We start from the raw sequence: 69,769 nt of genomic DNA on the forward strand, positions 1-69,769 counted from the left end.
AACGTCACCGGCTAGACAAGAGAACAAAGGCCAAGTGGGAGAAACTCCTCTGATGGTCTCTGCTAGAAAGCAGAGTCACTCTCTTGACCCAGCTGGAGCAACAGAGACACTTACAGATCTACAGAGGCCCAAGACCTTCACGAGGAAATTAATCGAGGGCAACGTGGTCACTCGCGTTTCCTGGGCTCCTTTCCTTTGCCTGTGCACAGGGAATGGACAAAGGAAGAGCCTGTACCACTGAACCCGGCTTTGCTCTCTCCCCTCCTAGCCTGTCCAGCGCCATTTACATCAAAACAACCAAAGAAGAAGTGCAGGCACAAAAGGCGCAAGTGACGACAGCCGGATTGGCTTGGCATTACTTTACCCGTGCAAGGCTGAGCAACTCGGCCAGCGCTGCCCTGCAGCTGCCCCGGCAGTGCCTGCACCTCTCCCCCAACTCTCGAGCTGCCGTTCAGCTGCAGCCGGAGCACCCCACCGACTGCCACATTGACGCCAGGTTTGCTACTCCAACGGGGCTTACCTGAGGATGGCGTCCAGCCAGAGCTCTTTCATCTCCCGGGAGCTGCAGAAGAAAGGAGAACCAGTATCACACCCTGCTGCCACAACCTAGGTGTTATGCTGTTTTCCCCAGCAGGAAAACCCAGACCTCTGGGACCAGGTTTGCTTCTCAAGGTGTGAAGCGTTTTTCTAGCAGAAGCAGAAGACATGAGGCTGATGCCTCTGCTCCCCCCACTCCCCGAGGGCCCCTTTCCCCTGCCAGCGCCTGCCTGCAGCTGTGCTGCAGTCCCAGCAGCTGGAGTACATGGACAGCAGGGCTGTCCTCCCCCGATCATCCGGGAAGGGGGGCTGGAGGCAAGTCCCAGGACCTCATGCCACTCTGACACCAGGAAGACCTGTCCAAAAAGCCACTTTCCCCTTGTTCTTGGGCCTTCCCCAAAAGAGGCTCCCACTGTGCCCAGGAGTTCAGGGACTGACAGGGGCCGATCAGGGGGAGTAGGAAAAAGCAAGTCTTTCTGCTCTCTTTGGACAGATGAAGAATCATAGAATCCTAGAATCATTTAGCTTGGAAAAGACCTCTAAGATCATCTCGTCCCACCGTCAACCCAACACCTCCATGCCTACTAAACCATGTCCCAAAGTGCCACGTCTACACATTTTTTGAACTCCTCCAGGGATGGTGAGGCCACCACCTCTCTGGGCAGCCTGTTCCAATGCTTGGCCACCCTTTCATTAAGGAATTTTTTTCTAATATCCAATCTAAACCTCTCCTGATGCAACCTGAGGCCATTTCCTCTCGTCCTAAATGGAGCAAGTCAAAACCAAGAAAGGTCTGCTCGTCACCGAGCCTCTTCTCTCCAGGAGTCCCTTTCGATCCTGCAGCTCTACAGCCTCTGGGATGGCCCTGGGCTGAGGGGCACTGTTGCAGACACGGGGCTTCTCTGGAGCGGGGAGCGACAGCCCAGCTCTGCCAGAACTGCGCCTGGGGTTTCCTGGCACCAAATGGGATCGACTGTCTACACACACCCCCCGCACACACCTGGTGCACGGGCCGTCTCCAGAGGGGAGAGGGTCAGCTCAGAAAACAACCTGGTCCCTCTGCAAAAACAGAGCGGTGCCTCTGCTTTCCCTCCCCACCCCCTGAGGAGAGCCTGAGGAGCCAGCTGGGGTCCAAAGGCGAGCACTGGGCCAGACAGCCCAACACCTGTGGGTCATGTCACCGCCACTCACCCAAAAGTGACCACGCAGAGGCCGGTGGGCCAGACAAGGATGAGGGTACTGCTGCAGTCCAGGCCCAACGCTGCATCTTCTTGTGCACTCCTGCACGCTGCCTTCTCGCTGCACAGCACCCACAGCTCGCTGAGACGCACCCTGTGCTCCAGCCAGAAGCTGCTGCCACACCTGCAACCAGGAAAAGCAGGGCCTGATGGTGAGGTTGCCTTCTGGGGGCAACTACGGCAATCCTCCCTGGGAGAGCCATTGAACCCAGAGCGAGCCCTGGGAAGGGCGGCCCAGAGTCGCAGGTCACACATATCGGCACCATCCCTGCCGGGGAGACATCCTGACTCTTATAGCCCTGCTTTCTGACCGCCTGGCCCTACTGAGGAAGCGTCCCTGGGACTTTCTTGGACACTGCACCGAAGGCAAGCCTGGGAGGGCTCTGCAAGATGTCTCCTGAGGGCTGGTATCGCAGGCAGGAGTTGGGAAGAAAGCGCACTGCCATCTTCTCTTCTTACCTGAACTTGGCAATAGCAAGGCAGTCCTGGAAAAGCAGGAGGTCTCTCCTCCTTGTCCTCCCACGCCGGGTCACCTCCACACGCTGGCTGCGGAGGAGCTCGGGATGCCGTCGGGACACGAGGGCACCCAGCTGGCTGCCACCAGAGCCGTCCCTGTGAAGGACACAGTTGCGGGCATGAGACACGCGGCTCCGTCGGAACCGGTCGTGCCTGGGGGCCACAGAGACGGAGCGGGCACGCACCGGGAGAAGCAGCAGCTCAGCTGGCCCATCCCGCCCCAGCCAGGCAAACCGTCGTGCTGTGGAAGCGCTCAGCAAGGGGAAGGGCAAGGCCCCGCAAGGCCTTCCGAGGCTGGGAAGCGATGCCCCTGTGCCGGGGCAGTGCTGCTCTGGTCAGAGCCCGGCTCTCCCCAGCGCTGCCCGCGCCAGCACAGCGCTGCACTGGGAGACGCTGGTGGCCGTGGCCAGGGTGGCTGTGGGAGCCACAATGGCACCTTGTGATGCGCAGGGGGCACGCCCAGGGCGGGGGGACGCAGCGGGCCGGGGTGAAGGGGCACAAGGAGCCGCTACTCCTCTAATGGCTTTTCCCACACTCCTAGCAAACCAAAGGAACTCCATGCAAGCTCACGGTCCTGAACAAGGCAGACAGCTGCTGGCAGGAGTCACCTCGGAGCCCAGAGAGACACTTCGTGCCTGACCCCTGCCAGCTGAGCAAAGGCCTTCCCAAAGGCAGCCCTTAGGTACCTCGGCTCCTGCTGCCACCACCTCTCTGGACGTGATGATGTTCCGTCCTTCTGTCCGGTCCTCCGTACTGGAGCCAGGGCTCAGGCCAGACTCGGAGAGACTCTCTGGGGGGAAGAAAAATGGGTAACAGCCTGGATTTCCTGCTCCCAGCAGGCTGCGGACAGGCAATCCTCAGCAGTGAGGTGCTGATGGCTGTGGTTAAAGAAGACACAATATCGGTGAGCCGAGGTCACAGGCAAGCACGCCAGCGTCACCCGAACGGTCCCACCAAACCCGTTAGACGCCGCCAGACCCCAGCGCCTTTGGTGCCACAGTCCATTTCTCTGCTTGGGCTGGGTCACGAAGAGGATCTGTCTTTGGGACACAAGGAGCTTGGGAAGGAGACAAACAAAAACACAATGGAGAAGCTGCAAAAGAGTGTCGGCTTTTTTAATTGTTAGCACTGTCCCTTACCGGAACAGGGGAGAAGGGTTTTACAGTTGGCCGTGGCTCTCAGATCAGCCCAACATGGTGGTGTTTCACTAGTGAACATCCAGTCCTGACCATCTGGAAAGGCAGAACAGGACTGGACTGCGTTCATGTATATGTAAGTGGTGGTTACATACACATGGGTGCTGGTAAAGACATTGCTCTGCCTCTGTCAACCTGTTTTGCCGTTGACATTAACTGTGTAAGTCTGTGGGTGTGTCTGTGTAGCTGGCTCTTTAGAATGCCGCGTAAGTCTCTTGAACACACGCATGGGAACAGCAGCAGCCACATCCATCAGGCTGGGACAGGACAAGCCTCCTGGGTGTGCGAGTCCACCTGATTCTGCTGTAGCAGACCTGAAAGGAGAAATCCCCCATGGTCAGAGGTCTACTGGATCTGGCTGCTCTGTAACAGAATGGGGAAGGAAACCCAAAGAAACTCTGCAGCAGAGATCACAGGGGTGGACAGAGAGGCAGCACAGGCTAGGCTGGGAAAACAATGGAGGGGGCTGGCAGCTGGACTTGCACGGTATGGTAACGGGACTGCCTTGTAACAGAAGTGCAGGAAGGATGCAAGCTCAAAGCTTTGTAAAAACATTCTTTAGCGTTAGTTTTCTCCAGTAGGTACCATTAAAGCATCTGGGCAGGACCCTTCCCTGCAGGTGCAAGAGTGGCTTAGCTCTCCTGGCAAGCTGTGCCTTGAAGAAGTGTGCAGTAACCAGCAACCACGTGGATACTCTCGCCCTTCCCTTGAACGGGATGTGCTGTGGCTAGGGCTGAGCCAAGGAAGGTCATGCCCAGACAGTCTCCCACGAGAAGGGGAGAGGCCCAGCTGCCCGTCCCCAGAGCTCTCAGGGCATGAGAAAAATCACTTTCCTCTCTGGAGGCCAGCTCTAACTAGCCCCAGACATCTAGAGCAAGGGAAAAAACAGACTGAGGGTCCGGGCCTTAGGCAGATCGGGGCAGCACTCCTCTTTATCCGACAAATTCTCATTCTTCTTCTGCAGGTCAAAGCTTGGGGAAGGAGCAGGACAAGGAACTGCTGAGAAGCACAAGAGCAACAGCTGCACTCTGCTGTGGTTCTTCCAAAGTCGGTCTAGGGCAGCGTGGGCTCTTCAGAGGGTCACCACCTCACCCCTTCCCACCTAGACACCAGCAGCACACAAACCCCATGCTGTCACCAGCATAAGGCCAATCTTTCCACGCCTGCAAAGTTCACCCTTTGCCACAGGCTCTGCTTTCCCTGAGGGAAAAAAGAGCAGAGCTGCTAAGCACTTGGGAGGAGTGCAGTAAGTAGAGCCTTTCTTACCTGCAGTTCTCGCATGACCTCGTCCATGGAATCTCCTGAATTCTGTCTGTAAGCAGCTGCCGGTTTGAGAGCACCACTGCAGAGCTGATGAGGAGAATGCTTGTCACTGCAAGGGAGGGGCGCTGGGTTTCTGTCACAGACGGAAACTGTTCCCACACCCCAGGAGAAAAACAACCCCAACCTCTGCAACCGCCTATAGCTACCAGGGCCTGACAAGTACCACACAGATGCACCAGCCCCCTGCCTGCCCTCCCTGCCTACCGCAGTCTCCGTGTCCCTGGGCTGTACAGGGTCTCACGGATGCTGAGCCAAACAGCTGTGTTTTACCTTCACTGCCTCGCTGCCCTCTGCAGCAGACACAAAGTAAAAGGGCAAACGGAACTGCGGGCAAAGCTGAAGCTTTTCTGGGTCACCCTCACATCGGCTGGGGGCAAAGAAAGGAGAAGCGGTCAGTAAGACATCGCCGTCGGCCGAATGCCAACACCTGCAGGAGCGGTGGAGCAGATGGAGACCAGAGCCCGGCTCCGCTGTCAAGGCCTCCTCGCTGCAGGACAAGGCTGGGAGAGTCCTCCCCAAAGCTACGGGGTTTTAAACGCAACAGCACCAGCAAACCGCTGACAAGAAGACACAACAAGAAAAGAGTTCTTGCTGGTTCACTCATGGTGCTTGACTAAATTACAGGTGGATTCTATAATTAAAAAAAAAATAAAAAATTCTTACAGCACATATATACACAGGGATTAGGACCATAAATGGCAGTAATCTCTGACGAGACTAATCATCACCACACATTATTGCAACCAGTCATTACTCCCAGGTAGAATACTCACTGACTTCTCATTATGCGAATCAATCAATTATGCAAATTACATGCAAAAATTCTCCCCAACACACACCCCTCCCCAAACACCCTCAGACATCAGCAGCCCCACCCACCCCATCCAAACCAATCACAAACAGAAACGGACACAACCAAGAAAACAAATATGACAGAAACCAAACACACGCTGCCACAAACCCAACCCATCCCACAACTGAAACAGCCACCACACAGAACAGCGAATACAAACACCCTACAGCCCAAAACCCCACAAACGAAACAAAAAGACAGACAGGACACAAGGGGTTCAGACGGAAATCCACCACTTAAAACAAAATAAAAATCACAGCAGGAGCCTCCAGCACTGTTGGAGGACTCCAGAACCACAGAGACTGACTTCCGGGTAACAGACGGCACAAGGGAACTCAGCCCTCTAGGATCCTAAAATTAGTCTCTGTGGTCTGGAAGTCGTCCACCGTTGTTGGAGGACTGCCAGACCATAGAGACTAACTTCCGGATCATAGAGTACAGCACAAAAGTCAGTCTCTCCTTTCAGCACAAACCCAAAACCCAGCCCCATCCCAGCTACTGTGAGGAAATTTATCCCAGCAAAAACCAGTACACAGGTGCAGGAGTTGCACGTTGGGAGCTGTGAGTTAGAGAACTTGTGAGTTAGAAACCCCATGGGTTAAGTGGTGAAGAGAGAATTCACGTGTGAGAAGAGTCCCTGCAAAGGGGATGGAGCCCGTGTTTGCCGTGTTTGTTTGTTTTCTTCCCTAACGAGCTCATAAACTAGAGCCGCATCTAGAGAGTCTGTTGTCCTGTAGATGCGAGACGCCTGGCTGGGATGGGCAGAGAAGAGAGGCTCTCTCATGGGATGTGGTGCAGCAAACACGGGATGCCCCTGAGCCGTGCAGGGAGCACAAAACACTGAGCCGGCACTGAAAAGCCGGAGTTAAGGAAAAAAGATAAAGCTGGAGTTCTGGGGAAGCTGCGTCTCTGGGCTCTGTCCCCGGGCTCCATCCTCTCTCCCTGTCCCCTAACAAGAGGTAGCCGTCCCATGTTGGAAAGAGGAAAGATGCCCTTGTCATCCTCATGGCAGTGGTCCAGGAGACCTGCGGACAGAGGGTGGGACTGACGGTGGATGTCCCCGGCAGGGGCCTGGGGAATCCGGGGAAAGCCGCACACACTCCTGACCGAGGCTCGGTGGCTTAGGGACCTCCTTGCTAAGCAGATGGCAACACCGCATCGTTGCTGATTGGAAACCCTGGCCGCTGCTTCCCCACTAAACTGCTGGCAGAGGAGCGAGGACCATTGCTGTTGAGCACCGGAAGGCAGGACCGAGCACAGGACAAGGCAACGCGACGAGTTGCCATGCCCGGTTCCCCACAGCCACAAGAACTCACCATATGGTCACATTTTGGGACTGATTTTGCTCCCTCTTAAAACCCTCCTGGCCTCACTAGGCTATGCCAGTACTTCATGCTGGTCTGGATTCTTACACACCGGAGAGAACAGCCCCCCATACCCCCCCACCCCCAGTTTCCGTTGGGGTCGGAACGTTGGTCCGTTGGAGCCAACAGCCACCAGTGCCGGCAGGACGGAGCTGTGCTGGCACGGAGCGGCACGGGGAGGAGGCAGGGTCTGGCCGAGCAGCGCTGCCCCGGCACCACCACCAGCACCCCGCTTCCCATCCTCGCTGCCGCCGGCTGGGCCGTGTCCTTGGTGCACGGCGAGGGTCCTCCTGTCCCGGGCGGGATGGGCCAGGCCAACTGCTGCTGCGGCTCCAGGTGGGCTCCTCCCGTGCCTCGGGGACACGCGTGCGCAGCCCAGCCCCGCAGCGGCAGCATCGCTCATGCCCGCCGCTCTCTGCTCCGCAGGGAGGCTCTCGCCGATGCCGAGCCGGTGCTGAGCGCGGACGTGCGGCTGACCCGGGGCCGCAAGAGGAGCGAGCGGCGTCTTCTCCTCCTCCCGGAGGAACTGGTGATGGCCAAGTTGCAGTAAGGCCCTGAGACCCCAGCTGCCTTTCCCCATCCCTGGCCCCGGGAGCAGGGCAAGGGGGCCCTGGCACCAGCCCCAGGGCCGGGGCCTTGGCGCTGGACGCACCAGTGTCCGTCCCAGCGGCAGGGGGGGGACAGGGCTCTGCCCCGGGGCACCCCAAGGAGGCCACCTCCCGCTCCCTGCCTGCCTCTCCTCTCTGCAGACGCGGCACCGCCCTGCGCCCACAGCTCCGCCTGGCCCTGGACCAGCTGTGGGTGCTGAGCGGCGGGAAGGAGGCGGCGGGGGAGGAAGAAGAGGAGGAGGAGGAGGAAGGCGGCGGCAAGGACAGGACCTCCCTCATCCTCGCCTGGCCCACCGGCTCCTGCCTTGCCACTTTCGGGTGAGTCGTGGTGCCACGTCCCACAGCAGGGCTGGGTGGTGCGGTGCGGTGCTGGCCCCCGTCCTCTCGGGTCTGGCAGCTGCGGGCAGGGCTGGCAAGGGGCAGGAGATGTTCCCAGCCATGGCCACGCCATCCTGTGAGGGACCTCTGCCCCCCGTGCAGAGCCTGGGCAGGGAGCGGGCAGCACGCCGGCAGGGAGGGAGGGAGGCTGGGTTTGCCGGCTAGGGGCTGAGGGGTGGGCATGCAGGCCGCCGGAACGAGAGGGATGGGGGGCATCTTTCCCTTGGTCACCTTTTGGTCAGCAGAAGGGAAGGCCGAAAGCAGCTCCTCTGGCAGGACAGAGGGAGCCGGGACTTTGGCAGCCCCTCTGTCCTGCCCCTGTGTCCTTCCCCACGGGGCAGGGCCGTGCAGGCGCCCGCCTCTGCCCAGGGGCTGGGGCGCAGCGGGGCCTGACGCTGTTTCTCCTCTCTTTCTGCAGCTCTCGCGCAGTGAAGGAGCTGTGGGTGGGCACGCTGCTGGGGTAAGCCGGGGGGTGCTCAGGTGCAGCCGTACGGGGGAACACAGCTCCCCGGATGGGGAGAGGTGCCCCCACGGCTGCGGGCGGCTCTCGGGCAGGTGGGGGATGAGCAGGGATGGAAAGCCTCTTCTTCCTCTGCTTGCAGAAGGGAGAGGCAGACGGGGAAGTGGGGCTGCGTGCCTGGCAGGCAGGAGCTCTGCAGGCACCTCTGCTCTCTGCTTGGCTCCGGGGCGGTACCCGGGGGGGTCGGGGTCCCTTTGGAGAGAGAAGAGGTGGCTTGGGTCTGTCTCACTGAGGTCTGCCCGCATCCCTTCCCTGTGCACAGGCAGCCAGAAGGAGCGAGGAGGGCTCGTGTGACCCAGCTGCCATCGATCCAATTCCTAGAGAAGGAGCTGAGCCGCCGCCATGCCGTGAGTGTCTCTCTCATCTCGGCCCTGTCCCCCGAGCACTGGTCCTCCAGCCAAGCCTCAGAAGCATCACTCCTCACCTTCTTCCACTCCTTCTCTCTTGCCCAGTGGAGGACGTTAAGCGCCAGGAGCCTGGAGACCCTGCTCGAGGGACAGGCACAGGTGAGAATGGCTGCCTTTCACCTGCCTCTCGCTGTGCCAGAGTGCCAGGGATCTGCGGCGAGGGGGGTGAGCTGCTGTGGCAGGGAGGGAGGGAGGGTCCTGCGGTGCCACCTGGGGAGCTGAGAAGGTTGGGGAGCCACCAGGAACGCCGACCCGTCCTTGCTGGCAGCGCTGGGAGGAAACCTGGTGCGCGAGGCAGAGAGCCTGGGAGGGCAGACGGTCCCGGCTCTGCCGCGCTCAGGCTGCTGGTGCCAGGTGGCAGCTCGCCAGTGGCCCTTTCCTCTGAGGGGCTGCTCTCTAAGCGCAGCCTGGTTCTTGCAGGATGATCCCAAGCAAGGACCTCCGCCAGTCCCATCTGGCCAGGCAGGGGGACTTTGCCACTCGGCAGGTGAGTTTTGGAAAGAAAGGCCTCCTCCTGCAAGCGGCACGTCTGCTGAGCTGGGGATGCTGCTGCTGCTGCTGCCCATTGCCCCAGGCAAGTCGGTCCCCATCGCTCTGCAGCAGGAGGGAGCCGAGCCCTCGGGAGCGCTCGAGGTGCCGCCTGCCGCAGCTCCGTCCTCAGAGCTGGGCGGATGGGTCCCGGCTCCTTGGGCAGAGCCGGGAGGAGCTGTGCTCATGTTTCCCTTGAGTGTTGCCATGCAGGTTTGGCACCCCGAGGGAGGACCTGACCCGGAGGAGCAAGGACACACGCTGGGCAGCGGCTGCTGAACGTGGCTCTGCAGGGACACGGAACCTCTGCCGCTGCCCCACAGCTTGGAGGAGGGCAGGGCGAGGGCCGGGCCAGGCTGTCGTGGTGGCACACGCGCTCTCGGGAGCCGCTGAGCCGGAGCCACTGAGCCAGAGCCGTGGTTCCAGCTGCTCTCTCCCTGCCCGTCCTGCCGCACCGCTCAGCACCGCGCTGCAGGCAGGGCAGGGCAGGGCAAACTCCAAGAGCGCTGGCTTGGCAGTCTCCATTGACGGGCTCTTGCCCTGTTTTCCTTTGCAGCAGGAGGGAGCAGGAGGAGGAGGAGGAGGGGGCTGCCCTGGCCCTTGGCTCTGTGGCAGACCCGGGCCGCTGCCGAGGCACCAGGGCAGGCGGGGTCCGGCTGCAGCCGGGCGCTCTTTGGCCAGCCGCTGGCAGCCCTCTGCGGGGAGGACGGCACGCTGCCCCAGCCCATCCAGGTAAGCCAGCCTGGAGAGGCGTCCCCAGCCCTGCGCCTTCTTGGAGAGGCGGTGTCCCCAGGAAAGGAACCACGCAGCTCCGGGGACAGGGGCTTTGGCTCTTCACCCCCAGCACACACTGCTGGTGCCAGCCCCCCGGGGGGGCAGTGCTCTGGCCACCACTGTTGCAAGGCAGCTCCTCAGCCAAGTGCCTGTCCTCCTGCCTCTCCTGCAGGAGCTGCTGGCTGTCCTTCACCAGGAAGGGCCATCAACGGAGGGGATATTCCGGAGAGCTGCCAGTGGGACATCGCTTCGGGAGCTGAGGGAGGCCCTGGACCACGGCGCAGACATTGACCTGGGAAGCCAGCCTGCGCTCCTGCTGGCCGTCATCTTGAAGGTGAGCGCTTCTGGCCTGCAGCGGAAGAGCTCCTGCCTGGCCTGGAGTGACCAAAGGCTCACCTGGAGCCCTCGGCATTGCAGGACTTCCTCCGAAGCATCCCCGCCAAGCTCCTCGTGACCGACCTCTACGAGGACTGGATGGCAGCAATGGGAAGGACAAGCAAGCAGGAGCAGGTGGAAGAGCTGAAAGCGTAAGTGTGGCCAGCAGCCTGCCTGTTCAGCAGGAGCACTGACCGCTGGCTGAGAGCACCTGGAAAGCTGCGCAACACAGCCACTGGCTCCCACCCGCCTTGTGCAAGCCTGGGGGCTGGCTGTGGGCAACGTCTGCTTTACTGGCGTTGTGTTCCTGTTCCCTCAGGGTGGCCGACAAGTTGCCTGCAGCAAATCTCCTCCTCCTCAAGCGGCTGCTGTCCCTCCTCCAGCACATCGGCCACAACGCGTCCACCAGCAGGATGAGCTGCAGCAATCTGGCCGTCTGCGTTGGGCCAAACCTGCTGAGCCCAGCCAACGAGGACCTGCTCCCACTGGAGGCCATGCTGGAGGTGACTGAGAAGGTACGCTGTCTTTACTGGCCAGCTGCAGCCTTCTGGGCCCATCAGAGCTTGGCTGTTCAGAGATCCCTGGCTGCCTCCTCCCTTGAGCAAATGCTGGTGGGGTGGCTGCCTGGAAGAGCAGCCCCACAGCCACAGCCTTCTGTGCAGAGGCAAGGGCCAGGAGTGGGAAAGACTGCTGGACACGTTTCCAGGCACCTGCGCTGAACGCAAGGCTTTCTTGTGTGCAGGTGAATGTGCTGGTGGAGTTCCTGATTGAGAACTGCTGTGAACTCTTTGGGGAGGAGATGGCTGGCCTTTGCAGTCCCTCAGCTGAGGAGTCACCAGCGTCCATGGGCAAATCCACAGGTATGAGAAGGGACTGAGGGTCGTCACAAGCTCAGGCTTCTGGTCTTATTCCTTACCGTCTTCCTGGCAGGCACCTAAGAAAATGGAGTGAGCTGCTGAGTGCTCGAGACCTGAGAGTGGGGCTTTCCTATCGGAAGGCTGCCCACGTGGTCAGAGCGGCTGGGTTAACACAGCAAATGCTGCTGCCGATGTTCGGCATCTGCCCTGCACTTGCACATCAGGCAGGTGCTTTGCAAGCGCTGCTCCTACCTCAGGGTGGTTTCTGGCGGGGCTGGGCATCAGGTGTTGTCGTCTCAGCCCCGCTTGTCCCATGGCCTCTGTTTGGCCACTGCCTCTCGGGGCATGAAGGGTTTGCTCTGCAAGACGAGCTGTAGTCTGAGGGCCTGGGCTCTGACTTTGGCAACCTGCTGACGGAGGTGTCCTTTTGCTAATGCTTTCCATTTGACGCAGCAGACGTGGCAGAAGACAGGGCATCAGGGGCCGAGAAGACAACTGGTGTAGGCCTTCGGGTGGGGTTTGCTTTCGCTGTTTTTTACTTCCAAGACGTCACTTTTCTGCACGTGTGTTTGTTTTCTAGATCTGTCTGCAGAAGAGCAAAGTGGCCCTGCAGTCAAAGCAGACACCGAGCACCATGCAAAAGCCGTCCTGGATGCACCCCCTGGTCTGCTCGGCGTCCTCAAAGAAGCTGGGGGAGATAAGGTGGTGATGTCAGAAACGGGAGAGGTATGTCGGGTCCACAAACCCTGTGACAGCGTGTCTGGTGTAGGAGGGTAGTTTCTGATGAGGCCAAATAACTGCTGTGCCTCGTCCTGGCAGTAGAGTTGTTGTGTGTTTTGGTTAGCCCTCCCCTAGCACGATACATGGTAAGTAAAACAGCAAGGGTTGTTTCTCAGATGCATTAGGCAGGTGCTTAATCAAAGAAACCACCTACAGAACACCTAGAAAAAGACAGAGGGGAGTAGCTGCCAACTTCAGAGGAGTTTGGCTGGGTTCCTACTTCATCAGAGCTTCCTGAAGTGTATTTGGGGTGGGGGTGTTGGGAGTGGACTGTGCGAAATGTGAATGACGCCAAAGGGATCTTCTCTGCAGAGCTCAGGTGGCAATTTGGCAAACAGTTGCTTACTACTCCAGGCTGCCTCTTGCCACCTGTTAACTCCAACATCTCTGTTGTAGGCACCTCAAGCTTTGCCTCCAACCGCCCCCAAGAGCGCCGCAGGGTCCCTGGTATGCCCGGAAGAACTGGCGAGCCTTTTGGAGGAAAGAAGGTAAAAGGAGCTTGCTTTGGTTAAAGTAAGAACTGACTCAAGTGGGTCATGGCTTTACCTATCTAAGAACACGGTGGGACGGAAAGGTTTGCAGGCTCTCCGCAGGACAACAAGGACCAAAGAACCAGAAAGAGAAAACAGGCCTGGGGAGAGGAGAGCGAAAGCCAAACAGAAAGGAAAAGGAGGAAGAGAGAAAACGTTTTGCGGACTGACAACCGAAAACGTCCAGGAAGGTCCAGAAGGTCAAGAAGCCCAGGTGTGTACCAGGCTCTGCTGTCTGTCTTCCACAGCTCTGAACACTGCTCTCAGCCAGTCCAGCCATCCTGTAGTCCAAGCCAGCAATAGTTATCTCTTCAGGGTTTTCAACCATTCCTTGTAAACTCTGTTTCCCAAAGAAAGGGGAACAAAACCATGCCTCTTCCTGCCTTTATGGTTTGACCAGTGCTTTCTGACTCTTTCGTTGCAGGTGCCAATTCACTTTCTCTGGCTGAACCGCTGTGAATTCTGGGCCCCCACACTTGATGACCAGAATAAAATGACCTTTTCTGTCTTCTGACTGTGTCTGCCATAGGATAGTCTGGAGGAGGTAGATGGGATTTTGTGATGAATCCTAGGGGAGGAGTTTGGGACCATGCCTTGACCCAGAGTCCTTTCCAGCGGGCAGCAGGGCTGAGTTCCGGTGCTTTAGGAGTCAAACCACAGCACCGGAGTCAAACCTTTAGGAGTCAAACTGCTTTAGGAGTCAAACCACAGCAGAGGGTGGAAGTTGGACAGGACCTCTGGAGTACGAGTGTTCGCTCAATTCCCTCTCGGGTTGTGGCTAACACACAGCTCATGCTAAGGCCTGACGTCTATGTGACTATGATTACTAACCGTTAGTGCGGGGTGCTTGTGATTAGTCAAGTAGTTTTGTACCTGAACGATTGAAGGGTATAAGAACCCTGTGTAAAAGCACATTCGGGGTGCCCCAGTTGGGCTGTGACACAGCATGCGCATGAAAAAATCTTTGCCCTTGCAATTCTATACTTTGCGTCCTGGCCTCTCGCCTCGGCTGGTACAGGCCGGTTGCAAATTTTTCGTGACACCGGCTCGGGGCTCACCTGTGGGCAGGGGGTTTTGCTGGATGAGGTCCAGGCAGCGCTGGATGAGGCCATAGAGGGGGACGAGCGAGCTGGGCAGCTGGTGCAGCGCCAGCTCCGGGATCTCAGCGTGCAAACCCCAGCCAGCGATGCCCGCTCGCTGGCCAGGCGCAGGCTGAGGTTTCGCGTTCAGCCAGTCCCTGCATGGCCCCGCAGGGCAGCTGCGGCTCCTTCCCGGGGCTGGATCCAGCTCACTGACAGTGATGCTGGTACCGGGGTGGTGATGCTGGTACCACAGAATCACAGAATCGTATAGTTTGGACCCTTCACCAGCTTCGTTGCCCTTCTCTGGACACACGCCAGCCCCTCAATGTCTCTCTTGTAGTGAGGGGCCCAGAACTGAACACAGCATTCGAGGTGTGGCCTCACCAGTGCCAAGTACAGGGGCACGATCATTGCCCTACTCCTGCTGGCCACACTATTTTTGATACAAGCCAGGATGCCATTGGCTTTCTTGGCCACCTGGGCACACTGCTGGCTCATATTCAGGCGGCTGTCGACCAACACCCCCAGGTCCTTCTCTGCCAGGCAGCTTTCCAGCCACTCTTCCCCACGCCTGTAGCGTTGCATGGGGTTGCTGTGGCCCAAGTGCAGGACCTGGCACTGAACCTTGTCGAACCCCATACAAGTGGCCCCAGCCCATCGATCCAGCCTGTCCAGGTCCCTCTGCAGAGCCTTCCTCCCCTCCAGCAGATCAACACTCCCGCACAACTTGGTGTCATCTGCAAACTTACTGAAGGTGCACTCGATCTCTTCGTCCAGATCATTGATAAAGACAGTAAACAGAACTGGCCTCAACACAGAGCCCTGGGGAACACCGCTTGTGACCGGCCGCCAACTGGAGTAAACTCCATTCACCACCACTCTTTGGGCCCGGCCATCCAAACAGTTCTTTACCCAGCGAAGAGGACACCCGTCCAAGCCATGAGCAGCCAGTTTCTCCAGGAGAAAGCTGTGGGAAACTGTGTCAAAGGCTTTACTGAAGTCTAGATAGACAACATCCACAGCCTTTCCCTCATCCACTAGGCGGGTCACCTTGTCGTAGAAGGAGATCAGGTTGGTCAAGCAGGACCTGCCTTTCCTGAACCCATGCTGGCTGGGCTTGATCCCTTGGTTATCCTCTACATGCCGTGTGATGGCACTCAGGATGATCTGCTCCATCAGCTTCCCCGGTACCGAGGTCAGGCTGACAGGCCTGTAGTTCCCCGGGTCCTCCTTCCGGCCCTTCTTGTAGACGGGTGTCACATTTGCTAATCTCCAGTCAGCTGGGACCTCCCCAGTTAGCCAGGACTGCTGGTAAATGACGGAAAGGGGCTTGGTGAGCACTTCTGCCAGTTCCTTCCGTACTCTCGCATGGATCTCATCAGGCCCCATAGACTTGTGAGTGTCTAAGTGGTGCAGCAGGTCACTAACTGTTTCCCCCTGGATTATGGGGGCTCCATTCTGGTCCCTGTCCCTCTCTTCCGACTCCGGGGGCTGGGTACCCAGAGAACAATTGGCCCTGCTATTAAAGACTGAGGCAAAGAAGGCATTAAGTACCTCAGCCTTTTCCTCAGCCTTGGTCACTGTGATCCCTCCCCCATCTGTTAGGGGCTGGAGATTCTCCTTAGCTCTCCTTTTGCTGCTAATGTATCTGAAGAGGTATTTTTTGTTGTCTTTTACGGCAGTAGCCAGATTGAGCTCTAGCTCAGCTTTGGCCCTTCTAATTTTCTCCCTGCACAACCTTGCTACACCTTTGTAGTCCTCCTGAGTTGCCTGCACCTTCTTCCAGAGGTCGTAGACTCTCCTCTTTTTCCTGAGTTCTAGCCAAAGCTCTCTATTCAGCCAGGCCGGTCTTCTTCCCCGCCGGCTCATCTTTCGGCACCTGGGGACAGCCTGCTCTTGTGCCTTTAGGACTTCCTCCTTAAGGAATGTCCAGCCTTCCTGGACCCCTTGGCCCTTTAGGGCTGCCTCCCAGGGGACTCTCTCGACCCGTCTCCTAAACAGGCCAAAGTGCCCTCCGGAAGTCTAAGGTGGCAGTTTTGCTGACCTCCCCTTGCCGCTTCTCCACGTATCAAAAACTCTATCATTTCGTGATCATCTGCCCAAGATGGCCTCCAGCCATCACATGGCTCACAAGTCCTTCTCTGTTTGTGAACAAGAGGTCCAGCGGGGCCCCTTCCCCAGTTGGCTCCCTCACCAGCTGTGTCAGGAAGTTCTCTGCCACACGCTCCCGGAACCTCCTAGACTGTTTCCTCTCTGCTGTATTGTATTTCCAGCGGACAGCCGGTAGGTTGAAGTCCCCCACAAGAACAAGGGCTAGCGATCGTGAGGCTTCTCCCAGCTGCTTATAGAATAGTTCATCTGTCTCCTCATCCTGCTTGGGTGGTCTGTAACAGACTCCCACCACAACATCTGCCTTGTTGGCCTTCCCCCTGATTCTTACCCATAGACACACTCCACCCTACAGTCACCATCATTAAGCTCTAAACTATCCAGACACTCCCTAACGTATAGGGCTACCCCACCGCCTCTCCTGCCTCGCCTATCCCTCCTGAAGAGTGTATAGCCATCCATTGCCGCACTCCAGTTGTGCGAGTCATCCCACCATGCCATCCCATCCGTGATGGCAACCATATCATCGTTTTCCTGATGTACAATGGCTTCCAGCTCCTCCTGCTTGTTGCCCATGCTGCGTGCAATGGTGTAGAGGCACTTCAGCTGGGCTGTCATCCGTGTCTCCTTCGCAGAGGAACACCCCTTATGGGCTTTGAGGGGTTTCACTGGCGTTTCCCTCTTGGCTCCTATTGCCTCCGTATCCCCTAGCTCAACTCTGTTCAACTTCAGCCGTGCCCCAGTGTACCCAGCACATCTCAGAGACACAGGCTGAGTGCCCTCGCTGGCACCCGCTCCCTCTAACTGTGGCACGTCGTCCCTCAGCTTCTCATGACCAAGCCTGATATTACTCCCCTCCCCCTTCGAGTCTAGTTTAAAGCTCTGTCGATGAGCCCTGCAAGCTCCTGAGCAAAGATTCTCTTTCCCCTTTGAGAAGGATGAATCCCATCAGACGCCAGCAAACCCAGTGCTGTGTAGGCCATCCCGTTATAAAAAAAACCAAATCCGAGGCAATGACACCAGCCACGGAGCCATGAGTGAATAGATTGGGTACCTCTGTTCCTTCTAGTGTCACTGCCCACAACTGGAAGGAGAGAGGAGAAAATAACCTGTGCTCCGGAGTCTCTTACCAGCCGTCCCAAGGCCCTGAGGTCTCTTTTGATTGCCCTAGGACTTCGTGTTGCAGCTTCATCGCCCCCCACATGGAAGAGCAGTAGAGGGTAATAGAGCTGCTGCCCTCAGCCCGGTGGGGGGGGTACAGGATCCCCTTGATCGTGGGTTCTTACTGGTGGCTGCTGCTGCTCCTGTTCCTGTCTCGGGGGGCAGAGCAGGGCACCACCAGTCTGTCTCTGTCTCAGCCTCCCTGATGCTCTGTAACCTTTCTACCTCCTCCCGTAGCTCTGCCACCATGCAGAGCAAATCATCCACCTGGTTTCTGTTTATTGTATTGTCTTTATTGAAATCTCTTTATTGTATTGTAGTTATTGTTTTGTGGTTTCTATGGTATGGTATGGTATCTGTGGTATGGGATGGGTTGCATTGTCTATATTGTATGTTTTGCGTGTGTTGTGTTGTTGTGTATGGTTTGGTATTTATTGTATTTGTAAGGTATGCTATGGTATGGTACCTATTGCATGTGCTGTAAAGGGCAGTGCAATGTATCCGGTGGTGCAGTGTGTGTTGCACTGTGAATTGTGTTGCACTTTATATTGTATTTTCGTGTGTATTGTGTGCCTGGTGTGTATTCTGTGGCAGGTGTTGCATGGCACATGTTGTATGTGTTGCTTGTTTTGTACCTGTTTTGTATGTTTTGCATTGTATGTTTTAATCCATGGTATTGTATGTATGGTATTGTATGTATTGTATTGTATGTACTGTATTTTTTAATTGCATTTTGTATTCCATTGTGTTATATGGATTGTATGTGTTGTCTTTTATCGTATGGTAAAGTATTTCTTGTATGTATTTTATGGTATGGTCTGGTAGGTACTGTATGGATCGTATTGAATGTATTGTATTGTATGTATCATGTGCATTGTGATACCCTAAGTCGGCAAAAGAAGAACCCTCTAAAACTCAATTTGGAGTTTTAGAATGCAGGCGTTCTTTATTGCGGCACCAGGAGCACAGGGGATCGCTCCACCTAATGTGCACGCCGAATTGCACAACTACAGAAATGATAGACAATCAAAATATATATCTTCCTTAGATTTTTGGGAAATGATTACCACATTCCTACTATTTCCTAGAACTCATTCATATATGTCAATGTCCCTGATGCCTGCGCATTCCTGTCCTCTGGTGGTCTTCCAGGGTCCTCTCGCAGTCATCGATAGTCTTCCTCACCGTGTCCGCTGGTTGAACTCCGTTTCCGTGCACGCTCAGGTCGGTTTTGGCTCGGTTACACCGTTCTTGCATATACAAACCCAACTTATTCTACCACCCTTTTCCTTTATCTATTCTACTCAAGCATACAGTGTCTCAGGACTGGCTTCTATCTATTCTACCCAAGGATATAGTGTCTCAAGACCCCCTTCTATCTAATCACAAAGAGCAAATTTTGAAACCATCTGCTCACAAAGTATTCCAAACTTGATTATGTCGCTACAGTAAGAAGGGCACCATTTGTTCTCTGTGAACGCGGTATCAATTGTTTATATTGTATTTCCTATTGTATTGTGTGTATTGTATTGTATGTATGGTACGTTATGTACGGTGTGGTCTTTATTGTCTCGTATGGATTGAAGGTCTTGTATCGAATATGTGGTATTGTCTGTGTTGTCTTTTTCCTCTGGTGTTTTAGAAGCAAAATAAGTCTGCGACATGAGAAGAAAGATTTGGAAGGCTTTTTTACTACCTTCCAAATGATTTTGCACATTCCAGGAGAAGAAAATAATCTGGGTTACTGAGATTCAGTTAACTTTTTTCTTTTCCCCCTCCTTCAGGGCCATTTGGAAAATGGAGGAAGGAATTGTATATGGGGACATTTGGGAGTTGAGGGGGTGTGGATGTGAGATTGCAAGTAACTTGTCCATGGCGATAGTGAGAGATACTGTTATTGTTCCGTGCATTTAGGGTGTTCCAAAAATCAATCTCGCAGTGGGTTTCCAGGTGACATAAAAGGCACTTAAAGGATCATGGAAACAGCACTGAGATCAGCTGGAGCCTTTTTCTATTAGAGCAGTACAGCCCGCCAGCCTTATTCTAGCGCTTAGCCATCATCACGCCGCATCAGTTTCCATAGGGCTTCACGGTATTTTTCAGTGCTGTCCTTTAGCATAGTTGGCTTTCCTGAACTAAGATGCCAGACCCGCCTGAGATCAACTTATTGCTGCAGAATATCTCCGAGAGGGACCCTTGTCAAATGCTCACAACTGCTTAAAAGTCCAAGGGCTAAGGAAGCTGTCCATTTTCAGCTAGAAAGGATTGAAAAAAGTATTTAATCTGATTTGAGAAGGCAGCAGCACTACAGGAAACATATTTTCCATGTCATTTGTAAATTAATCAGTTAATGCCTCATCATTTACAAATGCACATGGCTGTGCTTTTATGAACACAGTAGTTGCCTGTCAAAACAAAGCGCAGGCATAGCAGCCCTGAAACAGGAACTCTGCCCCTCCTCTCAATAAGCTTAAAAATGCCCATTGTTGAAATAAAGGTGTTTACCGTGACAGAGGAGCCTCCAAAACCTGAGAAAACTCCTTTCCTGTATTGTATTAGACCACAGGCCATACTATCCAAACAGCTCTCCTCAAGAGGTCACTAAATTGATCAGAAGAGAGATTCAAACCCTTCCTTGGAAAAAGCTCTTGTCCTTTATTGCCTAACGTAGTGGAAGAATTCAGGGGAGCAGCGTTAGTAGGCTCTGGGGAAAAATATCTACATGCAGAAGGTGATGCCTCACTCCAGTTAGTCATTCCTTCTCTCTGCGTTTAGGAAAGCACATCTGTATCACTAACTAAAAAGTTCTTGAAAATGTGCCTTTGGAGAGGAACACCCAGACCTGGACAAAGAGAGCTTCTTTCCATGGCAAGTCTTACCAGAAGATTCACCTTTCCTTCTTTTCAGAACATTTTGTACCTAGTTCTGGTAAAAAGGAAGTCTCATCAAGGATTTTGAAGCTTCATGCTCCATATGCCACTCTTTTCTACACGTGGAAAAACAGGCCTATGTTCTCTCATGGCAGGCACAACCACGACCGTTTGGTGGTTTTTCAGAAGCAAATAGGAAATTGGGAAAGCTCTCTGTTGGCGTCTAGCATTAAATAGTCCAGGATAGACCAGTAACTGAAACAGAACAGGTCATAAACTGCTAATTAGTTCTTGTATTTTTGTATTTCCTGCCAGTCCCTCCAATTGGTGAAGTAGAAACAACAGCTCCACGAAAATTGTGTACAACCCTAGAGATAATACTGCAGAAGAACCGGAAAAAAACCCAAAAAACCAAAAACCAAACCCCAAACCCCATCATCGACCGTCAATGTATTAACTCCCATTGCAAACAGAAGACTAAACAAAAACCGACACAAAGCAAGTGGGAAAGGGGACAGAAAAGAGGAGGAAAAGGCTAATCTCACTGGGGGAGTGCTACGTGTACATTACAGTGGTTTCCTAAAACCCCACAGCTTGGCTACACTAAAAATTCAGCCAGGAAAGATCACAGTTGTGCTTGACGGAGCTAAAACAATGGGCATGACTCTCTGCACTTCTGCAGCCTCCAAGGACAAATACCAACTAGAGATCCTTGCAGTTACTGAAACACCAATGCTAAAGCAAAAAGGGTCCACTGTCTTGCTTTGGCTGTAGTAACAGGAGGACAGCAGCACAACTTTGGAAGCGTAGAACGACAGCTAACATAAGAGCAAGACAATAAAGAAACATGCAGAAAAAAAGCTTTCATGCATCCTTTTGAAACAAACCTTCACTAATTTTATTTTGCTGCTTCCCAGTGCTTTATTCCTACCGCACTAAGATCCAGGTTCTGCTTTGAAATACATACAGAAATATGTGTATTAAAAACACAAACCAACCAAAACAAAAGGGCGACACTTTAGACCAAGACCTGAGGTAGCTGTAAGAATAAAGCTAATTGTGTCTCCAACACTAGGAGCACCCGAAGCTGCAGTGCTTCTACAGTGAGAGAGAGAGAGGACTTGTAAAGAGAGACGCAAGGCTTCCACCCTCCCTATGGCTACCCACAGCCCCAGTCAGGGACAGTCAGAGCAAACAAGAAGGGAATGTTTTTGCTTCGTCTTTCATTTACGTTAATTAGTCCTAACTAAACCACCTAATTAAAATACTCGCTTCCTCCGTCCCCTTGAGGTAGAGTCCGTTTAGTGGGAGACTGCTCTCTAAATACTGGAGACCTTGACCGGGCATGGTATCTTCTCTCTGGGGGTGACCTGGACCTAGAACGAAGGTTACGACTCTTGGTTAGAGAGGTGGAGCGGAGGAACTCCTCCTGATTCTTCTGGACAATCTGCTTCTCCGTTACAGACATGTAAAGCAGTTACCTGGAAAACGATCGCCTGCGCTCCTGTTTAATCCTTTTATACCCCATCACTTCCTCAGCAAAATCAGTTATAAACTCATCAGGTTTGGACTTTCTCTTTTCTTTCTTTCTCCTTCTTTCTTTTTGCACCTCCGTGTAACTGCAGTCCGATATGCTATCGAAAGACAAAAATGAAAAACAACGCAACTTCATTGAGCCAAATACTTACTCCTCTTCAAGTCTCCGTTTTTCTCCGTAAAACTCCTCCCTACATAAGGGAGGCCAAGAGCATCCTGGCTTGTGTCAGAAATAGGGTGGGCAGCAGGACTAGGGAAGTGATTGTCCCCCTGTACTCGGCACTGGTGAGGCCGCACCTCGAATCCTGTGTTCAGTGTTGGGCCCCTCACTACAAGGAAGACATTGAGGGTCCGGAACGCATCCAAAGAAGAGCAACGAAGCTGGTGAAGGGTCTGGAGCACAAGTCCTGTGAGGAGCAGCTGAGGGAACTGGGGTTGTTTAGCCTGGAGAAAAGGCGGCTGAGGGGAGACCTCATCGCTCTCTACAACGCCCTGAACGGAGATTGTAGTGAGATGGGTGTCGGGCTCTTCTCCCAAGTATCAAGTGATAGGACAAGAGGCAATGGCCTCAAGTTGCGCCAGCGGAGGTTTAGATTGGGTATTAGGAAAAATTTCTTCACCAAAAGGGTGATCAAGCCCTGGAACAGGCTGCCAGGGAAGCGCTTGAGTCACCATCCCTGGAGGTATTTCAAAGACACGTAGACGTGGTGCTTAGGGACATGGTTTAGTAGCGGACTTGGCAGTCTTAGGTTTACGATTGGACTCAACGATCTTAAAGCTCTTTTCCAAGCTAAATGATTCTATGATTCTGTGAATCTGTGAAGGAGGTGCGTGTGTTGTTGGGATGGTATTTGAATGAGCCGTGGGTACTGCTGTTGGTACCCAAGCTGATGACCTGTGTGCAGGAGCTGGGGGATATCCTGGAGGGGGGACAGTGTACCCAGCAGATGGAGGCTGACCAGGTGCAAACTGAGGAGGGAACTGTGGTGCTGGTACCCCCGGAGGAAGAGGAAGTGCATGGGGTGGTGGAGGAGACAAGGGAGGTGGAGGCACAGGCACAAAGGCTGGTGTGGATGTTGGTAGTGTTGGGGCCTGAGGCCTTTGGGTACGTTCACTGCGTGGGCGTCCTCGATTTGAACTTCTAAAGAAACCCCCAAACACGTGTCACTGTTTGTTACGCTCTGCCCTGATTTTCAAGAGGAAAGCGAAGGAAGCGGGAGCATGGTGGCGAGCACTCCTTGTTCCCAGCTTCAGCATTTTTCTCCCTGCTTTCTGTTCATTTGAGATGACACTCATTTCTTGATCCTCAGACTTGCCTTCCACATCCTCCCCCCCAACAGTTCCCTCAGTCTTCTCTCCTTATACTCAGCTTTGCGACTCTGGATGGAGGCTGCCCCTGCTTAAGAGACTCCCACCTCCCATGTACCAAGTGCCCACCGCGTCTCTGCCACTCCTGGAGACGCTTCATACTTCACACTGCTGATCTTCAAAGGACTGCACGGATATTAATTAAACTTCTCTCAAACTTCTGCTAACTTCTTCCACGTATGCTGCCTATGTTGTTAAAATTAATTACCACTTCTGTGGTCAGCAACTCTCTGGGCATACTTATTTCATTAGAAACCAGCTGTTGCGTGAGTTATGTGTTACGGCCTCGTTTAACAGGTTACAAGTAGTAATATATTGAACTTCTGTGGCATACTTACAGTTCCCAGCCTGGTCTGCCACCGGCTGAGCGAATTGTACTGCCTCCCCTTGGATGCCCTTTTGGAGTGGGGAGAGGAAAAAGAAAAAAATCCCATTCAGTTTATCTGAAGATCATTTTTTTAAAAGAAATTCTACAGTTATAGTTACTTACCACTTGTGGATATTGATTGTCCTTGGAGGCCCAAAAGACGTGCAAATGCCGGATGTCTTAGTAGAGGAACCTGACAGCCCGTGTGAATAAAAGCAAGGAGTTGGAAAATCAGCTCTACTAAGATACACGAATCACTGCAGATGTTGAAATAAAACTTACCTTCTCTTCCAACACACCGCTGAGTGACCCAGGGGAAGACTTGGAGTGTTCAGCGGCAGTCACCAGAGCAGCAGGAGGGACAACAGTCATTACCGGTGCTGGAGGTGGTGGCGGTGGTGGCAGCTGCTGCTGTTGCTGCTGAAGCTGCTTGCGCAGCCTTTTGGTGTAGCCAGTTCCATTTCTGAAGTTGTTCACAGCCTAGAGGCAGAAAAACATTTACAAAAATGCAATATGAAACTTCAGTAGATAGATGAACAAAAGCCTCCACAGAGTAAAATGACTTGTGTACTCCGGGAAATGCTATCAAGCCTAAATAAATCAACATACAGATCTATGAACACATCACATTAAACACCGATATCAATGACTGGTAACTCAGAGTATCTGCATTTAAAGTACCTCAATGTTAACACCGAAATTGAAAGTGAGGCAAGCATGTTAAACAAAAGTGTGACCTGCATGTGCCAGATTGTCTCTAAAGAGCTGTAAGCTTCTGGAACAACACGTAATGTACTTGAAAGGTACATTTAGCCTTCTTCAACTTGGCTTTGCTTAAGGAGGTGTAAATTAGTCTTTTCTTCCCTTTCAGCTTTTTACAAATAGACTTTTCTTACAAACAGTTGACGTAAAAGTCATCACCTTACCTTGCGTAGGGCCTTGTTGGCAATTAAAGCATCCGGAGAAACATCACTCTGATGACACGTTGGGCATGTGTGTTCCTCAGATTCCAGTAATGCTGTTCTAATACCTGTGTATGTTTAGAATCATCCAAACAGTTTTTAGCCAGAGAGAGGATATTTTGGGGGTTCTAATCTATTCTAAAAACACATATATGGGTAATGGGTGAATATGGTCTTGAAGGGAAAGCATGAAGCTATACGTGTTCAATAGTGTAAAAAATTTTAGTATGCAGCAAATAACGAGACAGTCTTGACATTGCACTATTGCAACATTTGAAGATGTAGAGTAGGCTGTGTCTCGATGTTTCGACTAGTCTTCTTTCCACTATCTAGTACAGTGAGAAGTCACCAACCTCCAGGTTAATGAATAAAACACGTCTCAAAAAACCATGAGTAGGTTTGAGTTCTGAAGGTTTGAACCAGCTCTCCCGTGGAGAAGAACGTGGATTAAATGCCTAACTCTGCGTTTGCTGCAGACCACAGGAAGTCACCAGAGTTGGCTATGCAGTTTTTTAGGAGAGAAAGGCTGTGGACAAACTAAATGCATTCGATATCTAATACTGTCATCACCTGCACAATTATGCACTCTTCTCCTACTCATCCTTCTACATGTAAAGAGGCTTTCACTAGGTACCAAGCTTTCTGCTTTTTTTTTCTTTTTTCCATTTCTACGAGAAGAGTCCTTTCCTGTTCAGGGTATACTTAAGTATTAAATAGAGCTGGTAACAAAGTCATGCCATTATCTCCTCTTTCTGCTTTCAGAAGATCAGCTGTGATGTTTTGAATTAACAAACGTGGGAGTAACACTTACAGTCATCACAATAACTGTTTCCACAGCAGGGAATAACAGCTGCATCACTCATTAACTCTTTACAAAGCAGACATAACAACTCTTCCGGAATAGGGTCATCTGTGGAGGAGGAGGACGGCTCCTCTGGTAAAAAGGGACGCTTCTCCTTCTTTCCTCTGGCATAAGCTTCCCTGGAGGGGGGTGGGGAAGGAAAAAGGAAAAACTTCAACGTGGGTAAAGGAAAACTCTTCCAAGCTTTGCATTCTATCAAAGGAAGAGAACAGCTGCAGTTCTCCTCCCTCCACATCAGCCTTCTACAATGTAGGCATTTAGTTTAAACTACTTTTCTATAGCCACAACACAATTTTCCTTCTGCAGAACTCTCCCATTCTTTGGATCAACTAAGAAATTAGCTCAGACTAGAAAAACAATTGTTTGACAGCTACAACTCAGGTGAGAAGGATCCCACCTCTCCTTTGCCAGAGGGTAAATGTAAATTGCAGGCTCAGGATAAAGTTAGTCTCCGAGTAAGGACATTTTACAAATGGAAGAAGTCTATGTTACAGCTTCTACAAAAGGAGATCCATGACAGAAAAACAGAGGTGCTACCAAGTGCATTTTAAAGCCGCCACTCTCGTCAGCACACAGGAGTATTTTCTTAGGTTATAGCAACTACTTGATAAAAGTCTGAGGGGGAGGAAATCTCAGTCCAATTGCTAGTTGACAAATGTTGCAAGAAGCCTTTGAAACATAAACCAGAAGCAAAACGAGCTTTCAAAGAGAACGACTCCACTGTAAACACTACTGAAATGTTGTGCAGAAATACAGATTCTTAGCATACCACCAGTTTAACCCAGGTCCAGGGGCGTGAACAGTAGGACCACCCTATTGTAATATGAGAAAGCATCACGGATTTTATGGTTAAGAGACAATGACAATGCTTCCTCCCCCGTAACTACAGAGGCTGGTCAACTTGGCTGCATTGCCCCTCAGACATTCACGCGTGGTTTCTCTCGTTCACTTTTTGGTCAGTCCACTTAAGTCCATACTTACGCACTAATAGTTGGTATTGCATATTTCCCAGTGCTTGTCAGCATGGCACCCTTTGTAGTGGGGTCTTTCACCTCCATCATGAAGCTCCTGGGAATTCCTGTGCTCTTTTTAATTCTGGGAACAGGCTCAACATTTTTGTCCTGTTAAGAAAAGAAATGCAGACATAGCTCATCTTAAGACCCACACTTCAAATGACATTGCAATGATTACTTTAGGCAGCAAAAACCTTCAGGGCTCTCCTTTTACCTAGCGTCAGGCTTGCTCAACTGAAATACTTATTTTCCTAAAGGAATATAGCCAGGATGTCCCAAAGACTTGAGCAGTGTTTTGAACTCATTCACATGCTTTGGCTTCACTTCAGGTTCCCTAAGGGTGAAATATCCCTTAGCTCACCACCCACTCAGACAAGAGACACAAACCCGCTCCTCCTCCAAAGCGCAATTCCGAGCGAGAGCTTCATTCGGTGCTCTGAATCACTCACTGGGGAAACTTATATTCACCCTCTCCATACGAAGGCTGAATTCCTACCTCATGCATATACATTCAGTGACTTAGGTCAAATGGCATGAATGCTCAGCCAGAGACTGGTGTAGTTAAAACAGGCAAATATTCAAGAGATGGCGTCAACAGAAACACCTTCGTTTTATAGGCATTACTAAAAAATGTGAACTGTCATCAGAAAGAGTGAAAACCAGAAAACTTTCCAGTAACTCGGTGATGGAGGAGGAGCTCAAACAGTACTGAGGCCCAGACAAACAACTGGGAGATCATGCCAGCTGCAGTCCTAGAAGCCCAAAGCAGCTGTTTCTACCTGCTGAACAGAGCCATAGAGCCTATTCTCTGTGGTCCAGATCACAAACCACTGGATTAAGACCAGAGTCCCATTGCGGTTTGGGTTGTTTTCTTTTTTTCTGTATTTTGCCTGAGAAGCAGAAGAGCACGTTCTCCAAGTGTTTTGTGTCAGAATGTTACAGGGCAGGAAAGAGTACTCAAAACCCTGAGTTCTGGAGTTTGCAGTTCTTCCACAATATTGTGAGAACATCTCTTCTAAAAGACAGGTCAAGAAATTCAGGTCAAATTCAAAGGAGGCAAGTTGAAAGGCATCATTCTTGAGCATAGGCCTTTGGAGGGAATTCTGCCTTTATAGAATGTGCCTCTATAGCAAGCACGGAAGAGGACGCACACACCCCCCACCCTTTAAAATAGGTCCTAACCGTCCATTTTGCCTTCACAGCATCTTCAAAGGAGTCCATCATATCATTTATTTTCCACTGATATTTACAGTCCTGTTTACTTTTTGCTTATATTAGCATTGCTGCTACTACTAGATTTCCAGTATGAAAAGTAACAGTTCCTGAACTGCAAAAGGTTAGATTATTCGGAAAAATCTGAACAAGTAGGCCATCTTCACTCAAGGTTCACTTTGTTCTTTCCAAGATTATTGCAACATTCAGTCAGGACTCCTGCACAGACAAAGTTATAAAAAAACAATACTTTATGTCCGCATGTAAGAATTCCAAACATCCCATTTAGGCAGAATATCCGGGTTGAGTTTTTCCCTTTCTCTTCTGAAGGTGAGTTGAAGCATCTATATCTGATTAATAAAAACTGAAATTCACGGCTATGCATAGCAACCACAAATTTGGCATACATATATCTGACACTGACATGTATTCTCTAGCTTTGCTCTGAAAACCACTGAGGGATTTTTGCATTTTCACATGGAAAACAGCCTTACAAAAGCTTCAATAAGCATCTGTGTCACTCATATACCAAGTTTAAAATTTTATCCTCATTTTACAAAGGTCAAGGTGCAACACAACCTACCTAGAGGAGGATCTTGTCACTGTTAAACAAGAGTGATGCTCTTTAAGGTATGAAAGATACTCCTCCTTTGACTTCACCTGTAGGCAACACCACATTTAACAGAACCGAGCCAAGCAGATGCTTTTTCTTCACTGCATTCTGATCACGTATGTAAACAAAGCCACACACTGTGCAAAACTGGTAGTATGTATAGTAGAGTAACATTTTATGGGGTAACATATTTAGGAGCATAAATTGTTCCTCTACAACTTTGCTTTCTGTTCCTCACCTGCTATAACAGAATTCAGGTGTTTGGCCTATTTCAAAACATTTTTTCTTCGGGTGATAATAATCGGGCTCCATCACAGTTTATTACCATCCAGCATTCTGCTTTTAAGGCTCTGTTTTACACAGACCCAACTGTTACAGGAGTGACAGCGGACAGGTGGCCATTCAGCCTGCTAGCACTTGTGAAGCTGAAAGTACATTGGCAACTGCAGACAAAATTCACAGACCCTTCTGCAGCAAAGCCCTTAAAGCCAATTAGACATTTTTCAAAAGCTCTTGACAACTGTATTCAATACTACATGAAGAATTCAAGACTGCTGAAATGTATCTCTACCTGCGCATGTCATGCAATCCAAGGGCATCCCTAAGACCCCTAACATTGTGCTCTTAAGCCTCTTCTCGGACATTCTCCTGAAAATAGTTTCAATATCTGTAGATAAACAGCGAGCTTTAGGTGCAACCACTTTAAATGCGAGGGCTGAAGTTGCAGTTACTGCAGCGTACATATTATTCTGTTTAAGTTTCAATACATCAAACAGGAAGAGAACAAAAACCACTAGTACACATTGGAAAGAAAAGACTGTTGTTACAGTGTAACAGAACCACAGGGGGGGGAAAAAAGAAAAAAAAAAAAGAAATCTAATGTTTAAGGAATGGAAACACTTTACAAGTCTGTCTTTCTGAAAAGTCACATCCCAACGTCTTTCATCACTTTCAAACTTATCACGATGGCAGGTTACCAAACTGAAACATCATACTAAGTAATACGAAACCATTATCATCTCTGAGAATCAAGCACCATTTATTCGATTTAAAAGAATTTGTGACTTCTTTAAGAACGTTTCTTACATATAGTCACCATAAATGTTCTGCCAGAAAACTTCAGTACTGCCCTGATATGGTTAACACGTAGTAGCAGTAAAAAAACCCACCACGGTTAGAAACGAATGATGAAATGATGCTCAATAGCACCTGAATGGCAATGTCTTTGGTGTAGAAAAGGAGTTATATTAACAAGAAATTCCAAAGTGTAGTTTAGATACAGAGAATACTCATGAACAAGATGGCTTTAAAGGGTCTGCATAGATTATAACTCCCAGATACACTCTTCATCCAAAATGTTGCTAGTGAGCAGTTTCTGCAACAGCCACTAAACCGGTTTTCCAGTGCAGTGGAGTCAAACAAGTGGAAGACAAAATTAAGTCACCAAACCCATTTTTTTCTTCTAATTAGCCATCTGTTCTATTTCCATCACTTTCAGCTTTCTCCGCCAGATCTCAAAGAAATCTGGCAACTTTGGTATTATAAGATATCCTCCCACATTTCCTTATCATTTTACCTAGAAGAATTCCAGGAAACCAAAACTTTTGTAAGCACTACACATCGTACATCAACCACGTATTCTTCTACGCCTAGCTCGCGTCTAAAACACAGACCTGAAGGCAGCTGTCAGAACATCAACTACAGAAGAACAGCTCTGTGAGGCCCCCAACACAAGTCACAGCTACCCATCGTGGCCGAATCACATTATCCCTTCCCAAACCACTTAATCCCCGGCACCGCTTGCCCTCCCAGTCCCCTGCCTGCTGGCAGGATGGGCCCCAGACTGACTCACGCTACGTGGGGACAAGCCACAAAGAGCAGAGTGCAGCTCCCACAGGCCAGGGCTGCTGCGGTGCGGTCTGTGATGCCGCCAGTCAGTCGGACCCCGAGGCCCCACACCCGCTGCCCCCACACACCTTCTTTGGTCTGGGCATTGGTGATCTGCAGGTCGCAGTGGGTCGCCTTCAGCTTCTCGCGGATCATGATCTGGCGCTTGAGCTCGCACAGGGAGATGTGGAGGCCGTTGAAGGTGACCGTATCATAGTTCAGCTTCGAGGAGAACTTGTAGTGGACGCACGACATGGTTAGGGCCAGGTGGTGCCTGCTCCAAAATGGCGTCTACTGTGGCTGAAGGTGCCGCGGCCTCTGCGCCAGGTTACGGCTCGCGGCAGCACGGGGAAGGGCCCACTGACGGGGCCAGGGCAAGCTGCACAGGCTGAGGTGGAGTGGGCCGAAGGCACTCAAAGGCAACGGCGCTCGGCCTCCGCTCCCTCTCTCACACGCAGCGCTCCCAGGTCTGACTGCTCGCTATGGCGACTCAGGAGACTCTGCCTCAGCGTTCCGCCCAGGGGCTTCCCGGTCGACAACCGCATGGGCCACAACGAGCGCGTCACTGCGCGCTCACAATGGCATACTGCACCCAGGTGCTGGCGGAATGATCGCCATGGGGACGGAGGCTGTTTGCCCCAAACAAACCCCACACTGACCAAGCGCCACGGCAGGTACAGCAGCAGGCTCCCGCTCGTCCTGGAGCTCCTGCCCTCCAAGTAACCCCCCAGCCACTCTGCCTGCCAATATCTCACCCCATCACCCCTCTTCGCTTCCCCCAACAGAGAGCTTCCCTCTCCGGATGCCGATGGCAATGGAAGTGCCCGGTGTGAGCTTCACTGTTCCGGCCATGCCTCCGCAAGTCACTGCCTGTGTGCTGCCCTCTGTTCCAGGGCTGACGGTGTCCTCTGAGCCTGCCCAGCTCCACCCCATCACCTACCAGCTGGGGCAGGCCAGCGTCTGGCAGGGGGTGCCAGGGCCCCTGGGGGCCCTGGGGCAGCTGCTGCAGATCCCCCATCTGCTGCCGCTGACCCCTGTGGCTGCTCCCTGTCCAACTGCCTATGGCTGGGGACAGCACGGGGTGATGGGGATGCTGGTGCCCCACCAGCTGATGGGGCTGGGGCCATGGTCCATGGTCCACGGGGAGCCCCTGTACCCCATGGCTCAGCATTGGGTGCAGGGCCTCCCTGTGCTCCACACCCTGCCTGGCAGCACCAAGAAGATCTAGGAGGCGCCTGACAATGACATGGTCATCACGGACAGCATCCCCGATGCCAGCCCCCACCAAGCTGCTCTGAATCCGCCACGCAGCAGAATGAAGACAAAACCCAAAGGTGAGTTTTGGGAGTTGGCAGACCCCACGGGCTGGCATCCCGTGCCCAGGAAAGCTTGCATCACCCCGCGGTTGGGCTGGTTTTGATTGCTTTTTCAGCAGGGGTGTCCATCACGGAGGCCCCAGAGAAGACCCTGAACCTGCCCGACCTGGGACCAGATGCCTTCGCCGAGGCATTTCCTGAGCTGGCAGGGGACAACCTGCAGTTTCAGTATGAGCAGTCATTCACTATCGACATCACCGACATCCTCACCTGGCTCAACACCATGGACAAACAAGGACACTGTCCCCGATGTCCCCGAAGTTCCCAACAGCCCCTGCTCGACCCCCCTCCTCAACGAGCTCCCTGACCTCTTCCCAGTACCGGGCAGAGGGCGTCTGCACCAAGGAGCGAGCAATGGCAGCGATGCTGGGGGACAACGAGGACACTGTACCCGAAGTCCCCAACATCCCCAATGTCCCCGACAGCACCAACTTCCTCAACCAGCCCCCCGACTTCTCAGAGTACAGGGCAGAGGGCAACTGCCCCGAGGACCGAGTGGCAGCAGCCATGCTGGGGAACGCCGACCCCTTCTTGGAGGTGGCGACGTCCCCCTTGCTGGATCCCAAGGAGAAGCAGGGCAGGGTGGCAGCGGTCCTCCCCACTTGCCTGCCAGACAGTCCTGTACAGACTTTGTGGGGAGTCCCATGGAGAGTCCCTCGAAGGGTCGCCCAGAGGGTCCTCCGGAGAATCCCCTGAAGGGTCCTCTGCTGAGCCCCGCAGATGCCCCCCAGCGTCATCCCCCCCACATGGCCCAACTGCTGGAGGAGGCCCTGCGGAGGCAGCCCCGCGTGGTTTTGACCCACTTGCCACTACTGCCGGGTGTCGTCTCCTGCCGGGTGTTGCCCAGATCGGGCAAGGCGGGTGGCAAGAAGGCCAAGCGGCCCGTGCCGGCTGGCATGCCCAATGTGCAAGAGCCCTCCCCGTGGGACAGCATCCCACCTAAGAAGAGGAAGAAGATGGTGGTGTGCCAGGTGGTAAAACACTCAAAAACCCTGTACGAGGGGAAGCCGGATGGGGACAGTACGGCAGCTGGCAGCAACAGGCAGCAGGCGGGCAGCAGCAAGTGGAGGGCATCTAATGGCAACAATGGCCCACCAAGCAAGCAGGAACCCTGAGGGATGCCAGGGGACAAAGTGCCCCACGCCCCCACAACCAACGGTGATAGGTTGATAGAGAAGGTGTGGAGCACGGATCCCCGCGACATGCGACCTGCACCTGCCCACGCCAGCCCCAATCCTCTCCCTTATCTCTGGTTCTTTCCTAATTCATTAAAGGTTTGTTGTTGATTTCACAGCACCTCTGCCTGCAGTCATTCGTGCAGCGGGAGGCAGGGGGGTTAACGCAGCCCCTGCCGCATGTGTAGATCTGACCCTCCACCTCTTCACCCCACTATATGAGGAACCCCCCATGATTCTGGATGGAGACATTTCATCAGAACCTTAATTCCTGCATTTGGGGTAAACGAACTAGAAAGAGCTCTTAAAAATCTACCTGCTGCTATGGATGCCACAGACAATCGCACAGCAGATGCACTTTAGCCTTGCAACAGGAAAATTCTTCTTTAGCTTTGATAGTAGGACAAAATCGTCTAGTACTTGATATGCTTACCCTGCAACAAGGAGGCGCCTGTGCACTGATTCATACCACCTGCTGCACCAATGTTAACAACTCTCGACAAATCCAACATGACGTCTGTGCCATTTCCAAACATTTACAAATGTTGCATCAAATCGCAATATATCCTGGGGGATTTTCACTTGCTGACTGGTTTAGTGGGATACCATCCTTAAATTTGCAAAACATATTAACGAAAACTCTTATTATTGTCATATTATTTATCCTATTAACAAGTTTTGTTTGGATTGTGATTCAGCTTTGCTTTGCCATAGAACCAAATGATCAAACACACCCATAGCAATTAATCTCGCATTGCCCCCCTGCTTGGGAAAGTCCTCCGCCTCCTCCACCATCTCCCCAGTCACGCCCAGCCATTTTGCACGTGAAGAGGCAAGAGGGGCTCGCACCCTCACTCCGCAGGGCTCCTACCCCAACCACTGCATCACGCCATTACCCATGCCATAAGGGCTGGAGCCTGCCGAGACGCTCCTGACCTTGGGTATGGCGTGGGACAGTGGAAAGCGCTTACAGAGCGTGCTTGCACTGCTCACACAGCTGCACCGACCCACTCACACTCAGAAACCTGTGACCAACCGCATATAACTACTTGCGGATCACCAACCCTTTTGAGACACGTCCAGCTTTGTACATAAAGGACGTGTCTACGTCAACCTGGCCTACGCCCCGTGTCTACGCCCCCCGGCCAATCTCCCCAGGTTTTGTTCAGCATGACATCGCATGGTATGGAAATACTGCATACATAGGATCATTTCACCAGACCTAAAAAACTGGAGGGTCCCTGTAGTTTCACACCAGATACCAAGCCTGGGAAATTCCTCTAGCACAACAATAACAAACAAGCACAAATCTCCTTGCTTGTGAGAGCTACGGCATGATCCTCATGCCAAGCTGCCCTTCTACATTGGCATTACAGCCTCTGGTGTCCCCAGCATCTGTACAAACACGTGCAGCATCTACCTACAGAGATGACCATTTCCATGTAAGAGACAACCCCACCCATCTGCCTGCTCCTGCCTCTCCTCCCGTCCTGCTGGCACACACATTTCTGCAGCGGCACTGCGAGCTGTGTCACCTGGGGTGACACACAGGTTAGGGGTAACGCTGGCTACCAAAACTACACCGCTGCTTGGGCCAGGTCAGTTTGAACCCCAGTTAAAAGTTCCAGCTCCCCAGCCCCATCCAGCAGCGCAGCACGCACTGGAGCAAGCCAGCGGCACAGAGAGAAGCTCCGTGAAGCAGCAGCGTTCGCTGAACAGTGGCCAGGGAAGGCCGTCATGACACCACAGAGTCCGCTGCTCCCAGAGAAGTACCAGCAAAGGGATCTACCTCGACATGCAGGAAAAGCAGCACCCAAATCGGTCAGAAATGTCCTTGTTCTAATGAAAGAAACACACTTCTCTCAAAGATAAGTCCTCATATCCATCTTGGATAATCTCCTTAGTCAAAAAGGTTTTTAAACTCTGGCCTAAGTGAACAAAATACATTAAAGCTGACATCTACATCTTCTTACCAGTCTTTCTACATTCCCACCCCAGACATTACCCAGTCTCTCTAAAACACTCAGGACGACATCAATACTCGTCCTCCCCCAAGAATCCACACACTGGCCAAAACCACGGTGGTGCTAAGCAGCAGGTAAGCCGAGCCTGGGACACAACCCGACGACACCAGTGAGACACAGCTGGCCTCTTTTCCAGCAGTACACAGCCCACGACTCTCAGCAAGGCTCCTCTTAGCAAATATTCACCTTCTGGCTAGAAGCTGCATAAGACCAAACTGCTTTGCTGAACACCAGGAACATCCATGACTTTCTCAAACTCTTCTTTGCCCCAGCTGAGAGGCAAGGGACAGGATCTCCTAAAGGCTCTTTCACAGGCACAGTCTTGAAAAAATAACACACTGCTTCTCTACTAGTGCACAAAGAGATTAGGAAGAGTTTCCTTTTCAAGTGTATGTAGACGGTTTCTGGAATTAGACAAGTAATTTCTCATGAGGAGAAGCCCTTTGCCTTGCATCTGGCAATCGACAAGGAGGTGGACACAGCGGCAGAGACCAGACACTGGAAATGAACGCAGGAACGTCCCACCTCCTCGCCGAGTTACCTCCTGTCTTTTTGGAAGCCTTTAGCTGACACGTGAAGTGCAAGAAGTTGCATGTCAAGCAAAACATTACTAAAAAAAGCTGTGAAAGAGTAGCTTGTTCAGTTCAGAAAGAAGATTGGACAATGCCAAGTACAAACCACCACCCTATGCACAGGGAAAGTTCCAGAAGGCAGACGTGGTACCCAATAACGACAAACAATGCCTCTTCACATCAGTTTCCTGTGTGTTCAGGTTAGTTCTTTCAGTCAGACACAGAAATCTGAAGTGATTTCTTCTTCTTTTGCTGAAGTAGACTTCTAAGTAGGTATTGCTAAAGAAAGCAAAAACAACAACAAAAATTAAGGCAGGTACTTTCCTCCTCACAAGATGCATATCATTCCAGTGTTTCTCATATTAAATTCTCTTCTCAGCTCTAAAGGGTCCCCATTTTCTCTGCTCCAAAACTAGGTATGGCTTTTCAGAGAAAGGAACACGTAGTTCAGTGCTCAGAGCTATGGAGAATGGAGAACATTTTTAAAAAGGCAAATAAAACAAACAAAGGCAAATAAAACAAAGAGCAAACATCAATGGGAAATCCTGGGAGCAGAATGAGAAACACCACACAAGTACAACTCTCCCAAGCCCTTACGCCTCCATCAAGGACCACAAGCCCTGAGGCTGACCATGGCTGTTGGATGAGTTTCCCTCCCCCAGACGGAAGCGCCTCTCGCTACGCTGTGCTCAGACCAAGGAAGGAAAAGGCAATACACCCCAACATCTAAAGGCATGCCACTCCATTCAAAGGTAATTTTTCATTTCTTTAGGTCAGCTGCCTGGCCAGTTACAACACCTGCTTACACTGACTCCATCTACCCTTACCCATGTGACAGGCTGTGACAGGCTGAGTCAGTGTGGAGAGTCAGGTGGACTTTGACACACACACACACTGCTACCACAGGACTGGTTTTTTAACCTCTTTACATTTATCCGTCACTTGGAAGCTGCCCGAGGGTCAGCATGCCCTTGCTACTGGAGCTTCTTGCTCCCTGTAGGCACTAAGGACGACATTTCTGGTGAGGTATTATTTCAAATGGGTAAAGCACAGCAGAACATACTGTGGATGAGCTGCTGAGAATCATTGCCCAGGCACATCAGGAACAAGGGCAAAGCTTGTATATTTCAGATGCAGTTGAGTTACATGGCCTTTGAACATTCACCACTACCAGCCATTTCACTAGACTCAAGGCTGACAGCAGTGTACAAGGACACTATTTTCTGGACACTCCTGGGTACAAATCCTAGAGACTTCCTTTAAGGACACAAATCCAAAGAGCTACAATAAGCTTTTCTAATTAAGCAGAGCAAACAAAAAGCAAGCAAACAAAAAATGACAGGTAAAACCCTGAGGCACTAACGAGGAACAAAAAGTCTCCTGTTAAGTCCAGTACCCCTCACAAAACAGACAAATGGATTAAAGAGATTCCTGCAAAGAAACCGTGGATGGAAGATAACCCTGATAAGTCCAGCACAAGGGACCAACACGGAAATGGAAGCACTGACCCTTCTCATGCTCCTCCTATGAGCCCTTTACCAGCTACATGAAGAGGCCAAACCGAGGATGAATGAATCAGATCTCAGAAGAAGTTGGCCCCCCAAAATTCAAAATGATCAAGAAGTCTATTTCAAATACGGATTCACATCCACTGTCACGGATGCTGAACCTTGCCCTAAGCACACGTCATGCTTGGAGACAGGAGCTAAGGACTGTACGAAGTCACCACCACGAGATGTTCAAACCTGAAGCATTCAGAACACGCAGACAAACCTCTACCATTTTTTCAGCAATGTTTCAAGTCCCACAAGACTTGGTCCAGGACTTTCCAAAACATCACTAAACTTAATGATAGCAGCCTCTTTGCAGGTTTCTTACTCAAAAGCAAAAACCAAAAAGCCATGTACCCTTGGGGAAACCCTGGTCCTTCTGTGTGGCTGGGGTCTTCCTATGGCTCTTCCTCAAGGCAGGAGAAATGACCATGACTTTGGGGAGTCCACACAAATTCAGAAGTACACTTAGTCCTCTGACCGTCATTATCTGTGGGCCACAAGTCCTCCCACATCCCAGAAGTGCCCGTTAGTCATCTGGCAGTCATTCTCCACAAACTGCAAGTGCTCCATACCTACCTACCTACCTACTGACCCAGTGGAAATGAGCTGGACCGCAACAGAAGTGACACTGCCTGGCCCGGTCACACATATTACACCAGAAATGGTGGTTACAAGACAGAAAATGCAACACAAACCACCAGAACAGCAAAAAAAACCCAAGCAGAAGACACATCATACAAAACCCAAATGCCCCTATCCAAACCCTAAAAAGGGAAACTAAAGCTAAAACAGGTCTCTCCCAAGAACAAGACCACCCAGAAAACAAGAGAAGGCAACTAACCTCAGGAACCCAGGGCCAACCATCCCAGATCCTGTCCATAACAATAACACGCTTTAATCTTACCTCACTTGAACTCTGACATCCCATAACTCTAGCACGTTGTAGCCCTAAGATATCAAAACATTGAACACAAACTCCTTGGAGAGCTCTGCCAGGGCCTTCAGGTGGCCCCTGATCTCAGACATCACAGCTCTGAAGTGGGAATGGGACAGAGCCACCAGGACATCACCAGCAGCCACCTTCACATCATCTGTCACACCCTGAAAAAGTGCCTGCGTTAAACACTCCCAGGGAGAAGCCTGAGGCACTCAGAGCCTTGCAACCAGCCAGCCATGACCACGGGGCTTCAGCTCATCATTTCTGTGTCAGAGCCACCAGGCAGATGACCCCATCCCCCCTGTGAGACCTCTTGGGGCAGCCGAGCCCAGCGCTGGGTGGCTGGATACGGCCTTTGCTCTATGGGGAGCCGCTTCCTGGGAGCAGGATCTCTCACGGGGGCACTGGGAAACCCTCCTCAGGCCTGGATGCCTGAGAAACACCTCTGCGCTGCTCCATCTCTCTCCAAAACCAGGGGTGGAGGAAGGCTGCTCTGGTGGCCTCCAAGAGAACCAGCTCACCTGGGCTGCTCTGTGGCCACTGGGTGCCTCAGCTGTCAGTGGGTCTCAGTGCTGCTCTGCCAATGGCTGTCACCTCCCTGCAGGACGCTCTCCAGCACACGGTACGTCTCCACTGGGTCACCCTGTGGACAAAGATCGGAATGGAGGGATGGAGCTTGCTTTGCCCCCATTCCCAGGGTGCCACAAAAGAGACCTGCCACCCCCAAATCAGCTGTGTGACGTGGACACCATGTACGAGCTGCAGACACGGCTCAGGACAGCTGTGGGGAGCGGGCAAGACATTCTGCGGTGCCCCAGGCGCTGGCAGAAAGCAGAGCTGGACAGAACAGGGGGGGAAGCCCAGGGCAGCCGGCAGCAGGGCCCAGCAGGGTGCAGTGCCCACAGAAATGCCCAGCTCCTAGAGCCTCGGCCCCAGGGCTGCAGCACGGGGTCGGCACTGGCTGAGGCTTCGCTGGGAAAAGCCAGGCCTGACACCTCGCACGTGGACCTGGCCCTGGGATCTGACAACCTGTCCCTCTGCCCATCGCCACCACAGGATCCAGAAAGCAGTGCCACCAGCCCTGGCGTGGTCCTGAGCCATCTCTGGGTGCACGAGTCTTTAACCAGCAGCCCTACAAAGACAAAAAACTCGCCAGAGTTAAGCTGTTCTTAAGGTCTGGCAGGCAGTATGGTTCTTTGAGCTGCCTGGTGGTGCCACTCCTGGGAAGTGCTGAAGAAACAGGGCGGCTGCCTGTACCTGCAGGCAGGCGGTGGAGTGTCCGCAGTGGGAGGGAGCGGTGGTTTGTGCGGCTGTGGAATGGGTTTAAGCTTTAAATGTGTCCAGCGTGGTACGCCAGGTTCCTTTTTCCTTGCAGGTTGTATTTAGAGCTTAAACAGTGGCTTTTTTAAAGAAAGAACATCAAGCAAACAAACAAAAAGCCCTCTAGGCGACTTGTACCCCCGCAGGGTTGTTTTTCCCCAGGCCTGGCCACTCTGCAAGGCGATGCTCGTCACCAATATTAGGCTGCAGGTCTGGGCTCGGGGCAGGGCTTTTGCAGGCAGCACATTTCTGGAGGCTCCTGGTAATGCCTGTCCTGGGGACTTTTCAAGAAATGGGGCAGTTGCCCATCGTTGCTAGTTCTGGTCTCTCCCCATCACTCTCTGTCTGGCTCCCTGCCCCCATCTTTTAATTCCTCCCTCTCTGTCTTTAGCCCATCACTATTTTTTTCTTTCTCTTTCTTTCTCTGACTCCCTGTCTCTATTTTCTAATTCCTCCCTGCCTGTCCTGTAGCCTGCTGCTATTTTTTCTTTCTCTACATCTCTCTCTCCCGCTCCCTGTCCTTCTCTTTTTTCTATCACCGTCTCCTGCTTCCTGGCTTTGTTTTTCCTCTCTGCCCTGCAGCCTGTCCCCTCTTTCCTGCCTGCATCCCCTGCTCAGCTGGCTGTGCCTTCTCTCTTCTCTCTGGGCCTCCCTCCTGCTCCCCATCCCCTTTTGCTCTTCCTCCGTCTCCATCCTGGAGGCCATCGCTGTTCTGTCCTTCTCCGCCTCCTTGTCCCAATCCACATCCCTCTGTTTCTCAGTCTCTCTGCATTGCTTCCCGCCCTTCTCTTGCTCTCCCACTCTCTGCCCCTGCCTCTCCCTGTCTCTCTCCCCTCCCTTTTCCCTCTCACCCTTTCCCCTCTCTCCCTCTGTCCTGCTCCCTGTCCCATTGCTCTTTCACTCCGCTCTCCCGATGCCTTTTCTGTCTCTCTGCCCCCTGCCCCGCTCCCTCACCCCGCCTGTGTTGCTCCGTCCCTCTGGCCTCCTTCCTGCCCTTCTTCTCCTCTCCCTGTCCCTCTGTCCTGCTGCTTAGCACGAGTTTTCTTCCTGCCCCCCGCTGTCCCCTTCCCCTCCATCCCTTTCCCGCTCTATCCCTGTGCCTGCTCCTCACCAGTACTTTTCCTTCCTCCACTCCCTGGCCAGCTCTGCCCCATTCTCCCTGTCCCTCTGTCCATCTGCCGCCCCTCTGCGGCCACCTCCCCGCCCTGTCCCACCCCTCTCTGATGCTCTGCCCCTCTCCCCTCCTCCTCCCTGCTCCTCTGGAGCTCCGGGCCGGGGCCGGGGCAGCCCCGGGGAGGCGGCCATGGGCCTGTGGGGGCGGGTCTGGTCTGGGGACGGTGTCCCCGCAGGGTCAGACAGCAGGAAGGTGTGCCCCAGGGCATGGCGGGAGCTGTAGTCCTGGGGCAGGGGGCTGCCAGGCGGACATGTTGGTGTTGCGAAGTGGAGTCTCTGCTCCAGCAGCCGCCCAGCTGAGGTGAGGGCTGGGGCTTCCCATGAGGTGAGCAAGGCCCTTGGGCAAGCGTGGGAGAGGCCTCCTGCCTGCTGGCTGCCCGGGCGTGGTGGTGGTGGTGAGATCTAAGGTGGAGCCGGGCCCAGCTGGGGCAGCCCCAGGAGTGACCTAAGAGCTGGGGAGGGGAAGGAGATGGGGACAGACCCCCCTGGGCACAGGCACTGGGCACCCCGACTCCCAGAGCCCCCCTGAGCCGCTCTGGCCCTGCTCACCCCCTGCAGCCCCGGCCCCAGCCCCTCCCCTGAGGTCTGTCCCGCAGCCCCAGGCCGCCCCACGGCCTGTCCTGGCAGCAGCGAGCTGGGCCTCGGGCACGCTGGATCCTGCGTTAACACGGGTGCTGTCAGCCTCAGCATGGGGAAGGAGCGGTGTCTGCAGGAGCTCCTGCAGCAGGAGGGGCTGCAGCCTGGGGCCGGCTGTGGTGGTCACAGTTCTTTCCATCTCCCAGAGGCTGTGCTGAGGGCTCGCTTGTCCCTTCATCCCCTGGCGATGTCGTTGGCTGCATCTGGCTGTCCTGGTTTCAGCTGGGATAGCATTCATTTTTATCCTAGTAGCTGGTATAGTGCCGTGTTTTGGGTTTAGGATGAGAAGAATGCTGATACCACACTGATGTTTTAGTTGTTGCTGAGCAGTGCTTACACTAAGCCAAGGACTTTTCAGCTTTTCATACTGCCCTGTCAACGAGGAGGCCGGAGGTACACAAGAAGCTGGGAGGGGGCACAGCCAGGACAGCTGACCCAAACTGGCCACAGGGATATTCCATACCATGTGATGTCATGCTGAACAAAACCTGGGGAGATTGGCCGGGGGGCGTAGACACGGGGCGTAGGCCAGGTTGACGTAGACACGTCCTTTACGTACAAAGCTGGACGTGTCTCAAAAGGGTTGGTGATCCTCAAGTAGGTATATGCGGTTGGTCAGAGGTTTCTGTGTGTGAGTGGGTCCGTGCAGCTGTGTGAGCATTGTAAGCACGCTCTGTAAGCGCTTTCCACTGTCCCACGCCATACCCAAGGTCAGGAGCGTCTCGGCAGGCTCCAGCCCTTATGGCATGGGTAATGGCGTAATGCAGTGGTTGGGGTAAGAGCCCTGCGGAGTGAGGGTGCGAGCCCCTCTTGCCTCTTCACGTGAGAAATGGCTGGGTGTGACTGGAGAGATGGTGGAGGAGGAGGAGGACTTTCCCAAGCAGGGGGGCAATGCGAGATTAATTGCTATGGGTGTGTTTGATCATTTCGTTCTACGGCAAAGCAAAGCTGAATCACAATCCAAACAAAACTTGTTAATAGGATAAATAATATGACAATAATAAGAGTTTTCGTTAATATGTTTTGCAAATTTAAGGATGGTATCCCACTAAACCAGTCAGCAAGTGAAAATCCCCCAGGATATATTGCGATTTGATGCAACATTTGTAAATGTTTGGAAATGGCACAGACGTCATGTTGGATTTGTCGAGAGTTGTTAACATCGGTGCAGCAGGTGGTATGAATCAGTGCACAGGTGCCTCCTTGTTGCAGGGTAAGCATATCAAGTACTAGACGATTTTGTCCTACTATCAAAGCTAAAGAAGAATTTTCCTGTTGCAAGGCTAAAGTGCATCTACTGTGCGATTGTCTGTGGCATCCATGGCAGCAGGTAGATTTTTAAGAGCTCTTTCTAGTTCGTTTACCCCAAATGCAGGAATTAAGGTTCTGATGAAACGTCTCCATCCAGAATCATGGGGGGTTCCTCATATAGTGGGGTGAAGAGGTGGAGGGTCAGACCTACACATGTGGCAGGGGCTGCGTTAACCCCCCTGCCTCCCGCTGCACGAATGACTGCAGGCAGAGACGCTGTGAAACGAACATCAAACCTTTAATGAATTACGAAAGAACCAGAGATAAGGGAGAGGATTGGGGCTGGCGTGGGCAGGTGCAGGTCGCATGTTGCGGGGATCTGTGCTCCACACCTTCTCTATCAACCTATCACCGTCGGTTGTGGGGGCGTGGGGCACTTTGTCCCCTGGCATCCCTCAGGGTTCCTGCTTGCTTGGTGGGCCGTTGTTGCCATTAGATGCCCTCCGCTTGCTGCTGCGCGCTTGCTGCCTTTTGCTGCCAGCCGCCGTACTGTCCCCATCCGGCTTCCCCTCGTGCAGGGTTTTCAAGTGTTTTACCACCTGGCACACCACCATCTTCTTCCTCTTCTTAGGTGGGATGCTGTCCCGCGGGGATGGGGACATTGGGCATGCCAGCTGGCACGGGGCGCTTGGCCTTCTTGCCACCCGCCTTGCCCAATCTGGGCAACACCCGGCAGGAGATGACACCCGGCAGTAGTGGCACGTGGGTCAAAACAACGCGGGGCTGCCTCCGCAGGGCCTCCTCCAGCAGTTGGGCCATGCGTGGTCGATGACGCTGGGGGGCATCTGCGGGGATTCTCTGGAGGACCCTCTGGGCGACCCTTCGAGGGGCTCTCCATGAGACTCTCCACAAAGTCTGTATGGGACTGTCTGGCAGGCAAGTGGGGAGGACCGCTGCCACCCTGCCCTGCTTCTCCTTGGGATCCAGCAAGGGGGACGTCGCCACCTCCAAGAAGGGGTCGGCGTTCCCCAGCATGGCTGCTGCCACTCGGTCCTCGGGGCAGTCGCCCTCCACCCTTTCCTCTGAGAATTCGGGGGGCTGGTTGAGGAAGGTGGTGCTGTCGGGGACATTGGGGATGTTGGGGACTTCGGGTACAGTGTCCTTGTCCCCCAGCATCGCTGCCATTGCTCGCTCCTTGGTGCAGACGCCCTCTGCCCGGTACTCGGAAGAGGTCAGGGAGCTCGTTGAGGAGGGGGGTCGAGCAGGGGCTGTTGGGAACTTCGGGGACATCGGGGACAGTGTCCTTGCCATCCATGGTGTTGAGCCAGGCGAGGATGTCGGTGACGTCAATGGTGAATGACTGCTCATCCTGAAACTGCAGGTTGTCCCCTGCCAGCTCAGGAAATGCCTCGGCGAAGGCATCTGGCCCCAGGTCGGGCAGGTTCAGGGTCTTCTCTGGGGCCTCCGTGACGGACACCCCTGCTGAAAAAGCAATCAAAACCAGCCCAACCGCGGGGTGCTGCAAGCTTTCCTGGGCACGGGATGCCAGCCTGCGGGGTCTGCCAACTCCCAAACCTCACCTTTGGGTTTTGTCTTCATTCTGCTGCGTGGCGGATTCAGAGCAGCTTGGTGGGGGCTGGCATCGGGGATGCTGTCCGTGATGACCATGTCATTGTCAGGCGCCTCCAAGATCTTCTTGGTGCTGCCAGGCAGGGTGTGGAGCACAGGGAGGCCCTGCACCCCATGCTGAGCCATGGGGTACAGGGGCTCCCCGTGGACCATGGACCATGGCCCCAGCCCCATCAGCTGGTGGGGCACCAGCATCCCCATCACCCCGTGCTGTCCCCAGCCATAGGCAGGGGGACAGAGAGCAGCCACAGGGGTCAGCGGCAGCAGATGGGGGATCTGCAGCAGCTGCCCCAGGGCCCCCAGGGGCCCTGGCACCCCCTGCCAGACGCTGGCCTGCCCCAGCTGGTAGGCGATGGGGTGGAGCTGGGCAGGAGAGGGCAGCACGCAGGCAGTGACTTGTGGAGGCATGGCCGGAACGGTGAAGCTCGCAGTGGGCACCTGCAATGCCATCGGCATTCGGAGAGGGAAGCTCTCTGTTGGGGGAAGCGAAGAGGGCTGAGATATTGGTGGGCAGAGTGGCTGGGGGGTTTCCTGGAGGGCAGGAGCTCTAGGAACAGCGGGAGCCTTCTGCTGTACCTGCCATGGCGCTTGGTCAGTGTGGGGTTTGTTTGGGGCAAACAGCCTCCGTCCCCATGGCGATCATTCTGCCAGTACCTGGGTGCAGTATGCCATTGTGAGTGCGCCGTGACGCGCTCGACGCAGGACATTTGGTTGTTGGCCAGGAATCCCCTGGGCGGAACGCTGAGGCTGGGGCTCCTGAGTCGCCATAGCGAGCAGTCAGACCTGGGAGCGCTGCGTGCGAGAGAGGGAGCGGAGGCTGAGTGCTGTGGCCTTTGAGCGCTTCGGCCCACTCCACCTCAGCCTATGCAGCTTGCCCTGGCCCCATCGGTGGGCCCTTCCCCGTGCCGCTGCGAGCCGTAACCTGGCGCAGAGGCCGCGGCACCTTCTGCCACGGTAGACGCCATTTTGGAGCAGGCACCACCTGCCCCAACCATGTCGTGCGTCCACTACAAGTTCTCCTCGAAGCTGAACTATGATACGATCACCTTCAACGGCCTCCACATCTCCCTGTGCGACCTCAAGCGCCAGATCATGATCCGCGAGAAGCTGAAGGCGACCCACTGCGACCTGCAGATCACCAATGCCCAGACCAAAGAAGGTGCGTGGGGGCAGTGGGTGCGGAGCCTTGGGGTCCGACTGACTGGCGGCATCACAGACTGCACTGCAGCAGCCCTGACCTGCGGGAGCTGCACTCTGCTCTTTGTGGCTTGTCCCCACATAGCGTGAGTCAGTCTGGGGCCCATCCTGCCAGCGGGCGAGCAGAGTGGGAGGGCAAGCGGTGCCGGGGATTAAGCGGTGTGGGAAGCGATAATGTGATTCGGCCACGATGGGTAGCTGTGACTTGTGTTGGGGGCCTCACAGAGCTGTTCTTCTGTAGTTGATGTTCTGACAGCTGCCTTCAGGTCTGTGTTTTAGACGCGAGCTAGGCGTAGAAGAATACGTGGTTGATGTGCGATGTGTAGGGCTTACAAAAGTTTTGGTTTCCTGGAATTCTTCTAGGTAAAATGATAAGGAAATGTGGGAGGATATCTTATAATACCAAAGTTGCCAGATTTCTTTGAGATCTGGCGGAGAAAGCTGAAAGTGATGGAAATGGAACAGATGGCTAATTAGAAGAAAAAAAAGGGTTTGCTGACTTAATTTTGTCTTCAACTTGTTTGACTCCACTGCACTGGAAAACCGGTTTAGTGGCTGTTGCAGAAACTGCTCACTAGCAACATTTTGGATGAAGAGTGTATCTGGGAGTTATAATCTATGCAGACCCTTTAAAGCCATCTTGCACATGAGTATTCTCTGTATCTAAACTACACTTTGGAATTTCTTGTTAATATAACTCCTTTTCTACACCAAAGACATTGTCATTCAGGTGCTATTGAGCATCATTTCATCATTCGTTTCTAACCGTGGTGTTTTTTTTACTGCTACTACGTGTTAAACATATCAGGGCAGTACTGAAGTTTTATGGCAGAACATTTATGGTGACTATATGTAAGAAACGTTCTTAAAGAAGTCACAAATTCTTTTAAATCGAATAAATGGTGCTTGCTTCTCAGAGATGATAATGGTTTCGTATTACTTAGTATGATGTTTCAGTTTGGTAACCTGCCATCGTGATAAGTTTGAAAGTGATGAAAAACGTTGGGATGTGACTTTTCAGAAAGAAAGACTTGTAAAGTGTTTCCATTCCTTAAACATTAGATTTCTTTTTTTTTTTTCTTTTTCCCCCCCCTGTGGTTCTGTGACACTGTAACAACAGTCTTTTCTTTCCAATGTGTACTAGTGGTTTTTGTTCTCTTCCTGTTTGATGTATTGAAACTTAAACAGAATAATATGTATGCTGTGGTAACTGTAACTTCAGCCCTCGCATTTAAAGTGGTTGGACCTAAAGCTCGCTGTTTATCTACAGATATTGAAACTATTTTCAGGAGAATGTCCGTGAAGAGGCTTAAGAGCACAATGTTAGGGGTCTTAGGGATGACATTGGATTGCATGACATGCGCAGGTAGAGATACATTTCATCAGTCTTGAATTCTTCATGTAGTATTGAATACAGTTGTCAAGAGCTTTTGAAAAATGTCTAATTGGCTTTAAGGGCTTTGCTGCAGAAGGGTCTGTGAATTTGGTCTGCAGTTGCCAATGTACTTTCAGCTTCACAAATGCTAGCAGGCTGAATGGCCACCTGGCCGCCGTCACTCCTGTAACAGTTGGGTCTGTGTAAAACAGAGCCTTAAAAGCAGAATGCTGGATGGTAATAAACTGTGATGGAGCCCGATTATTATCACCCAAAGAAAAAATGTTTTGAAATAGGCCAAACACCTGAATTCTGTTATAGCAGGTGAGGAACAGAAAGCAAAGTTGTAGAGGAACAATTTATGCTCCTAAATATGTTACCCCATAAAGTGTTACTCTACTATACATGCTACCAGTTTTGCAAAGTGTGTGGCTTTGTTTTGATACGTGATCAGAATGCAGTGAAGAAAAAGCATCTGCTTGGCTCAGTTCTGTTAAATGTGGTGTTGCCTACAGGTGAAGTCAAAGGAGGAGTATCTTTCATACCTTAAAGAGCATCACTCTTGTTTAACAGTGACAAGATCCTCCTCTAGGTAGGTTGTGTTGCACCTTGACCTTTGTAAAATGAGGATAAAATTTTAAACTTGGTATATGAGTGACACAGATGCTTATTGAAGCTTTTGTAAGGCTGTTTTCCATGTGAAAATGCAAAAATCCCACAGTGGTTTTCAGAGCAAAGCTAGAGAATACATGTCAGTGTCAGATATATGTATGCCAAATTTTTGGTTGCTATGCATAGCCGTGAATTTCAGTTTTTATTAATCAGATATAGATGCTTCAACTCACCTTCAGAAGAGAAAGGGAAAAACTCAACCCGGATATTCTGCCTAAATGGGATGTTTGGAATTCTTACATGCGGACATAAAGTATTGGTTTTTTATAACTTTGTCTGTGCAGGAGTCCTGACTGAATGTTGCAATAATCTTGGAAAGAACAAAGTGAACCTTGAGTGAAGATGGCCTACTTGTTCAGATTTTTCTGAGGACTCTAACCTTTTGCAGTTCAGGAACTGTTACTTTTCATACTGGAAATCTAGTAGTAGCAGCAATGCTAATATAAGCAAAAAGTAAACAGGACTGTAAATATCAGTGGAAAAAAATGATATGATGGACTCCTTTGAAGATGCTGGGAAGGCAAAATGGATGGTTAGGACCTATTTTAAAGGGCAGGGGTGTGTGCGTCCTCTTCCGTGCTTGCTATAGAGGCACGTTCTATAAAGGCAGAATTCCCTCCAAAGTCTTATAGTCAAGAATGATGCCTTTCAACTTGCCTCCTTTGAATTTGACCTGAATTTCTTGACCTGTCTTTTAGAAGAGATGTTCTCACAATATTGTGGATGAGCTGCAAACTCCAGAACTCAGGGTTTTGAGTACTCTTTCCTGCCCTGTAACGTTCTGACACAAAACACTTGGAGAATGTGCTCTTCTGCTTCTCAGGCAAAATACAAAAAAAAAAGAAACAACCCAAAACCGCAATGGGACTCTGGTCTTAATCCAGTGGTTTGTGATCGGGGCCACAGAGAATAGGCTCTATGGCTCTGTTCAGCAGGTAGAAACAGCTGCTTTGGGCTTCTAGGACTGCAGCTGGCATGATCTCCCAGTTGTTTGTCTGGGCCTCAGTACTGTTTGAGCTCCTCCTCCATCACCAAGTCCCAGTGCAGGCCTTTCTTGACAGGTGGCTATGTAATGGTTAGATTTTCCTTTTGAGAAGTGCTCTAGGGGTTGGTTTTAGGATACGACTTCTGTAAAAGCTTCTGTTTTCATCATTAAGAGTCCTTTCTCCGACAGTTTGAAACTGCTCTGAAGTCCAGAGGAAGCTTGCTGTTCGGTTTCTTAGGGGCCAAGATCAGGAATTAGTTTCAGCGAAATGATTTCTCGGTTTTCTGAAGAAGCATTCTGTCATTTGGAAGTAGAAGTAAAATGTTCATTGTGTGGTTGAAATAATGTCTTCTGGTAGGTATGTTTTGGTCTAAGAGAGGTTCCTGCCCATACGAATAATATACTGAAAAAGGGAGCATCAATTGTGACATATTCCTATTTTGCCTGTGATCACTGAGCAAAACTGCCCTGACAGAGCTTGACTGGAGATAATACAGCAGCTTTGGTTTTCAGACCATCATTCTGATTCAGTTTGCAAGTTAAGGGCTTTTAGTATGTACAGCTGTAGGCAGATTACAGGGAATGGCTGCTGATAGTGCTTTAAAATATTTATTCACAGCCAGCTCGTGTAAGTACAATATACAAACCATTCTCATGGAGAGATCTTTGCGTTTTAAGCTGACTCAGTCCAAGTGTCTCAGGGAGTTGTGGTTTTTTTTTGTTTGGGCCTTACAGAAAAGGTCAGAAGGCTTTCCTCCTCTTCAGAAGACTAACATGGTGTAAGCCAAGGCAAAGCATGGATAGCTTCAGGCACACGCTGTTTTCGAAAGGCTCTTCAGGGCTGTCTTCCTAAGTAATTTTGTTTGAGTCTCTCTGCTCTGCAGAAAGTGCATCAAAAGAATCCACGTCCCTTGGGCTGATTCAAACTAGATGATGAGCTTAAGAGGGGAGATACCAGCTTAGTTGGAGCCAATACTGCCCTACTTGTGAAAGCAAGCTCAAAAAATCTCCAGAATCTCTGTGATCCAACGTCTAGCAGTGCCAGTTGTGTTTCCATGTCAATGTAAAGCACTGAGCAGCTGAGAAGTGTGGCTGTTGATGGATTAAGCTCCAGGAAATAGACAGAGATGGCAGGCTGTCTTCTGTGTTCTGTCAGTCTTCATGGGTGAATCGTTTTTAGTGAACAGCTATGAAAGCAAAGGTGCAGCAAAAGCAACTTAAGCTAGGTCAAGAAAGAACCTCATGCATTAGCAGACTCTCCTTTAGTGACCTGTGAGGCCATTTTGCTGTTGGCGTTCAAACTATTTTAACAACATGGAAAAGATGTTGCTGCTTGTGTTTGATTCTCAGACCTGAGGATTTCTTGAAATGTCCTGTTAGTGTGTTGAGACGATAAAGGCGCGGTGTTACCTAGACCATTTTGCTTTTTAATCTGAAAGGGATTCTGTGAAGTGCTATGTAATGACATATTAATATACACTCTTACGAACTGACTCATGTGTTTTTCTGTGTTTGTGTTGTTTTCAGAATACACAGATGATAATGCCCTGATTCCTAGGAACTCATCGGTAATTGTTAGAAGAATCCCTGCAGGAGGAGTTAAAGCTACCAGCAAAACATATGTTATGTGAGTATCCATAAAGCATGGTATTATTTGTTAGGGGTTCCAGTGTGTGAACTTTTTGGATGGGTATTAGTTTACAGAGGCATTCAGACTGTATCTTTCTCGTTAAAGCTGCTGTTAGTTTTTGTTGTCATGGGGTAGATTTTACTGTACCTGTCCCAAAGGAGAGTTACATTTTTAGGCCTGCTGGGGCATGGGGTTCAAACTCCAACAATGGTAACTTTGAAGAGGAGTCTGTTGGGTTTGTTCTTGTGGCTGATTTTTCTGAGACCCAAGCTGTAGATCCTGTTTCCTCTCCGTGGAGAGATTCCTCATCATATGTGTTTGCTTTTAGTGCTTTTATAGTACAGACAGATAGGCATTGTAGTGTAAACTGAGAATTGTTCCCATCTCAGAAGAGTCTGATTCTCGGTGTTGCATTTGCGGTAGGCGGGGCGGGATATGGCAGGTATTCTTACGCCCCAAATCTTTGGGGCGTACTAGGGGTTTTGTGCCTACTAGCTATTGAGGAAAGACCAAGGGTTGCCAGCTGGGGAACCATGCAAACAAGAAGTTGCATTCCTAAGTGATTCCTACTAGTTTCCTAAAGACAATGCCTGTTTCCAGCAAGAGAAGAAGAACGCTATCCTAAAGCATGTTGCCTTTTGTGCGAGTACGATGAAGGAGTAGTTAATCCTTTCCAAACTTGAACCTCAGGAAGCAGTTTAGCACGTTACCAAATGTTAGGAGTTCTCTTTCCAGGTCGTTTTTTTACCCTAAGCTGATATGCGTGCTCCAGGATTTAATTCTATATTCCTAAGCTGTTTGGAGGACAGAGAATCGGGTGTATTGATTAAAATTACAGCTATTCAAATGCCATCCTGACTCGAGGATTATTGCTGTCATTTCTGTATTCCTACAGTCCAGTTCTCTATCAGCTGCATTAGCATTGTTTGAATGGTCATGTTTTCCAGGCTTCTTCAAGATATGCCTCTCCACCACAATGAGTAGATATTATTAGCTTGTGGTTTTGCCATGCCTTTCTGATGTTGCTTCTCAGTAAAGAAAGTAGACTGATGAGTTACAGTGTGCCTTGAACAAACAGTACAGCAGCATCCTGGTACCCATGAAGCATTTGCAAGCAAAAAGCCCTGAATTTATGTGGCTCTGCATGTAAACTTTGGGCATCTGTCGTGGTTTAGCCCCAGCTGGCAACTAAGCACCACACAGCCGCTCTCTCACTCCCCCCCGGTGGGATGGGGGAGAGAATCGGAAGAGCAAAAGTAAGAAAACTCGTGGGTTGAGACAAGAACAGTTTAATAATTGGAACAAAATAATAATAATAATAATAATAATAATAATAATAATGAATTATAATGAGAAGGAATACAATGAGAGAGAAAGAGGAACAAAACCCAAGGGAGGGAAAGAAAAGGGAAAGGGAAAAAAAAAAATAATAAAATAAAATAATACAACCGCTCACCACCCGCCGACCGACGCCCAGCCAGTCCCCGAGCGGCGATCGCAACCCCCCGGCCAACTCCCCCAGTTTATATACTGGGCATGACATCATATGGTATGGAATAGCCCTTTGGTCAGTTTGGATCAACTATCCTGGATGTGCCCCCTCCCATTTCTTGGGCGCCTGGCAGAGCATGAGAAGCTGGGGAAAAAAAAAAAAAAAAAAAGGTCCTTGACCAATGTAAATACCGCTTAGCGACAGCCAAAACATCAGCGTGTTATCAATATCATTCTCATACTAAAATCCAAAGCACTGCACTATACCAGCTACTAGGAAGAAAATTAACTCTATCCCAGCCGAAACCAGGGCAGCATCTTACTGCAGTAGTCGTTGCAGTGCTTTCAGGCACTCCCTAGTAATTCTGGACGCCACAGCCTTGAGCTTATAAACATGGCTTTGTTTTGGGGGTTAATTTAGATACGTCTGCTTAGTGCTGTCCTGTCAATGCATCCTCCGTTTCCGGTTGGGTGGCCCCCTCTCCTAGTATGGTACTGCTGCCCTGAAAGGAGAGGAGAGATGCTGCTAGCATCAAAGACCAAATAAATCCCTGTCTGTGGGGATAAGGAAAGAATGGCACTGCTGTTCCAGCACTGCAAATGAAGCAGGCAGATTAGCTTTCCGTTCCTGCAGCTGGAAACATTGCAGAACCAGCTGGAGGAGTGGTGAATGTTTGGGCATGAGGGATGTATGCTGTAATGGTGGAGAGGCCTTCAAAAACGCGTTTCTTGCCTTGTAGTATGTCCTTCAAGGTACATGGATGAAGAAGGCATTGTGTGGTGATCTAAGGTATTTCCTTGTACTTGCTCACCTTCAGGAGGCAGGTGGCTGTAGTTGTGAGCCTGGTGGTGTTCTGGCAGTGGCAGGAAGCATGAGCCTTTCTGTTTGCACATCAATTCCACAGCAGCCTTTGAATTGCCTCTGCTCATGGGACACTTTGGATGATGTCACTTTGTAACATCAAATGTTACAAAAGTGATGTAACCCTTTGGATGATAGTTTGTTAACACTATCAATGGTTGCATGTCTGATTGGTGATGAGTAGCATGCAGACACAGATCAATGAGTATGTGGAATCTCAGCAAGTTTTCCAATGTAATAAGTATTTCCTACGATATTGTAGCATTTTCAAGATTATCTTAAAGCAGATTTGGGCAATTAAGACCTTTTTTTTCCCCCCAAATCCTAGGAACTGCTTTCAGGTGATTTCTGTGCCTATTTTTAGTCAATATAGCATATGTAACACATGTAGCACATTTTGGCATTGTCATGGCTAAATATGGTAGATATCTGAACAGAGTGCTTGGGCTTCCACAGAGAAACACTGTTGTAAAGACGATGCTGCTGACATTTTTGTTATTTCTTTGTCAGATGGCTGATTTTTTGCATTTCAGTAAACTTGCACTTCAAAGTATCTAGAGCCTCCCTGTTCTTTCGTAGAAACTGTAGTACTCTATCCGGCACCTACTTGTAATGCTAGGGATATACGGATTGGCTAAAGTTACCTTTGTACTTTCATGGTTGATTATTTAAGACCACAAAACTGTAGTAGAGACTGCATACTATTGATACTTACTCGCAGAGACAAAATATCCGAGGACTTCCTCTTGCACTGTTGTGTTCTGTATCTGTCAGTCTTGGAGTAATTTGTGACAAAGTAGAAATGTGATTGTGGGGTTTTTCTTTAGTTGCACTGCATGTACCAAGAGGGAACAGTTTATGTATACGTATAAATTTCCACATTCACTAGAGTATCAGAACAGAATGTTTTGATGTTCAGGTTTTAGAATCTGTTTTCACTGCTTTATGTTGGGTACAAGTGCCTTAGTTTAGAGTTCTGATCACCTTTCTTTCTTCTTCTAGAAGTCGAAGTGAGCCAGTGAGAGCAACATCAAAAGCAGTACGTAAAAACACAATCTCAGTCTTTTTTTCTACACGCTGCCCTTAATTCTAAACAATGGAGCCTTGTATTAATTTTCCACACATTACCTTAGTAGATATTTTCCAGTAAAAGATAGTCTATGTTCTAAATAGAGTGCATTTGATTCAGCATAGTAAAAACTGAGTAATGCCCTCATTTGCAGAGTTCTCCTGTGAATATTGGTATTTGTGCCTAGTAATGCATTGTATTTCATACGGAATACGCTAGAATATTTCCTGACTGACTTTGTGTGGTACAGAAAATGTATGATGGTTTTTGGATCATGCAGGTTGAAGGTTTGCACAACTGAACATGGTGCCATGTTCTACATCTGCCTGTCCATAGCTAGTACTGTATAGTCCATAGCTAGTCTGTATAGCTTGTTGTGTGCTTCTTGTTTCTTGCCATAAAAATGGTTTGGAGTGTATTTTTTGCATTTTCACATTGTATCACTTAGCTTTTGTGTTTGAATATGAATATGTGTTTAATATGAATATGTGTTTAACGTGAACGTGTGTTTAATTTATTGCGAACAGACTGATGAGTCTTCTGCACCTATTTCTCTGGCCCAGCTTATTAAGGTATATCTATATTCTCGTCAAGTGCTTAAAGAAAAAAAGTGTTTGGTTTGTATTTTTAAAACTTATACTGTGATCCATAGCTGGATAATTCTTGTAATGTGAACAAAACTTTAATTTGATTTTTAAGAATTTAAAGTATTTCTTTTCAGTTTGAAATGTCTGTATATTTTGATACTGTCCTGTAACGAGGAGTTGCCAGGTTGGGAAGATAGAAGGGGAGCACCTTATCAGCCTCAACGTCATGTTGTGGTATTACTCATCTTCCAGACACAAAGAAGCAGCACTTCAGAAGCTCTTTACTGTTTTTTATACGTTTTGTTAATGTTGCACTGGAAACTAACACATTTTTCAGAGAAGAATTTAATTGGCTGTAAGTGATGGACATTTCAGGCAGGGTTTGCAACAGCCGAATTAGAGGTGTTTCTGGAACGTGGACACTAGCATGGTCATTTCTGCATTTCTAGTTATTACAGTTATAGATCCAATCTTTGGATGCTGCACAGTTTCATAAATTGTAGTATATCTTCTCCTTCAAACAGTCTGGAGCTTAAAAATCTGGATAATGTATTTTTTACTACGCATAGCTTCAGTCCACTTGGACGAAAATGGGGTTGGTGACACAAGCCTTTATGTGAGGTACAAACAGAGCCGAAGGTTCTGCGTGCCCCAGAATGCTCTTTTCAAGGAGGTGAACAGGCACATAAACACCATGTAATGGCGTAAGGACTCCCCAGAACATCTCCAGGACAGCTGTATTTTATAGAAGCAGCTGTTTTCATGCAACCTCAGCTAGCGCTGTGCTCTTTACAGGACTGGGTGAGTGGGGTTGTCTTTGGCTGTGTGGGCTTAAACGCGTTTCTAATGCATGTGTCAAACAATTCCCTGTTAAACAGACTGCCAATCTGGCTGAAGCCAATGCTCCCGAAGAAGACAAAGTAAAAGCTGTGATGATACAGTCTTGCCACCAGTATGATCCCATCAAGTAAGTGTGGATAATGTCAAATCTGTTCTTTGAAGATTCTGGAAAAAATCCTGGAGGTGTTGGTTTTAACAAGAGAGACACATGCATGCCTTTCTCTTCTTTTCCCAAAAAAACTTTTAGTTATGTGAAGAAACCCTTGGGTCCACCTCCACCATCATACACTTGCTTCCGTTGTGGAAAACCTGGCCACTATATAAAGAACTGCCCAACACATGGGGTAAGACTGTGGGGGACTTCTGGTGGTAGTTTGTTTTTAAGAGTTTCCCTTGGCAGTTAGGTAACAAATGCGTGAACACTGCTATTACGACTCGATTCTCTTGGGGTGAAATAGAGAGGCTAGATGGCAATGTTGCAAAGCCCTTCAAAATTCAAGGGAAACCTGGAATTAGAAATGAAACATTTTCTTTTTTCTAGGTCATTGACGTTGAATATGTCCATAGACCTTTCTCTGTCAACTTTGATGCTTATTTTTATATATTTCACTATTACTGGAAAGTTTTCTGGTTTTTGACTCTTTCTGATGACAGTTCACAGTTTTTAGTATTCCGTATAAACCCATGGTGTTTCTGTTGACGCCATCTATTGAATATTTGCCTGTTTTAACTTCACCAGTCTCGGGCTGAGCATTCATGCCATTTGACCTAAGTCACTGAATGTATATGCATGAGGTACGAATTCAGCCTTCGTATGGAGAGGGTGAATATAAGTTTCCCCAGTGAGTGATTCAGAGCACCGAATGAAGCTCTCGCTCGGAATTGCGCTTTGGAGGAGGAGCGGGTTTGTGTCTCTTGTCTGAGTGGGTGGTGAGCTAAGGGATATTTCACCCTTAGGGAACCTGAAGTGAAGCCAAAGCATGTGAATGAGTTCAAAACACTGCTCAAGCCTTTGGGACATCCTGGCTATATTCCTTTAGGAAAATAAGTATTTCAGTTGAGCAAGGCTGATGCTAGGTAAAAGGAGAGCCCTGAAGGCTTTTGCTGCTTAAAATAATCATTGCAATGTCATTTGAAGTGTGGGTCTTAAGATGAGCTATGTCTGCATTTCTTTTCTTAACAGGACAAAAATGTTGAGCCTGTTCCCCGAATTAAAAAGAGCACAGGAATTCCCAGGAGCTTCATGATGGAGGTGAAAGACCCCACTACAAAGGGTGCCATGCTGACAAGCACTGGGAAATATGCAATACCAACTATTAGTGCGTAAGTATGGAATTAAGTGGACTGACCAAAAAGTGAACGAGAGAAACCACGCGTGAATGTCTGAGGGGCAATGCAACCAAGTTGGCCAGCATCTGTAGTTACGGGGGAGGAAGCATTGTCATTGTCTCTTAACCATAAAATCAGTGATGCTTTCTCATATTACAATAGGGTGGTCCTACTGTTCACGGCCCTGGACCTGGGTTAAACTGGTGGTATGCTAAGAATCTGTATTTCTGCACAACATTTCAGTAGTGTTTACAGTGGAGTCGTTCTCTTTGAAAGCTCCTTTAGATTCTGGTTTATGTTTCAAAGGCTTCTTGCAACATTTGTCAACTAGCAGTTGGACTGAGATTTTTTCCCCCTCTGACTTTTATCAAGTAGTTGCTATAACCTAAGAAAATACTCCTGTGTGCTGACGAGAGCGACTGCTTTAAAATGCACTTGGTAGCACCTCTGTTTTTCTGTCATGGATCTCCTTTTGTAGAAGCTGTAACATCGACTTCTTCCATTTGTAAAATGTCCTTCCTCAGAGACTAACTTTATCCTGAGCCTGCAATTTACATTTAACCTCTGGCAAAGGAGAGGGGGGATCCTTCTCACCTGATTTGTAGCTGTCAAACAATTGTTTTTCTAGTCTGAGCTAATTTCTTAGTTGATCCAATGAATGGGAGAGTTCTGCAGAAGGAAAATTGTGTTGTGGCTATAGAAAAGTAGTTTAAACTAAATGCCTACATTGTAGAAGGCTGATGTGGAGGGAGGAGAACTGCAGCTGTTCTCTTCCTTTGATAGAATCCAAAGCTTGGAAGAGTTTTCCTTTACCCACGTTGAAGTTTTTCCTTTTTCCTTCCCCACCCCCCTCCAGGGAAGCTTATGCCAGAGGAAAGAAGGAGAAGCGTCCCTTTTTACCAGAGGAGCCATCCTCCTCCTCCTCAGATGACCCTATTCCAGAAGAGTTGTTATGTCTGCTTTGTAAAGAGTTAATGAGTGATGCAGCTGTTATTTCCTGCTGTGGAAACAGTTATTGTGATGACTGTAAGTGTTACTCCCAGGTTTGTTAATTCAAAACATCACAGCTGATCTTCTGAAAGCAGAAAGAGGAGATAATGGCATGACTTTGTTACCAGCTCTATTTAATACTTAAGTATACCCTGAACAGGAAAGAACTCTTCTCATAGAAAGGGAAAACAAACAAACAAAAAAAAGCAGAAAGCTTAGTACCTAGTGAAAGCCTCTTTACATGCAGAAGGACGAGTATAAGAAGAGCGCATAATTGTGCAGGTGATGACAGTATTAGATATCGAATGCATTTAGTTTGTCCACAACCTTTCTCTCCTAAAAAACTGCATGGCCAACTCTGGTGACTTCCTGTGGTCTGCAACAAACGCAGAGTTAGGCATTTAATCCACATTCTTCTCCACGGGAGAGCTGGTTCAAACCTTCAGAACTCAAACCTACTCATGGTTTTTTGAGACGTGTTTTATTCATTAACCTGGAGGTTGGTGACTTCTCACTGTACTAGATAGTGGAAAGAAGACTAGTCGAAACATCGAGACACAGCCTACTCTACATCTTCAAATGTTGCAATAGTGCAATGTCAAGACTGTCTCGTTATTTGCTGCATACTAAAATTTTTTACACTATTGAACACGTATAGCTTCATGCTTTCCCTTCAAGACCATATTCACCCATTACCCATATATGTGTTTTTAGAATTGATTAGAACCCCCAAAATTTCCTCTGTTTGGCTAAAAACTGTTTGGATGATTCTAAACATACACAGGTATTAGAACACCATTACTGGCATCTGAGGAACACACATGCCCAACGTGTCATCAGACTGATGTTTCTCCTGATGCTTTAATTGCCAACAAGGCCCTACGCAAGGTAAGGTGATGACTTTTACATCAACTGTTTGTAAGAAAAGTCTATTTGTAAAAAGCTGAAAGGGAAGAAAAGACTAATTTACACCTCCTTAAGCAAGGCGAAGTTGAAGAAGGCTAAATGTACCTTTCAAGTACATTACCTGTTGTTCCAGGAGCTTACAGCTCTTTAGAGACAATCTGGCACATTCAGGTCACACTTTTGTTTAACATGCTTGCCTCACTTTCAATTTCGGTGTTAACACTGAGGTACTTTAAATGCAGATACTCTGAGTTACCAGTCCTTGATATCGGTGTTAAATGTGATGTGTTCATAGATCTGTATGTTGATTTATTTGAGGCTTGATAGCATTTCCAGGAGTACACAAGTCATTTTACTCTGTGGAGGCTTTTGTTCATCTATCTACTGAAGTTTCATATTGCCTTTTTGTAAATGTTTTTCTGCCTCTAGGCTGTGAACAACTTCAGAAATGGAACTGGCTACACCAAAAGGCTGCGCAAGCAGCTTCAGCAGCAACAGCAGCAGCTGCCACCGCCACCACCTCCACCACCAGTCATGACTTTTGTCCCTCCTGCTGCTCTGGTGACTGCCGCTGAACACTTGAAGTCTTCCCATGGGTCAATCAGCGGTGTGTTGGAAGAGAAGGTAAGTTTTATTTCAACATCCGCAGTGATTCGTGTATCTTAGTAGAGCTGATTTTCCAACTCCTTGCATTTATTCACATGGGCTGTCAGGTTCCTCTACTAAGACATCCGGCATTTGCACGTCTTCTGGGCCCCCAAGGACAATCAATATCCACAACTGGTAAGTAACTATAACTGTAGAATTTCTTTTAAAAAAATGACCTTCAGATTAACTGAATGGGATTTTTTTCTTTTTCCTCTCCCCACTCCAAAAGGGCATCCAAGGGGAGGCAGTACAATTCGCTCAGCTGGTGGCAGACCAGGCTGGGAACTGTAAGTATGGCACAGAAATTCAATATATTACTACTTGTAACCTGTTAAACGAGGCCATAACACATAACTCACGCAACAGCTGGTTTCTAATGAAATAAGTATGCCCATAGAGTTGCAGAGCATACAAGTGGTAATTAATTTTAAAAACATAGGCAGCGTACGTGGAAGAAGTTAGCAGAAGTTCGAGGGAAGTGTAATTAATATCTGTGCAGTCCTTTGAAGATCAGCAGTGTGAAGTATGAAGCGTCTCAAGGAGTGGCAGAGACGCGGTGGGCACTTGGCACATGGGAGGTGGGAGTCTCTTAAGCAGGGGCAGCCTCCACCCAGAGTCGCAAAGCTGAGTATAAGGAGAGAAGACTGAGGGAACTGTTGGGGGGGAGGATGTGGAAGGCAAGTCTGAGGATCAAGAAATGAGTGTCATCTCAAATGAACAGAAAGCAGGGAGAAAAATGCTGAAGTTGGCAACAAGGAGTGCTCGCCACCATGCTCCCGCTTCCTTCGCTTTCCTCTTGAAAATCAGGGCAGAGCGTAACAAACAGTGACACGTGTTTTGGGGTTTCTTTAGAAGTTCAAATCGAGGACGCCCACGCAGTGAACGTACCCAAAGGCCTCAGGCCCCAACACTACCAATGTCCACATCAGCCTTTGTGCCTGTGCCTCCACCTCCCTTGTCTCCTCCACCACCCCATGCACTTCCTCTTCCTCTGGGGGTACCAGCACCACAGTTCCCTCCTCAGTTTGCACCTGGTCAGCCTCCATCTGCTGGGTACACTGTCCCCCCTCCAGGATATCCCCCAGCTCCTGCACACACGTCATCACCTTGGGTACCAACAGCAGTACCCACAGCTCATTCAAATACCATCCCAACAACACACGCACCCCCTTCACAGATTCACAGAATCATAGAATCATTTAGCTTGGAAAAGACCTTTAAGATCGTTGAGTCCAATTGTAAACCTAAGACTGCCAAGTCCGCTACTAAACCATGTCCCTAAGCACCACGTCTACGTGTCTTTTAAATACCTCCAGGGATGGTGACTCAACCGCTTCCCTGGCAGCCTGTTCCAGGGCTTGATCACCCTTTTGGTGAAGAAATTTTTCCTAATACCCAATCTAAACCTCCGCTGGCGCAACTTGAGGCCATTGCCTCTTGTTGTATCACTTGTTACTTGGGAGAAGAGTCTGACACCCACCTTACTACAACCTCCGTTCAGGGCGTTGTAGAGAGCAATGAGGTCTCCCCTCAGCCTCCTTTTCTCCAGGCTAAACAACCCCAGTTCCCTCAGCTGCTCCTCACAGGACTTGTGCTCCAGACCCTTCACCAGCTTCGTTGCTCTTCTTTGGACGCGCTCCAGCCCCTCAATGTCTTTCTTGAAGTGAGGGGCCCAACACTGAACACAGGATTCGAGTTGCAGCCTCACAAGTGCCGAGTACAGGGGGACAATCACTTCCCTAGTTCTGCTGCCCACCCTATTTCTGACACAAGCCAGGATGCCATTGGCCTCCCTTATGTAGGGAGGAGTTTTACGGAGAACAACGGAGACTTGAAGAGGAGTAAGTATTTGGCTCAATGAAGTTGTGTTGTTTTTCATTTTTGTCTTTCGATAGCGTATCGGACTGCAGTTACACGGAAGTGCAGAAAGAAAGAAAGAGAAAGAAAGAAAAGAGAAAGTCCAAACCTGATGAGTTTACGCCTGATTTTGCTAAGGAAATGATGGGGTATAAAAGGATTAAAAAGGAGCATAGGCGTTCATTTTACAGGTAACTGCTTTACATGTCTGTAATGGAGAAGCAGATTGTCCAGAAGAATCAGGAGGAGTTCCTCCGCTCCACCTCTCTAACCAAGAGTCGTAACCTTCGTTCTAGGTCCAGGTCACCCCCAGAGAGAAGATACCATGCCCGGTCAAGGTCTCCAGTATTTAGAGAGCAGTCTCCCACTAAACGGACTCTACCTCAAGGGGAAGGAGGAAAGGAGTATTTTAATTAGGTGGTTTAGTTAGGACTAATTAAAGTAAAGGAAAGACAAAGCAAAACCATTCCCTCCTTGCTTGCTCTGACTGTCCCTGACTGGGGCTGTGGGTAGCCATAGGGAGGGTGGAAGCCTTGCGTCTCTCTTTACAAGTCCTCTCTCTCTCTCACTGTAGAAGCACTGCAGCTTCAGGTGCTCCTAGTGTTGGAGACACAATTAGCTTTATTCTTACAGCTACCTCAGGTCTTGGTCTAAAGTGTCGGCCTTTTGTTTTGGTTGGTTTGTTTTTTTAATACACATATTTCTGTATGTATTTCAAAGCAGAACCTGGATCTTAGTGCGGTAGGAATAAAGCACTGGGAAGCTTTCCAGTTCTTGTTGAACAGTACAGCAGCAAAATTAAAATTAGTGAAGGTTTGTTTCAAAAGGATGCATGAAAGCTTTTGTTCTGCATATTTCTTTATTGTCTTGCTCGTAGAGCTGTCGTTCTACGCTTCCAAAGTTGTGCTGCTGTCCTCCTGTTACTACAGCCAAAGCAAGACAGTGGACCCTTTTTGCTTTAGTATTGGTGTTTCAGTAACTGCAAGGATCTCTAGTTGGTATTTGTCCTTGGATGCTGCAGAAGTGCAGAGAGTCATGCCCATTGTTTTAGCGCCGTCAAGCACAGCTGTGATCCTTCCTGGCTGAATTTTTCGTGTAGCCAAGCTGTGGGGTTTTAGGAAACCACTGTAATGTACACGTAGCACTCCGACAGTGAGATTAGCCTTTTCCTCTTTTCTTTCCCCTTTCCCACTTGCTTTGTGTCGGTTTCTGTTTAGTCTTCTGTTTGCAGTGGGAGTTAATACATTGACGGTCGATGATGGGGTTTGGGGTTTGGTTTTTGTTTTTTTGGGTTTTTTTCCGGTTCTTCTGCAGTATTATCTCTAGGGTTGTACACAAGTTTCGTGGAGCTGTTGTTTCTACTTCACCAATTGGAGGGACTGGCAGGAAATACAAAAATACAAGAACTAATTAGCAGTTTATGACCTGTTCTGTTTCAGTTACTGGTCTATCCTGGACTATTTAATGCTAGACGCCAACAGAGAGCTTTCCCAATTTCCTATTTGCTTCTGAAAAACCACCAAACGGTTGTGGTTGTGCCTGCCATGAGAGAACACAGGCCTGTTTTTCCACGTGTAGAAAAGAGTGGCATATGGAGCATGAAGCTTCAAAATCCTTGATGAGAGTTCCTTTTTACCAGAACTAGGTACAAAATGTTCTGAAAAGAAGGAAAGGTGAATCTTCTGGTAAAACTTGCCATGGAAAGAAGCTCTCTTTGTCCAGGTCTGGGTGTTCCTCTCCAAAGGCACATTTTCAAGAACTTTTTAGTTAGTGATACAGTAATGCTGTATGTGCTTTCCTAAACGCAGAGAGAAGGAATGACTAACTGGAGTGAGGCATCACCTTCTGCACGTAGATATATTTCCCCAGAGGCTGCTAACGCTGCTCCCCTGAATTCTTCCACTACGTTAGGCAATAAAGGACAAGAGCTTTTTCCAAGGAAGGGTTTGAATCTCTCTTCTGATCAATTTAGTGACCTCTTGAGGAGAGCTGTTTGGATAGTATGGCCTGTGGTCTAATACAATACAGGAAAGGAGTTTTCTCAGCTTTTGGAGGCTCATCTGTCACGGTAAACACCTTTATTTCAACAATTGGAGAGGTTCATTTTTTTCTACACAAAGTGGTGGGTTCCTTTTATGGCTGGAGTTTTGGATTGGTGTTTTTATTTGGTTTTTGTGGGGTATGGCGAGTTTGGCATTTTTAAGCTTATTGAGAGGAGGGGCAGAGTTCCTGTTTCGGGGCTGCTATGCCTGCGCTTTGTTTTGACAGGCAACTACTGTGTTCATAAAAGCACAGCCATGTGCATTTGTAAATGATGAGGCATTAACTGATTAATTTACAAATGACATGGAAAATATGTTTCCTGTAGTGATGCTGCCTTCTGAAATCAACTGAAATACTTTTTTCAATCCTTTCTAGCTGAAAATGGACAGCTTCCTTAGCCCTTGGACTTTTAAGCAGTTGTGAGCATTTGACAAGGGTCCCTCTCGGAGATATTCTGCAGCAATAAATTGATCTCAGGCGGGTCTGGCACCTTAGTTCAGGAAAGCCAACTATGCTAAAGGACAGCACTGAAAAATATGCCGAAGCCCTATGGAAACTGATGCGGCGTGATGATGGCTAAGCGCTAGAATAAGGCTGGCGGGCTGTACTGCTCTAATAGAAAAAGGCTCCAGCTGATCTCAGTGCTGTTTCCATGATCCTTTAAGTGCCTTTTATGTCACCTGGAAACCCACTGCGAGATTGATTTTCAGAACACCCTAAATGCACGGAACAATAACAGTATCTCTCACTATCGCCATGGTCAAGTTACTTGCAATCTCACATCCAGACCCCCTCAACTCCCAAATGTCCCCATATACAATTCCTTCCTCCATTTTCCAAATGGCCCTGAAGGAGGGGGAAAAGAAATAAGTTAACTGAATCTCAGTAATCCAGATTATTTTCTTCTACTGCAATGTGCAAAATCATTTGGAAGGTAGTAAAAAAGCCTTCCAAATCTTTCTTCTCATGTCGCAGACTTATTTTGCTTCTAAAACACCAGAGGAAAAAGACAACACAGACAATACCACATATTCGATACAAGACCTTCAATACATACGAGACGATAAAGACCACACCGTATACTACGTACCATACATACAATACAATACACACAATACAATAGGAAATACAATATAAACAATTGATACCGTGTTCACAGAGAACAAATGGTGCCCTTCTTACTGTAGCGACATAGTCAAGTTTGGAATACTTTGTGAGCAGATGGTTTCAAAATTTGCTCTTTGTGATTAGATAGAAGGGAGTCTTGAGACACTATATCCTTGAGTAGAATAGATGGAAGCAAGTCCTGAGACACTGTATGCTTGAGTAGAATAAAGGAAAAGGGTGGTAGAATAAGTTGGGTTTGTATATGCAAGAACGGTGTAACCGAGCCAAAAACGACCTGAGCGTGCACGGAAACGGAGTTCAACCAGCGGACACGGTGAGGAAGGCTATCGACGACCACCAGAAGACTCTGGAAGACCACCAGAGGACAGGAATGCACAGGCATCAGGGACATTGACATATATGAATGAGTTCTAGGAAATAGTAGGAATATGATAATCATTTCCCAGAAATCTAAGGAAGATGTATATTTTGATTGTCTATCATTTCTGTAGTTGCGCAATTCGGCGTGCACATGAGGTGGAGCGATCCCCTGTGTACCCGGCGCCGCAATAAAGAACGCCTGCATTCTAAAACTCCAAACTGAGTTTTAGAGGGTTCTTCTTTTGCCGACTTAGGGTATCACAATGCACATGATACATACAATACAATACATTCAATACGATCCATACAATACGAACCAGACCATACCATAAAATACATACAAGAAATACTTTACCATATGATAAAAGACAACACATACAATCCATATAACACAATGGAATACAAAATGCAATTTAAAAATACAGTACATACAATACAATACATGCAATACCATACATACAATACCATGGATTAAAACATACAATGCAAAACATACAAAACAGGTACAGAACATACAACACATACAACACGTGCCATACAACACCTGCCACAGCATACACACCAGGCACACAATACACACGAACATACAATATAAAGTGCAACACAATTCACAGTGCAACACACACTGCACCACCAGATACATTGCACTGCCCTTTGCAGCACATGCAATAGGTACCATACCATAGCATACCATACAAATACAATAAATACCAAACCATACACAACAACACAACACACGCAAAACATACAATATAGACAATGCAACCCATCCCATACCATAGATACCATACCATACCACACAAACCACAAAACGATAACTACAATACAATAAAGAGATTTCAATAAAGACAATACAATAAACAGAAACCAGGTGGATGATTTGCTCTGCATGGTGGCAGAGCTACGGGAGGAGGTAGAAAGGTTACGGAACATCAGGGAGGCTGAGACAGAGACAGACTGGTGGTGCCCTGCTCTGCCCCCCGAGACAGGAACAGGAGCAGCAGCAGCCACCAGTAAGAACCCACGATCAAGGGGATCCTGTATCCCCCCCACCGGGCTGAGGGCAGCAGCTCTATTACCCTCTACTGCTCTTCCATGTGGGGGGCGATGAAGCTGCAACACGAAGTCCTAGGGCAATCAAAAGAGACCTCAGGGCCTTGGGACGGCTGGTAAGAGACTCCGGAGCACAGGTTATTTGCTCCTCTCTCCTTCCAGTTGTGGGCAGTGACACTAGAAGGAACAGAGGTACCCAATCTATTCACTCATGGCTCCGTGGCTGGTGTCATTGCCTCGGATTTGGTTTTTTTGATAACGGGATGGCCTACACAGCCCTGGGTTTGCTGGCGTCTGATGGGATTCATCCTTCTCAAAGGGGAAAGAGAATCTTTGCTCAGGAGCTTGCAGGGCTCATCGACAGAGCTTTAAACTAGACTCGAAGGGGGAGGGGAGTAATATCAGGCTTGGTCATGAGAAGCTGAGGGACGACGTGCCACAGTTAGAGGGAGCGGGTGCCAGCGAGGGCACTCAGCCTGTGTCTCTGAGATGTGCTGGGTACACTGGGGCACGGCTGAAGTTGAACAGAGTTGAGCTAGGGGATACGGAGGCAATAGGAGCCAAGAGGGAAACGCCAGTGAAACCCCTCAAAGCCCATAAGGGGTGTTCCTCTGCGAAGGAGACACGGACGACAGCCCAGCTGAAGTGCCTCTACACCATTGCACGCAGCATGGGCAACAAGCAGGAGGAGCTGGAAGCCATTGTACATCAGGAAAACGATGATATGTTTGCCATCACGGATGGGATGGCATGGTGGGATGACTCGCACAACTGGAGTGCGGCAACGGATGGCTATACACTCTTCAGGAGGGATAGGCGAGGCAGGAGAGGCGGTGGGGTAGCCCTATACGTTAGGGAGTGTCTGGATAGTTTAGAGCTTAATGATGGTGACTGTAGGGTGGAGTGTCTATGGGTAAGAATCAGGGGGAAGGCCAACAAGGCAGATATTGTGGTGGGAGTCTGTTACAGACCACCCAACCAGGATGAGGAGATGGATGAACTATTCTATAAGCAGCTGGGAGAAGCCTCACGATCGCTAGCCCTTGTTCTTGTGGGGGACTTCAACCTACCGGCTGTCTGCTGGAAATACAATTCAGCAGAGAGGAAACAGTCTAGGAGGTTCCTGGAGCGTGTGGCAAAGAACTTCCTGACACAGCTGGTGAGGGAGCCAACTGGGGAAGGGGCCCCGCTGGACCTCTTGTTCACGAACAGAGAAGGACTTGTGAGCCATGTGATGGCTGAAGGCCGTCTTGGGCAGAATGATCACGAAATGATAGAGCTTTTGATACTTGGAGAAGTGGCAAGGGGAGGTCAGCAAAACTGCCACCTTAGACTTCCGGAGGGCAGACTTCAGCCTGTTTATAGACTGGTCGAGAGAGTCCCCTGGGAGGCAGCCCTAAAGGGCCAAGGGGTCCAGGAAGGCTGGACATTCCTTAAGGAGGAAGTCCTAAAGGCACAAGAGCAGGCTGTCCCCAGGTGCCGAAAGATGAGCCGGCGGGGAAGAAGACCGGCCTGGCTGAATAGAGAGCTTTGGCTAGAACTCAGGAAAAAGAGGAGAGTCTACGACCTCTGGAAGAAGGGGCAGGCAACTCAGGAGGACTACAAAGGTGTAGCGAGGTTGTGCAGGGAGAAAATTAGAAGGGCCAAAGCTGAGCTAGAGCTCAATCTGGCTACTGCCGTAAAAGACAACAAAAAATACTTCTTCAGATACATTAGCAGCAAAAGGAGAGCTAAGGAGAATCTCCAGCCCCTAGCAGACGGGGGAGGGATCACAGTGACCAAGGCTGAGGAAAAGGCTGAGGTACTTAATGCCTTCTTTGCCTCAGTCTTTAATAGCAGGGCCAATTGTTCTCCGGGTACCCAGCCCCCGGAGTCAGAAGAGAGGGACGGGGACCAGAATGGAGCCCCCATAATCCAGGGGAAATGGTTAGTGACCTGCTGCACCACTTAGACACTCACAAGTCTATGGGGCCTGATGAGATCCACGCGAGAGTACGGAAGGAACTGGCAGATGTGCTCACCAAGCCCCTTTCCGGCATTTACCAGCAGTCCTGGCTAACTGGGGAGGTCCCAGTTGACTGGAGATTAGCAAATGTGACACCCGTCTACAAGAAGGGCCGGAAGGAGGACCCGGGGAACTACAGGCCTGTCAGCCTGACCTTGGTGCCGGGGAAGCTGATGGAGCAGATCATCCTGAGTGCCATCACACGGCATGTAGAGGATAACCAAGGGATCAAGCCCAGCCAGCATGGGTTCACAAAAGGCAGGTCCTGCTTGACCAACCTGATCTCCTTCTATGATAAGGTGACCCGCCTAGTGGATGAGGGAAAGGCTGTGGATGTTGTCTATCTAGACTTCAGTAAAGCCTTTGACACGGTTTCCCACAGCTTTCTCCTGGAGAAACTGGCTGCTCATGGCTTGGACGGGTGTCCTCTTCGCTGGGTAAAGAACTGGCTGGATGGCCGGGCCCAAAGCGTGGTGGGGAATGGAGTTTACTGCAGTTGGCGGCCGGTCACAAGCGGTGTTCCCCAGGGCTCTGTGTTGAGGCCAGTTCTGCTTACTGTCTTTATCAATGATCTGGACGAAGGGATCGAGTGCACCTTCAGTAAGTTTGCAGATGACACCAAGTTGTGCGGGAGTGTTGATCTGCTGGAGGGGAGGAAGGCTCTGCAGAGGGACCTGGACAGGCTGGATCGATGGGCTGGGGCCAATTGTGTGAGGTTCAACAAGGCTCAGTGCCAGGTCCTGCACTTGGGCCACAGCAACCCCATGCAACGCTACAGGCGTGGGGAAGAGGGGCTGGAAAGCTGCCTGGCAGAGAAGGACCTGGGGGTGTTGGTCGACAGCCGCCTGAATATGAGCCAGCAGTGTGCCCAGGTGGCCAAGAAAGCCAATGGCATCCTGGCTTGTATCAAAAATAGCGTGGCCAGCAGGACTAGGGAAGTGATTGTGCCCCTGTACTTGGCACTGGTGAGGCCACACCTCGTATGCCGTGTTCAGTTTTGGGGCCCTCACTACAGGAGAGACATTGAGGGGCTGGCGCGTGTCCAGAGAAGGGCAACGAAGCTGGTGAAGGGTCCAAACTATACGATTCTGTGATTCTGTGGTACCAGCATCACCACCCCGGTACCAGCATCCCTGTCGGTGAGCTGGATCCAGCCCCGGGAAGGAGCCGCAGCTGCCCCACGGGGCCAGGCAGGGACTGGCGGACGCGAAACCTCAGCCTGCGCCTGGCCAGCGAGCGGGCATCGCTGGCTGGGGTTTGCACGCTGAGATCCCGGAGCTGGCGCTGCACCAGCTGCCCAGCTCGCTCAACCCCCTCTATGGCCTCGTCCAGCGCTGCCTGGACCTCATCCAGCAAAACCCCCTGCCCACAGGTGAGCCCCGAGCCGGTGTCACGAAAAATTTGCAACCGGCCTGTGCCAGCCGAGGGGAAAGACCAGGACGCAAAGTATAGTATTTACAGGGGCAAAGATTTTTTCATGCGCATGCCGTGTCACAGCCCAACTGGGGCACCCCGAATGTGCTTTTACACAGGGTTCTTATACCCTTCAATCGTTCAGGTACAAAACTACTTGACTAATCACAAGCACCCCACACTACTGGTTAGTAATCATAGTCACATAGACGTCAGGCCTTAGCATGAGCTGTGTGTTAGCCACAATCCGAGAGGGAATTGAGCGAACGGTCGTACTCCAGAGGTCCTGTCCAACCTCCACCCTCTGCTGTGGTTTGACTCCACAAGCTGTTTGACTCCTAAAGGTTTGACTCCGGTGCTGTGGTTTGACTCCTAAAGCACCGGAACTCAGCCCTGCTGCCCGCTGGAAAGGACTCTGGGTCAAGGCATGGTCCCAAACTCCTCCCCTAGGATTCATCACAAAACCCCATCTACCTCCTCCAGACTATCCTATGGCAGACACAGTCAGAAGACAGAAAAGGTCATTTTATTCTGGTCATCAAGTGTGGGGGCCCAGAATTCACAGCGGTTCAGCCAGAGAAAGTGAATTGGCACCTGCAACGAAAGAGTCAGAAAGCACTGGTCAAACCATAAAGGCAGGAAGAGGCATGGTTTTGTTCCCCTTTCTTTGGGAAACAGAGTTTACAAGGAATGGTTGAAAACCCTGAAGAGATAACTATTGCTGGCATTGACTACAGGATGGCTGGACTGGCTGAGAGCAGTGTTCAGAGCTGTGGAAGACAGACAGCAGAGCCTGGTACACACCTGGGCTTCTTGACCTTCTGGACCTTCCTGGATGTTTTCGGTTGTCAGTCCGCAAAACGTTTTCTCTCTTCCTCCTTTTCCTTTCTGTTTGGCTTTTGCTCTCCTCTCCCCAGGCCTGTTTTCTCTTTCTGGTTCTTTGGTCCTTGTTGTCCTGGGGAGAGCCTGCAAACCTTTCCGTCCCACGGTGTTCTTAGATAGGTAAAGCCATGACCCACTTGAGTCAGATCTTACTTTAATCAAAGCAAGCTCCTTTTACCTTCTTTCCTCCAAAAGGCTCGCCAGTTCTTCCAGGCATACCAGGGACCCTGCGGCGCTCTTGGGGGCGGTTGGAGGCAAAGCTTGAGGTGCCTACAACAGAGATGTTGGAGTTAACAGGTGGCAAGAGGCAGCCTGGAGTAGTAAGCAACTGTTTGCCAAATTGCCACCTGAGCTCTGCAGAGAAGATCCCTTTGGCGTCATTCACATTTCGCACAGTCCACTCCCACCGCCCCCACCCCAAATACACTTCAGGAAGCTCTGATGAAGTAGGAACCCAGCCAAACTCCTCTGAAGTTGGCAGCTACTCCCCTCTGTCTTTTTCTAGGTGTTCTGTAGGTGGTTTCTTTGATTAAGCACCTGCCTAATGCATCTGAGAAACAACCCTTGCAGTTTTACTTACCATGTATCGTGCTGGGGGAGGGCTAACCAAAACACACAACAGCTCTACTGCCAGGACGAGGCACAGCAGTTATTTGGCCTTATCAGAAACTACCCTCCTACACCAGACACGCTGTCACAGGGTTTGTGGACCCGACATACCTCTCCCGTTTCTGACATCACCACCTTATCTCCCCCAGCTTCTTTGAGGACGCCGAGCAGACCAGGGGGTGCATCCAGGACGGCTTTTGCATGGTGCTCGGTGTCTGCTTTGACTGCAGGGCCACTTTGCTCTTCTGCAGACAGATCTAGAAAACAAACACACGTGCAGAAAAGTGACGTCTTGGAAGTAAAAACAGCGAAAGCAAAACCCACCCGAAGGCCTACACCAGTTGTCTTCTCGGCCCCTGATGTCCT

At 50.1% G+C, this 69,769-nt stretch overlaps 3 protein-coding genes across 3 annotated transcripts; 2 read left to right on the forward strand and 1 right to left on the reverse strand.

Annotated features, from left to right (window-relative positions):
* Positions 1-13,637: 13,637 nt before the first annotated feature.
* LOC140645722 (E3 ubiquitin-protein ligase RBBP6-like) lies at positions 13,638-30,081 on the reverse strand. Its single transcript, XM_072849186.1, has 11 exons — positions 29,797-30,081; positions 26,083-26,222; positions 25,051-25,220; positions 24,204-24,307; positions 23,560-23,757; positions 23,245-23,306; positions 22,372-22,683; positions 21,695-21,748; positions 21,488-21,595; positions 13,843-14,021; positions 13,638-13,657 (listed from the first exon to the last, which is right to left on the reverse strand). Exons 1-11 carry the CDS (start codon positions 30,079-30,081, stop codon positions 13,638-13,640), a joined length of 1,632 nt encoding a protein of 543 aa, XP_072705287.1.
* Positions 30,082-44,465: 14,384 nt separating this feature from the next.
* LOC140645723 (E3 ubiquitin-protein ligase RBBP6-like) lies at positions 44,466-52,771 on the forward strand. Its single transcript, XM_072849187.1, has 3 exons — positions 44,466-44,631; positions 49,229-49,328; positions 52,687-52,771. Exons 1-3 carry the CDS (start codon positions 44,466-44,468, stop codon positions 52,769-52,771), a joined length of 351 nt encoding a protein of 116 aa, XP_072705288.1.
* Positions 52,772-53,064: 293 nt separating this feature from the next.
* On the forward strand, positions 53,065-60,105 carry LOC140645724 (E3 ubiquitin-protein ligase RBBP6-like). The gene is made up of 12 exons (XM_072849188.1): positions 53,065-53,097; positions 53,281-53,325; positions 54,219-54,307; positions 54,428-54,524; positions 55,364-55,503; positions 56,366-56,535; positions 57,284-57,387; positions 57,835-58,029; positions 58,283-58,344; positions 58,906-59,217; positions 59,841-59,894; positions 59,994-60,105. The coding sequence occupies exons 1-12, from the start codon at positions 53,065-53,067 to the stop codon at positions 60,103-60,105; spliced, it is 1,413 nt and encodes a 470-aa protein (XP_072705289.1).
* The last annotated feature ends 9,664 nt before the right edge of the window (positions 60,106-69,769 follow it).

The sequence above is a fragment of the Ciconia boyciana genome, unplaced genomic scaffold (genome assembly GCF_034638445.1).
Source record: "Ciconia boyciana unplaced genomic scaffold, ASM3463844v1 HiC_scaffold_37, whole genome shotgun sequence".
Taxonomy (NCBI): Eukaryota; Metazoa; Chordata; class Aves; order Ciconiiformes; family Ciconiidae; genus Ciconia; species Ciconia boyciana.

Bases quoted from the DNA above. Each gene is read 5' to 3' on its own strand.
- LOC140645723 (XM_072849187.1), top strand. From the start codon at position 44,466: ATGTCGTGCGTCCACTACAAGTTCTCCTCGAAGCTGAACTATGATACG. The intron at 44,632-49,228 runs GTGCGTGGGGGC...TGTTGTTTTCAG, and splicing joins CAATGCCCAGACCAAAGAAG to AATACACAGATGATAATGCC. The intron at 49,329-52,686 runs GTGAGTATCCAT...TTCTTCTTCTAG, and splicing joins ACCAGCAAAACATATGTTAT to AAGTCGAAGTGAGCCAGTGA.
- LOC140645722 (XM_072849186.1), bottom strand. From the start codon at position 30,081: ATGTCGTGCGTCCACTACAAGTTCTCCTCGAAGCTGAACTATGATACG. The intron at 23,758-24,203 runs GTAAGGTGATGA...TTCTGCCTCTAG, and splicing joins CCAACAAGGCCCTACGCAAG to GCTGTGAACAACTTCAGAAA. The intron at 22,684-23,244 runs GTATGCCACAGA...GGGTTTCTTTAG, and splicing joins GACCAGGCTGGGAACTGTAA to AAGTTCAAATCGAGGACGCC.
- LOC140645724 (XM_072849188.1), top strand. From the start codon at position 53,065: ATGTTCTACATCTGCCTGTCCATAGCTAGTACT. The intron at 53,326-54,218 runs GTATATCTATAT...CCTGTTAAACAG, and splicing joins CTCTGGCCCAGCTTATTAAG to ACTGCCAATCTGGCTGAAGC. The intron at 54,308-54,427 runs GTAAGTGTGGAT...AAAAACTTTTAG, and splicing joins CACCAGTATGATCCCATCAA to TTATGTGAAGAAACCCTTGG.